General features: G+C 40.6%; 2 long non-coding RNA genes across 2 annotated transcripts; one reads left to right on the plus strand and one right to left on the minus strand.

Annotated features, from left to right (window-relative positions):
• The first annotated feature begins 10573 nt into the window (after positions 1 to 10573).
• LOC148001645 (uncharacterized) lies at positions 10574 to 14509 on the plus strand. The gene is made up of 3 exons (XR_015636346.1): positions 10574 to 10721; positions 11623 to 11721; positions 12471 to 14509. It is a non-coding gene; the product is annotated as an uncharacterized LOC148001645 (long non-coding RNA).
• Positions 14510 to 29911: 15402 nt separating this feature from the next.
• LOC148001646 (uncharacterized) lies at positions 29912 to 33632 on the minus strand. The gene is made up of 2 exons (XR_015636347.1): positions 33488 to 33632; positions 29912 to 30024 (listed from the first exon to the last, which is right to left on the minus strand). It is a non-coding gene; the product is annotated as an uncharacterized LOC148001646 (long non-coding RNA).
• Between the last annotated feature and the right edge of the window lie 38457 nt (positions 33633 to 72089).

The raw sequence follows: 72089 nt of genomic DNA on the forward strand, positions 1-72089 counted from the left end.
CTCTCTCTCTCTCTCTCTCTCTCTCTCTCTCTCTCATTAGAATACAAACAGCCATCTTTAAAAAAAGAAAGAAAAATAGTAATAAGATAAAATAAAACAAACTTGAGGAAGACAAAACAAACAGGAAGATGAAAGGAGAAAGAAGAAGAGAAAAAGAGAAGAAAGGAGGATGAGAAGAGGAAAAAGAAGAGGAAGAAGAAGAGGAAGAGGAAGAAGAGGAAGAAGAGGAGTAGGAGGAAGAGGAAGAAGAGGAGGAGGAGGAAGAAGAAGAAGACAAAGAAGAAGAAGAAGAAGAAGAAGAAGAAGAAGAAGGAGGAGGAGGAGGAGGAGGAGGAGGAGGAGGAGGAGGAGGAGGAGGAGGAGAAGGAGAAGGAGAAGGAGAAGGAGAAGGAGAAGGAGAAGGAGAAGGAGAAGGAGAAGGAGAAGGAGAAGGAGAAGAAGAAACCAAAGAAAAGGTCCCAGAGACACATACAGGCCCAGAGACTTGTGTCTGTGTCTCTTCCCATCTCAGCCCTGGTACCTCATCTGCTTAGACTTGTGTAAGCTTGTGCAGGCTGCCATACTCTTTGTGAGTTCACATGTGCATTGGTCCTGTTGTGTCTAGAAGGACTTATTCTTTGGTGACTTCCATCTTCATTGGCTTTTACAATTCTGATTCTTCTTTCTCAGAGTACCCCAAGCCCCAGGGGAGGGATTTGATGGAGGCATCCATTTTGGACTGAGTGTTCTAAGGTCTCTCACTTGCTGCATATTATCTCAGCCTTTCTTCTACTGCAGGAAGAAGCTTCTCTGATGATAGCTGAACAAGACACTGTTCTATGAGAATAACAGAATGCTGTTAGGAGTCATTTTACTGCTCTATATCTATCAGAACAGTAGTTCTTATTTTTCTCCTAGGCCCCTGGTCTATCTCATCTCAGGTTCTGAACCACCCAAGCAGTATCTAGGGTAGATTCCATCTCACACATTGGGCCTTAAATCCAATCAGGTATTGGTTGGTTACCCCCACAAACTATGTGCTACTATTGCCTCCACATATATGGTCACCACTGTAGATTAAAGGGTTTGTAGTTGGGTTGATATTTACTTTTCTCTTTGGGAAGCATCCAGAGTACCTTCCAGTGCCATGAACACTAGTCAATAGGGATAAAGGCTCTAGGTATGAATAAACTCAACTTCTCCATTTCAATGAGTTACACAGGTATTTCCTTCGGCAGTAGGGCCTTACCATCAGTTTGTAGAAGGCAACGGCTAGTTTTGGCTATAACCTGTGTTGTTTGGGAGTTCCCATGTGACTCCTTCCATCAACAACTCAATTAGATATAACCAATTCCTGCCACTGGAAGTTTCATTTGGTGATGAGTAATGCCTACTTGTGGCTTTGTCTCCTCCATTATTTGGTGATTCATTGAGACTTTTTGTATGTGAATATATTTCTGCTATAGTCGGTTTCAATATGATCTCTCAAATAGCCCTTAGTTTTAGCTGTCCCTCCCAATATTCCCTTACCTCCTTACTTCTCCTCCCACCTACCCCCTCTCTCTTTCACCCTATTCTGGTCTATCCATCTCCATCCTTCCATAACTGTCTCTTCTATTTCCCCTTCCTAGGAAGATCCTTCTCACTCTCCAGACCCTTACTCTATACCTATTCTCTGTAGCAATTAAGATTTTAGTCTGCTTTTCAAAGACTTAACAGCTACCATCCATATATAAGCAAGTACACATCATATTTGATTTTGGGGGGCTGAATTATCTCACTAGGGATGACTTTTCTAGCTACATCCATTTATCTGCAAATGTCATGATTTTATTTTTACCTGCTGATATTCCATTGAACAAATGAATCACATTATTATTACCCATTCATCCACTGATGAACATCTAGGCTCTTTCCAATCTGGATATTGTGAATAGTGCCAGCAATGGAGGTGAGAGGACAAATGTCTCTATAGTAGGATGTAGAATACTCTGGGTATGTGTCCAAGAGTGTGATAGCCAGATCTTAAGGTAGATCTTAGAATAAAGATACTCTTAATAGCCAGTCGTGGTCCTTTGAATTTTATCAATAACCATGAAAACCACTAGTATTTATTTTAAAATTATAACATTTATTACTTCAATTATAAAAGATGCACATACTCAAAATTTAAAAATCAAAAATTAACAAGATAAAAAGGAAATAAAATCAGTTGTAGCATACATCTTAAAGGCAATGGCTGTTTCTACTTGAATGGATTTCCTAGTTTTGTGTAAGTATTTATCTTAACAAAATTGAGAACATATTGCTGGAACAGTCTTATATCCCATGCTTTTAGTACTCTCACCCATCATTAATTACTATGAATATTCCACTGTGTAAATATTGGTTTCATTATTGTTTAATGTATGAGTCTTAGATAAGTGAAACTCTAATTTCAGTAGGGAGATGGTGTGAAACATTTGAGAACTCCTTCAGAATCTGAATTTGAAATAAAATGTGGGAAAGGATTTCTCAATCAATTAAATATTTATCTTAATAAGCCTGGTAAAAGAGATTGTGAATCAAAACTAAAGTAACTTCCATGAGAAAAAGGAAATGCCATTGATGAATCTGGATAAGATGATTATGAGTCATGACAGGAATAGTTAATGATGATGAACACTATGTCCAAATTAAATAAGACAAAATTGTAGTTATCTGAGGATGATAGTTTTTGAAGACTACAAATACAAAGTTTTCTTTTAAGCATACTAAGGATTAAGGTATTTGGAAGTAACTATATTAGAATAATCAATGGAAATCTTTAATAAGGAGCCAAGTATTAAACTAAAGAGAGCTGGTGATAAGATTAGAAAAAAAATATAATGGACCTGTATTTGTAGTACAGGGTTCCTGCCCACTACAATTTGAATCAAGATCATAGTTGATAGAAAAGAAATTCTCCATAGAGAAGGGTCCATGGCAGTTCGCGTCTAATTATGCAATGTCTGTACAATGGTTCTACTAGCGCCTTCATGGGTTACAGAAGACGGCATCACATAGCACATGTGTATGTGCGTGTTGAGTATATGTGATTTCTTCTCCAAAGAAGTTATAGGGTTCCTCCAAAGATGACCACTGTCCCAGGATGTAGCATAGAGCCTTGCCTGTAAAACAGAGATCTACGTTGTGAGCCACTTACCTCTCGATCTATTAAATTACCAAATGTTTTGGGCATGCTTATCATGAGATATATAAATTTCAAATAAAGTTCTCTGTCTGCCTAGTATTTATTGTATAATTGGTCTTTGGTGTTAATTTCATCATTTTCAAATTCTGTAGTCCTCCAAGTACAGTACTCTTGAAGACTGAGTACTCATAGACACTCTGCTATAAACCTTTTATAGACTACTTGAATGTTTTGATTTTATTACTAGAGAAAACTCAACTCTAAATCTGTGTGAACTGTATTTGTGGTTGAAGCTAATTAATGTCATAAAATTAATCTATTGATGTCTTCTCACATTATATATATAATTCACCTAACATCTCCTAGATTATGAGCTTGCTCTTATCTACTTATTGCTGTAAGTTATATCAATTATAACTTATATCATATCATTGTATAGACAGCTTTAGGATTTTTTTTATGTTTTTACAAGACCAGTTTGGTGATTTCTTCTGAAAAGTCATCTGATTTTCATTTACGCCATGCGGCACCTCTATTCTCTAGTCATGGCAGCTTGTGCTTTATTCCTCGTGCTGTTTATCATTCATTCATTTTATAACAGTAAAAGCAATTCAAAAGAAAACAATATTCCTTAATGAATGGTAGTTTGGCTGACCCAAACCATTGCTGTGAAATCCTAGCAAATGTTATCTCAGAACATTAATTCAGATAGCACTAATTAGTTGGAAAGTCACATGCAGTATTCAACTTGGATCTCACTGTTTCTTGTCAATGATATCTATGGCTCAATTATAAGAACTGTGCAGACATTTGCTCGGGGTAAGCACATCATCGTGTGTGACTATCATCGTGTTACAGGTGTTACTTACCTTTGATTTTCCTCATTATTCAACCACACACACTGTGCTTTGATACTTCGTGCCCTGAGATGAGCCATTTCCAGGTATTCCTTATGTATAACTACCTTTCTTTGTTCTTCTTTTGTTCATTGCTTATTGGAAACCATCTTTGACACTCCTCTACCTGCTTGTATCATCTTATTTACACGTGAACCTCAAGTATTAAGTTACCATTACTTTCAAAGTATAAAAATGTGCCTGGTGCATAATAGGTCTTAATAAAGGATTTGTATGAGGCAACAATATCTGAAGCTATATAAAGCTGGGAGAATGGGGCTACTGAGCCCCACTAGAGTTCCAGTGTTATCTCTAAAAGCCCTGATTCTGAATGTTGAGCTGTGGGATTTCATGTTTGCCTTACTGGGTTTGGAGCTTGCTTTGGTCCAGTCCTGTATATCCTTTGGGGAACGTTCATGCTTGATAGCCTATACTGAAAGTTTGTAACTTTGGGGGGTGAAAAGCTATTTATAGTGACTCACTACTCAGCATTTGTTGTGAACCACAGAAGAGGCCTTGAACTTTGTAACAATGAAGGGACTATTCAGATCTACGGGTACCTCTGAATGTTCTGCATTATTGAAGGCAATGGAGTTATATGGAACAGTGTACATACTGTGCTTTGAACGTGGTCTGTTCATGGGTCAAGTTGATAAGGAGTATGCTGGGGATGATTAATCTTAATCGTGTTAACTTCACAGGACTGAGGATGAGAGCATTTCCAGAGATGAACTGAGGGAAGGACAATGACTTACTTTGAATGCAAGTGGTACTCTTGCAGGCCTAAGGTCCTAGCTTCAATAAGAAAGGGAAAAAGAAGCTGAGCCCTGGGATCCCCATTTCTCTGCTTCCTAATCTAACGTGATGTGAGCAAGCAGCCAGGCACTGCCATAGTCTTCTGACTACGCTGAACTGTATGCCCTGAATACATCCATTGACTCCTTAACAGCTCTGAAGGAGTCTGACTGCAAAACGTCCCCCAGAGTGTCTGTCATTTCAACTCTCAGATTGCTACTTCTCCTTCCCAAAAGTATAAAGATTATCTGCTCCCAAACTCTGATGCCATCCCGTGTCATTTTTTCTTTTACATTCAATGTTCTCAGCACCCTAGACATAAGAAATTCTGAGGGTGCTTGACAACCTGGATCTATTGTAGACATAGTCTTAATGGTACACAATTCACCTATAGCATGTCTCCTACACAATCAATTGTGTATATTTTGTCCGGGAGTCCCACCTGCTATAATTCATGGCTATTAAAACCCAATAACCATGGAGAAATTTTAGTGCTGAGTTCTTCCTAGTATACTACTTTCCCTTCCCTGGAACACATAAAGACCTTGTAGAAAGACAATTCAAAAACACTACAGTAATAATATTACATATTGTATTATCCAACAGAGAAATGTAGCCGGCTCACCCTCCAAAGCATAAAACGGGAAATTTCTGATATGAAATGACAATGTTCTGTTTTAACATCTAATGTTTGAAAGAAGAGAAATTTTTTTTTGTTCTTAGCCAGCGTCATAGAACAGGAAAGAAGATGGTGCTAAAGTACTTTATACAAATAAAATGATGACATATTTTCTAAATAGCCACCCTTTGCTCTTATCTGACTCAAGAGATTTTCCAGGGAATAAGATGGCATCCTCCTATGCCCTGTTAATAACTCACTAACACTTTTCAGAACATGTCTTCTTGGCTCCAGTGTTTAGAGTCAAGACAGAGCATTCATTTACCAGGATTAATGTGTTTCAAACTCTCTTACCAAAGAGCTGCCTTATGACACAGTGCTTTCGATTTCCCTGAGAGAGGCTGACCACCAAGACAGCTGACAATTCTCACTCTCCTGTTTCTCTTCCCTTTCATTTATGTAAGTAACTGGGCTCAGAGAATTGGCACAGGCTCTTCTTGGGTGGAGCCCTTCCACAGAAAAGGAACCAGCAGGACCTTGCAACTTTCTGGTAACCATCTAGGGAAATTTTCTAAGCCACCATTCTGTCTTTAATTGTGAAACTAGACTAGAGGGCAGCCAGTATGAGCCGCATTTTCAGATAGGAAAACTCTAAAGCAGACTCATAGGTTGTAGGAGGCAAAGGACTTAGAATTCGTTCTTTCTTGTACCAGAGCTTATATGTCTTCGTCATTCCTGAGAGGACAAAGAAGAAATGGTGAGGTGACTCAGTGGTACTTGCACAATAGATAAAAGAATTACTTCCACCTAAGTCCAAACATGGGGATCCCCACTCTGGGGTGGCGTTGACAAACAAAATACAGCATTGATATTAGGCAGCTCCAGAGAACAAGAGGTAATATGCTGCTTCACATTGTAGATAATGAGAAATGGGAGGTGCCAGAGCATTGATGATGTAAGGACAAGGTGACAGGTGTGATGGATGAGGACATACTGCATGACACTGCTGAGTCGGGAATCCATGCTGGCTAGCTGGCCTCCAACCCAGATTTTTGGCTCTTTCTGGAGCCTGATCCCTCTCTCATCAATGTGCCTGTTGTATTGGGATTTTAATTACATTTGGGAAGGTAGAGGAACTTAATTCATATTACAAGATTTATTAACACGGTTTTAGTTCTACTAGGACAAATTACTATAGACTGATTGGTTTAAGGCAGTGGTTTTCAACCTTCCGAATGTTGCAACCCTTTAATACAGTCCCTCATGTCGTGGTGCCCGGCTCCCAAGCACCACCATAAAATTACTTTTGTTGCTACTTCATAACTGTAATTTTACTGCTGTTATGAATTATAGTGTAGGCATCTGGGCTTTCTTATGGTCTTAGGGCACCCCACAGGTGACCCACAGGTTGAGAACCAATGGCTTAAACACTTGCTTTTCACAGTTCTGAAAGACACAAAGTCCAAGATCAAGGCGCCGGCCTGCTCATCTGGGGTCTGGTGAGGGTCTCCCCCCTAGCTTGTAGACAACTACCTTTTTATGTGCTCAAAGGGAGAGAGCAAAGAGGGTCTATGTTCTTGCTATGTCATTTATTTGTCTCTTCTATTTTAGTTGCTGTTATTTAGTGTAAAGTTGGTAATTGTATACATTTAGCTTATAATCCTGCATATGTTTGTCCTTAATGAGAATGTCTCAAAATTTATTCTTTTAGAGGTTTTGAAATACACAATACATTATTAGTAACTGTCCACCACAGATATCAGTAGATAACTAAGACATGTGTCCTTTCCTCTAATCCTTGGTTCTCAGTCTAAGAGTTGTGACCCTTTTGGGGAGGTCTCATATCAAATAGCATGCTTATTGGATATTTCCATTATGATTCATAACTGTATCAGAATTGCAGTTATGAAGTAACAACAAAATAATTTTACAGTTGTGGGTCACCACAGCATGGAGAACTGTATGAAAGGGTCACGGCGTTAGGAATGTTGAGAACTGCTGTGTGGAACTTTGTACAGTTTGCTTGGGCCTTCCGTTTCCCACCCCATCATAGCCTCAGCCTCTGCGAAGCACCTTTGTAGTTGCTAGTTCTGTGAGAGCCACGTAGAGATCATAGAGTCATTGGCTGGTCTCTGACTTATTTCATTATGCATAAGGCCCCTCAGAGACATAACACGGCGGTGACATCATTGGGTCTCTCCCATACTTATGGTTTCATCTAGTACTAATTATCTCATGAAGGTCTCGCCATCAAAGACCATCATGTTGGGAATTAAGGTTTCATTATAGGAACTTAGCAAGACAGAAACCTCAAATCCATGGTGTATACCAGCCAAGCAAAAATTGTGTTTTCATTAACATGTTACATATACCAACAATTATAGTCACAATACAATTTTGGACGCCATTTTTTTCCCTCAGGGAAGAGAAACCTACTTTGAGTCTGGTGCATTTTAGAGAAATACTTTGGATTTCTGCTCGATAGTTCCTCTTTGCCGTGTGTGCAGGGTGTGAGTTCTGCTCTGTGCTGGGCAAGGTTCTCCATTATTTTGTTTTGAGCTGGCACTGTCCTGGGTGAACGCAGGCTAAGTTCAGGCTGCTGGCCATCTTCAGTGAGCAGTTATCTTCAAAGACAAACGGCATTTGCGAAGCTTTACTGTTTGTTGTTTTTGCTTCCCTGCTGCTTTGTAACACTCAGAGCTCTGCAAACCTGTGACCAAGAAGATAGCACATTTTCCCAAGCAGACACCAGCCTCATCGCCTCTGCTCGCCCTGCTATTTTTTTTTTTTTTGGTTCTTTTTTTCGGAGCTGGGGACCGAACCCAGGGCCTTGCGCTTCCTAGATAAGCGCTCTACCACTGAGCTAAATCCCCAGCCCCCGCCCTGCTATTTTAAGCAAGTTTCCCTACCCTGTTGCATGTATTAACGGGGAGAAAATTTTTAGGGTGAATGATTATTCCACAAATTTGTCAGTAAAGAAGAAAGGTAGATCAAGGAAGGGAAGAAAGAAAGAAAATGGACGTAATCTTCTCCCGCTTCATATTGCCGCATGTTTCTCCGGTTCCCTGCTGTGCTGTGAAAGCCTTCTGCAATCAGTTCATTAGAATGTGTTCTCAATTCATTACTGTTCTACGATACCAGCACACATGAAAGTAAGCCAAACGTAGTTAGAGCTGAACCAACACTGATTGCAATTTCCTTTCAAATTAGCATCAACGTGTAAGTATTTCTGTTATGCAATAAGGAAATACATTTTTTTATTAAAAACAATAAGGGGAAATTGACCATTTTTGATAGAAAAAAATTTAAATCTAATATATGACTAAGGAAGAACATTTAGCCTGACACATACGGACTGAAATGGCTCCGTGCCCATGCAGATACGGTTGGTACCAATTGCGATGCTTGTGGTAGATTTGCCACCTCTGATGGAGGATGGGACCGTGTGTGCCATCGTCTCTAGCTGCTTCAGCCTATTTTAATCCCATTGTTTTTTGTTTTTTGTTTTTTTCCTGTTTTACTCTATTGCCGGGATATTTAGTTAAGTTCACTCATTCCACACAGAGCTGTCCAGAACACGCTGCCAGAGGCTGCGCTGTCTCCAGCTGTGGTGAGGTGGGTGACTTTTCTAGAAGCCAGAGTGACGCAAAGACAATCACGTGTTAAAATGCCCAGTTAATAATAGCCATGGATCATAGCAGGTGGGACTCACGGACAAAATAGACACAATTGATTCCGTAGGAGACCTGCTATAAGTGAATCGTGTACCATTAAGACTATGGCTGTGTTAAGTGGTGAATAAAGCTACAGGAGACTCTCACTCTTTTTCCTCACTCTCACTCTTCCTTCCGCTCTTCCTCTCTCTCTCTCTCTCTCTCTCTCTCTCTCTCTCTCTCTCTGTCTCTCTCTCTTTCCTCCCCTTCTTCCCTTCCTCCCTCTCTCTCTCTGTCTCTCTCTGTCTCTCTCTCAGTCTCTCTCTTTCCTCCCCTTCCTCCCTTCCTCTCTCTCTCTCTCTGTCTCTCTGACTCGCTTTCCTCCCCTTCCTCCCTTCCTCCCTCTCTCTCTCTGTCTCTCTGTCTCTCTCTCTGTCTCTCTCTTTCCTCCCCTTCCTCCCTTCCTCCCTTTCTCTCTCTCTCTCTCTCTCTCTCTCTCTCTCTCTCTCTCTCTCTCTTCCTCTCCTGGCTTGACATGATTAAAAAAAAAAAAAAGACTATGGCTGTGCGATCTACACAGGTTGTCAATCGCCTCTCAGAGTTTCTCATGTTTATGGTGCTAAGCTGTAGTAGGAGAATGTGGAAAAATGCCCAGTGACTATGAGGATGAGGATGAGGATGATGATGATAAGGGGGAGGAGGAGGAGGAGGAGGAGGAGAATTTTGTTAATGTCTTGTGAAAGTGTTAAGAGGATACGCCTGGTACTTTCTGAAAAGCAGGAGAAAAAAATGCAAACTGACATAGCTCATGCTTTTGTCCTGGAACAAACACCAATGCTCCCTCAGAGACTCCCAGTCCAACCCCAATGCTGTGTGCAGCTGTCTGTGCACACAGTTCATTTAGCAGTGGTTGTTGTCCTCTCCTGGCCCAGTCTCCCTAGGCCTGACACTTACTGTAGAGGGAAGTTTTATCACTAGTGGACCAAGACTTCAGGAACGAGGGCTGCCAGAGTGAGGACAGACTTAGGTTTGTGCCAGCGAAGCCAAGAGGCCAGAGCACACAAAACCTGGGTGACAGAAAATGACACCGGGTCAAACAGGCATTCTTCTAACTGTGGTGGCAAACGTTCTCTGCCTTCTGGCTGCCAGCCCCTTTTCAGAGCTGATTCCCAAAGGATTATTTCCCTTTGTTTAGCTTCTGTGTGCAGTCAATTAATTCATGATTTGTTGTTATTAGAAAACCAAAACAGAGGGAAAAAATAACTTTCTCCAGCACTTAAAATAATGCCCACAGGAACCCACCCAATAAAATGGCCCGAAACAAAACCCTTGCTTCAAAGCCAGAAACAATGACAAAGCTGCGAGCTCTGCCCACAGCTACCTATACTGCGTGAGTGTGGGGAAATATGCGAACTGGCAAACGGGGTGTGTGGCACTGCCTCTCTCTTGCAATTGCGGAGCTCTTTGCCCAGGGCAAGGAACACTGCAGAAGCCAGCAGCAGCCAGGCAGGGCTGTCAGCACGAACCTTATCACTTCTGGCACCACAGTTTGAGCCACAAGGCACTGTGATTGCTTACCAATAAGGCCCGAAGAGCTCAAAGTGCAGGTAGAGTAAGTCATAAATAGTTCAGTTTTAAGCCAGCTTTTCCATCCATGGAAATATGAAGCTGCCGAGGCATGTGTGTGTGTGTGTGTGTGTGTGTGTGTGTGCGTGTGTGCGTGTGTGCATGTGTGTGTGCGTGTGATGTGTGCATGTGGTGTGTGCGTGTGTGTGGATGTATGTGTGTGTATGTGTGTGTGTATCTGTGTGTGTATTTATGTGTGTGCGTGTGTGTGTGCAAGTGTGTGTGTGCACGTGTGTGTTAGTGTGTGAGTGTGTGAGCATGTGTGTGCATGTGTGTGTGTGTGTGTGTGCAGGTGATGGATTTTGTCAGAGGGTAGCCATCCTCAGAACATTTATAATGAGAAAGTTGCTTGTCACTAGGTCAATGGTCCAGAAGGATTAACCCAAAATGTTACCTATACTTTATCATATTAAAATTATGTACAAATTATTTGTTGCAAGTTATTTATAAAATACAAATTTGTATCATTAACAATGTTTAAAAAATTACCAAAAATGAACCAGGATAGACAAGGAAAAAATTTAAAAACTGGATTTTATATAATTTGGTATAACCAATAACAAAGTCGCTCATTTACTAAATCATCTCTGTCTGAATTTTTATCAACTCCACAGTATTTTTAAATTAGAGTTTACTTACTAATAATAGTATGTTTAGGGTTGCTACATTAAACTAGGTTGTTGCCAAGAGTGGCAATCCGTTTTGCCTTCTGTAGGGAACTGTAACCGTATGGGTTAAAAGGCTTGGTTTAAAACTTTGCATAAAGTGTTCTTCACAGCCTGTGTCTGGCAGACACTCTGAGTCCCTTGGGGGTGTTTTTTCCTTCCTCTCCTTTTGCCCGTTTCCCATCCTGACTAGTTTTCTTCCTGTCTCTCATCCAAGCCTGCAAAATGCCATCAGGAAGGAAGGAGCACGGTGCTCTGGAAGTTCTGAGACAGAACCAGCTCTGCCACACGCCATAAAATGGAGCGCCAGATCCATGTAGGTGCGGCAGGGAAGTGGATTAGCCTTGCCTTCACCTCCTCGGTGTAGGAAGAAATAGAAAACCTTGCTGCATTCAGTTCTAAAATTACAACTATCCCACAGGCCGTGCCTTCATCAGAAATGCTTCTGTGGGTATTTTACTTAACAACCACCAATACATTTCTGAAAATACCAGTCGAGTTTTTATGCAAGGTCTGAGGACAACCAAGGTTGAAACAATCAGACTTGGGCTTGCTCACTTTGAATGGAAACAAAGCATCTTTCCTATCTGTGGGTTGTGGTTTTCCCTTCAGTGCACAGTTTTGGCTTTGGATCTTCCTTCCCTAACACCCCAAGACTATTTCAGAAACAAGGAGTAAGATGGCGCCCCTGCTTCTGTCTTAGTTTCGCTTCCTCTTGCTTCCACTAGGAGGACGTTTACTTCGTCTTAAGTTGCGACATTGTCATTTGCCATCCACAGTCTTTGGTTTTACTTGATAAACATTTTATCCTTATACTGGGGAAAGGAACTGTTTCTGGTTATGTTTTGAGATTTGTTTTCAAGCTAAACTGTAATCAACAATTTCACTCAGTAGCCTGGTGTTCTATCAAAACATAATATCAAATTAACTGTGAGTACTAAGTAGCCCGAAACTAAACCGCTAGCCCGAATCAGCCAAGTGAGTCTTTGAAGCAGAGCAAATAAGATTGGATCTTTGGTTTTCGCAGCCAATGAAGTATTAAAATTTTCTCCTTCGTTTGTGCAGACAATCCTGTTTTGACCACTAGATGGCGATATGAACTCGCTGAATTTGGAACCCGACCAGCCCCATCCATAATTTCAAAGAGAAAAAAAGATGAGGATTTTCCTTAACTGATTTGATAGTCTGACACATACTGTTAAGGAAGTGGATTTATATGATGTAACAGCTATTTCATTAAGTTTCCGTGAGAAAGAAAGCATCCTCTTCTGGCAAGAAGACGTGTCTGCTTCTAAAACACAAGCCAGGGAAATCAGGAAGCAGAGTACAGTGGGAGGGGAGGGGAGAGGCAGACAGGCTTGCTGGCCAATTTGACTGCTTCGAGACTGACTTAAATATTTTCCTGACTACTTGACAGTCAAAATGGCGAAGGCAGTTTGTTTGTGTCAACACAGGGTGTATTTTGTGCCTCGAAAAGTGAATATCTATATTGCTAGACTTCCTTGTCTGCCTCTTTTGTACCCCAGCTATTTGGCCCAGTTAGTTGGGGCAGTCTGCTACTGAAACCATAGTTGCTGGGGGAATAATCTTGGCAAGAAAGCATGCCCTCGATTTCGGCCGGTCACTAGACAAGTGCTTGATCTACAGATATTCCTGTATAAGGATGTCCTGATGATCAGAAAAGGAACATCTTTGCAAGAAGGGAAAAAACAAAAACAACATCAATCAAAAACAAACAAACAACAAAACAAAACATTCCATGAATGGCAACTCCCAAGTGTCAGTTCTCTAGAAAGGACTCAAGTGAATAATTGTAGAACTCAACTATTTGATGAGGCCAGCCATATTCTTTGTCCCTAAAAACAAGTATGTTCTGCACACAATTGCTTCAAACTGAAAGAGAGGGGAGAGAGAAATAATTGGAATCCCACCAGCCTCACAATACAGTCACAAAGACCGACAGGCAAACAAACACGGGAGAGCGCGGTAACTACAGTAAAAAAGAGATGTACTCCCAAATGCCAAAGGAAGTAAGAGTTGACATTTAAGGCCAGCCACGAAGTTAAGAGTCAAACAATGACAGGAAATCAACTAGAAAATGTGACCAAAGGCATTCTGGATGATAAAGTAACAGTATAAGAAACCAACAAATTACAGAATTAGTGTTTAAGAATACCTGTCCATGGGCTGGAGAGATGGCTCAGCGGTTAAGAGCGCCGACTGCTCTTCCAGAGGTCCTGAGTTCAATTCCCAGCAACCACATGGTGGCTCACAACCATCTTTAATGGGATCTGGTGTCCTCTTCTGGCCTGCAGGTATGCATGTAGGCAATAATAAATAAATCTTAAAAAAAAAAGAACTTTAAAAAAAAGAATACTTGTCCATGTGCCAGGAATGTGGTCTCTGTCATCGGCACCTGCACTAGCTATGTGGATGAGGGGTGGTCAAAAGACAGTGATTTTCCATAATCTAAAATGTATAATGAGTATCAGTGAATCCTCCCGGCAGAATCAACTGGGAGAAATAAGTATATAGTCTCTTGTTTAGGAAGCCTGAGCAGTCTCAGAGAGAGCAGATCTCACCCTCACAGAGGGTAGGGCTCAAACACCTCTCTTTCCCTGTGCTTTGTGCTTGGTGACTTCCTTCCAAACCCCGGAGTGTGGAAAGAGAAGTTAGGCATGGAAAACTCAGGGTTGCGGGATGGTGATTGCTCAGGCTGACCTGTCTTATAACTTTCACTAGTCTTTCCCCTCAAGCACATAATCCAGAGCTCGTCAGGGTGTCCTGTAAATCCCTCCTGAAGCTCGGTGTACAAAAGACAGGAACTCTTCACAATTGCAATGGACAGCTGAAACATTTGCAAACAATAAGGTGTGCGGGAACCTTGACAGAGAAATGACATGCCTTGGATAGGATCCTAGAACAGGAGAAAGAGGGTGGGGAGTTATAGTTTAGAAGAAAAATAATCTGAATGAAGTGTGAACTTGATTGGATAACGCAGTGATATCTGTTCATTAGTTGTCCCAAGTGACAGGAGACACCATTAGATGTGGTATGGATGTACACTCTTGGCACTATCTTTGAAATAGTTTTTTCTTTTTTGTAATAAAAAATAATACATAAATGTGCTCTCTTGGTTTCACTGGTTGGCTTTGTTTGGTTTTGAGATAGGATTTTGCTAAGTATCCCTGGCTGGACTGGAAGTCCTATGGACTGGTCTGGCCTCAAGCTGATGGATCTGTGACAGGCGTCTAGAGGATGGACACCAGCAGGGCCTGGGGACACGTGGAATGGGAAGGACTGTGTTACCTCTTAGAGGCCTGTTATATAACGATGCTATGAAATGAGAAATGCAATGTTAGGAATGATGATAAAATTAGGGTATAGTTACAAACACAGGAGGCAAAGGCGAATGAGAATTGGGACATTTGGTAGAATCTGGAATGATGGTGTAAGCTAGTATTCTTTTATATAGAAAGCAAATATAGAAATCAATATCTTACAAGCGGGCATATAGGAATGAATGTGTGCGTGCCCACACCTACAAAATTCCCTTACTCTGCCCGCAGTGGCGGAAACACTCCTGTAGCAGCAAACACACCTCTCAGCTAGATCTCGGCCTCTGAACTCCAAGTGCAGAAACAACAGATCCCAGGCTTGGCTCAAAGAGTAGAACATAAGCCTGGGGCTCTCGGCTTGACTGGCAAATAAGAAAGTGCCCGGGAACTGTAGGGACGGGTGATAAGAACACAGAGCCCAGCTCGAAGAGGCTCCTACTGGTCACGCTTGAGCTGATGAGAATCAAAAAACATGAAATCGGTGAATAGTAACAAAATAAGAACCCACAAGCTCACATTGCTATGAACTAATTAAATGGAGAGGTTGCAGATAAACAGGGTATTTGGATTCTCAAATTGTAGCCCCACGAAACCCCCAATAAATTAGAGTTGGTTGGAATCTACTTCTTCCTTACATTCATGTCATCGGAGTCATCAATGCTGGGGAATCCCGAGACAAGTTGGTATTACGAGACCCGGTGGGATGTAACGAGAAGAGTCCAGCGTCATCGCTTCACATTCTTGGCAAATATATGAAGCTGGAAGATCAGTGTTTTGAGGACCCCGTTCAGTCCTTCCCTGATCACTTCACGGTGCAGCCCGCTCCCATCAGAGCTGGCCACTTGAATGGCCCCAGCCCTATCATCAGTGGCTCAGTCCCAAAATACCATTACTTCGGACTTGTGGCTCCTCTAAGAAAGGGGATGCTCTAGTACCCTACATCATTATTAAGTTAAATTATGCCCGTTTTAATTTGAATTTTATCACATGGGGCCTTGTTTTTGATAAATATTTCACAAAATAAAGAAAGCGCCACTCAAAATTAGTGGTTGCTGTGTAATACATGTATACTTCCAATACTATTTGTTTTATTGTGAGTCAGTGGGCAAATGCTACGCATGGATTCCTAGTGCACATGCATTACTTTATTATCTGTTTCTTATCACAGCATTGTTGTCAATTGATGTTCTGGGAAAGAAATACCACTTACATTGAACATTCTTCTGGGATGACTGAATGACTAGAACTTCAATGATTGGGAAGAGGTTGGAATGTTGCAGATCCAGAGCCAAACTTTCTTGAGCAGTCATTGCCCTCTAATCATTTATTACTCAACTTGGTACGTGTCCTAACATCCTTGTGAGTTTGAAGTAAATCCTCTTGGCTCATATGAATAGGCCCCTACCTTGTACCAACTCAAATGCTAAGAATGGTGTCAGAAAGAGACTAACCGCTATAGAAGAGACTTCTACACTCTGTCAAAAAACTGCCTACCCAATGTGCCCCACAATATATTTGATAGGGGTTTTGATTTATTACTTTATTTCTTTATTGTAACACAATCAAATCTTGAAAAGATGACTACCTCACAGAGACACAGTATTTGGAGTAAAATGAATTTCTGTTTCAGGGAAATGGTCACTTATATTTGGCTCCAAAATAAATTATGCATTATTCCCTTCAAGCTGAGAACTGTGGCTTCTCTGTAACACATCTTACACATGCACACAAGCACATAAACACACACATACACACATATACATGCATAGGTACACGCTCACTCCATCACCACCACCACCACCATCATCATCCATCATTGATTTACCTAAGAATTTAAAATTGTAATGAGTATTCAGTTATCACATTATTTTAATATCTGCATATTAATTGCTATAACAAATCTCCAATTTTTAGCATTAAGTGTCCTACTTATAAAATTCAATCTAAAAGCTCATGATGGCTTCTTATCAGGTACAATTTCTATAACAAGGAAATGTATTTCTAAGATCCCGATTCTTACCACGTCAGGGCCTTTTGGAGGAGTCCCAGCGACTCTCTCTCACCAGGACTCTACAGCAGACCTTTTCCATCATGCCCAGGCTATAGGAGCTACTGCAATCTTTTAATGCTTCCAATTATATTTTTATTTCTTCTAATAATCTTTGATGGTATGAGATCCAGCATTTTAATTCATTCCCCAAGAACCGTTTCTAACTGCTCTAAGCGTTCTTTAGAAAACCATTTCTTAAAATGGATGTTTGTTTTCTGAGTTAATTACAATCCCAATTAGGTGTTTTAGCTTCCTTCTCCCATGCCTCAGCACAACTATGAAGGAAATTCGCTCCTGTCCTCAAGCAGCTTGTAGCATACATACATACATACATACATACATACATACATACATACATATATATATAGAGAGAGTGAGAGTGTATATGTGTGTGTATATATGCATATATAATATATGTGTGTTTGTGTATATGCATATATATGTATATATGATACACACACATGCACACACACACACAGAGTACACTTCTGTGCAGCAAAGATTGGGTGCAGAATAAAATGTATTTCACTAAGTCCTTGCAAAAGTTGTGAATCAAAGTCTGAATTTGAGTGGAATTTCCACAGATGGCAGTCGTTCTCCCTAGACAGTAAGACCTGAAGGAAGGAATGGAAAGAAAGCAGCATTTTGATTCAAACCTAAAACAGAGCTTTCCAGATGGAAAAAAAAATCAGGCTAAGAGAAAACTGTGATCTCAAACACATGAAGCCATGAGGTTGGATGAGGTGGGTAAGGAACTACAGAAGCCTAAGAGGGGTAGGATGTACAATGTAGACCTGGTTCAACAAACACACATGTAGAGGCGTGTGCATGCACACACACACACACACACACACACACACACACACACACACACACCCATCATTGTCATCAATCATTTACCTAAAAAATTAAAATTGTCCATCCTAACCAAAAACAAATAAAAAATGTCAGAATTACTTTGTTCATCAAATTCTTCATAAAGACAATGCATGCGAGACTGTCTTCCTTTCTGGTTCCTACTGATGTCTTTACTTTTTTTTTTTTTTGGTTCTTTTTTTCGGAGCTGGGGACCGAACCCAGGGCCTTGCGCTTCCTAGGCAAGTGCTCTACCACTGAGCTAAATCCCCAACCTGTCTTTATGTTTCTTTAACTGAGTTCTTTATACTTATCAATGTAAGCCCAAGCCTTACATTGAAGATTCTTTGCCTGAGGGGCTCTTAATAGTAATAAGTCATTCACCGTTTTGAACGAACTGCTGTGTGTTCACTACATTAAAATCTGATCACTTTACATGCATTGTTTCGTCGTGACTGCATGAGACTGCCACCAATCAGATGTTAGCATGTAGTTAATGTAGTTATCTAAACAGAACATGAGCATTTCCACATTGGCTACAAAAGGCATTCAATTTTTGGTGGGCCATTTATTTTCTCACGGCCTCATATTTCAGACATATTATATATGAACCATATGATTATTAATCCATTAATGCACTTAGATAGAACTTTGATTTTATATTAAAATGAGTTAACTTTCCTAACACCTAAAGATCTCAACCATCCATATCCAGACTCTTACACCGTGAAGCCCCTTGGGGCCTGCAATGATGATTTTTAAAGCAAATCTCTAAACCCCGGGCTGTGTGGGCAAGAGACACACACACACAGGGTGGCTCATCTCGGCCTCAGCTCCTGGATTTAGAATACAAGTAATTGCTGTGTGCAATTGAACAATTTTTGCAGAAGCTGCCTAGCCTTGCAAGACCAGAATTTGCAGCTATTTGTCAGGTGATGGGAATGGGGGGATCATTTTGATTTTGTTCTATTGATTTATTGAGAAAAATAGCCACGTACTCATTGTCACTCAGTGGAAATAGTCCAGCCACCACTGTTGCCTCTACTCACACCCAAGCTGGCACTGGCAGGTGCAGGTTTATCGGTGGGTTAATTTGTATATATGTATGTGTGTGTGTGTGTGTGTGTGTGTGTGTGTGTGTGTGTGTGAGTGTGCCATTTTCTTGGGAGGGGGTTTGTTTTTCTTCCTATTTGCAAATGTTTCCTTCCTATCTGCAAATCCAGGACAGGACATTTTCCAATTTGAGTAACTATTATCCTCCTGGCTGCTGTGGCTTCAGGAGAGAGGACAGCACAACAATGAACACGGTCTCCCCAGAGTGTCAACAGAACAGAGAGAATTGTGGGTCCAGCACAGGAAATTCTTGAGCAGTGTTCGAGTTCTTTTGTTCTGAAACGGACAAGTTCTAAATAAATGTGAATGGGGTGAAAATTTTACAGTGTGCGTGAGGTGTAGGACACATGTGTTGAGCCCTGGGTTCAATCCCTAGTGCTTAAAATAAAGTTATAAAATAATGACCATTTTCAAGAATTAAATCCAGTCTTCTCTTAGTTTATTAAGGTTTTTCCTTTCTTGAAATTCAATTAAAACCAAACCTATTATCTAAGAATGTATGTGTATGAATATATACATACATACACACAGACACACACACAGACACACATACAGATAGATAGATAGATAGATAGATAGATAGATAGATAGATATAGATATAGATGATATAGATATTCTGAATTTCCTTTGTCTATTCAGTTGACCCTAATTTTTTTAAAAATCATGAAAGCGAAGATATTTAAGGAAATGTATCAAGTGAAACAGTGATGTTGTCCACCATAAAAATAAATGTTAATTTGTAAGAAATGATTGAGAAGCAAAAATACAATGCATTAACAACATTTTAACTGCATAGGTTATTGATGGGGTTTACTCCAACTTTAATCATCAAAACCAATCTTTTCTATGTTTGGTTCTTTTCTGAAAGCTTTATCGATTCTAAAACATCCCAGAAAATGAAGACTCAGTTGCCTCTCTTTATTTCAAAACTGTTTTGGGGTTTTTTTTCCCTGAATCTTTCAATCTTGCAAATAAGTCTCGGTTCGATTTTCTTTGTGATTTTGCATTCGCAAGGCTCTGCTCGTGTGGAGGCCAGAGGTCAGCACCGAGTGTCTTCCTCGGCTGCTTCTACACTTTAGCTTTCTTTCTTTTTTTTTTTTTTCAATTTTTGAGATTGTAATTTAATTACACATTTCTCTTGTTCCCTTCCTCCCTCAACAATCCCCACCTATCCCTCCTTCCTCTCCTTCAAATTTCATGGCCTCTCTTTTCATTGATTGTATATATATATATGTATATGTATGTATATATATGTGTGTGTGTTTTGTATATACCCGTAAATATTCCTACATACGTGTGTGTATACATACATACATTTCTAAATATAAACCACTGAATCCATATAATGGTACTTGAATGTGTGTTTTCAGGGCTTTGGCATTGGACAACAATTGGCATGCTCATCCCATTGATGCTCTATTGCAAAGGGACCCTAGAATTAATTTGTCCCAGGAAGAGCAAGGCTCACCAAACCACTTCTCCTGCTCCCAGCTTTCCTCAGTTACCCACAGTTTTTAGTGTAGTGTTGAGGCTTTATGGGCTTCCCCCATCCGTTTTGGCATGTTCACTGATGACCTCCTTGTTCAACTTACATTTGAGCATTCACGTTAGTGAGATTGTATGGATGTAGCTTCTGATGATACCGAGAGACACAATCTCACGGCAAACTCCCTGATCCTCTTGAAACATCATTCACAAACCTGGAACTTACTTATGTGTGCCGGAGTGTCAGGGGAACCAGCCCCCAGGCTCATCCTGCTAACACTTCCCAGTAGACTTACAGGTGCCTTCCTCCATATCTGGTATTAAGGTACATTCCTTTATTTCTAGCCTGTTAAGTGGATGTCGAAGAAGGAAATTTGGGACCTTGTTTTTTGGCTAGCGCCATACTACTGCCTGAGCACTTTCTTTCGGAAGCTCTAGGTCCACATTCAGAATTGTTTTCAATTCCAAATTCTGTTTCTCAACTATGGATTTGCCTCCCAGCCATTTGGTCCAGGGAAAGGTAACATGAAATTACTTACATGCTCCTTTCCCATAGATGCCTGAGGTCGCCCTATGACATCTGGCAGCCACTCAGGTTTCCTGAAGATACTCCACTACAAAGGGGACACTAGAATCAGTTCATTCCAGGAACTCAACAGAAAAGTGAGCAATGTGTTCGGAAGAAGTGTTGTCCTAGAAGTGACCATAAACACACACACACACACACACACACACACAGAGAGAGAGAGAGAGAGAGAGAGAGAGAGAGAGAGAGAGAGAGAGAGAGAGAGAGAGAGAGAGAGAGAATATGTGATATCAATTCACTGGTTTCTTTAGAAATTATCTTTGCTTATGAAAACACTACCCAATGTTTTGTCTATTACATTAACTCCATTTTCCCTCCTAAGTTGGTTTATATTTCATACTAATGGAATGAATTTAGAGTCATACAACCTGGGTTTGGGGCTTGGCATTTTCAGTTACAAAGTATGCAACTGGGAATACAGTTCTTCAGATATCTGTTTCAGCTTCAGCTTTAAAACAATCATAGCAACAACTTCATAGATTGAAATGAAGATAATCTACAAGTTAAAATGAGATAATCCACAAGCAAAGTGAATGGAGCACATTCATTTGTAAGAAATACGTTTACCTGACCTGGAGTCATTCAGTCTTGTATGACTTCGCCACCGACTCTTCCTAAGAGCAGTTGTACAAGTTGCTACTGGGTTAGCCACAATGTTTCTGAAGAAGCATTTATGACAATTGTCTTTCAATGCATGTACAGAGCTGTCTCTGCCCTTCAGTAGTCCCTGGGTACAGTTGGCTTATTTGCTAAGGGATCATTGGGTAGCAACTGCTATAAAATATTCCCTTGAGAATCAATCAGAAAAATAAACCATGGTGCTCTGTAACAGACCCCTGGCTTCAAGCACCCATAGGTCAAGGTCTGAATTCTCAAGCGAGTTCTAGTGTTTAGCACGAGGCACCTCTCTATACAGCATGAGTTTGGTCTTATAGACACTGAGCACACTGTATAGATTAAGTTACTTACCTGGCAGAGGCATTTGGGAGCAGCTTCCTCCTCATCTTCCAGATTTATTGCTAGCTCTCCATCTTCAGATATTGCTTCTCAATAAGAGTATAATATCAAGTATTTTTGATCATTGTCATTTGTTTGAATTATATAGAAACTATATTAGTTGAAATTCAGAGATTCAGGAAGGTCTAAGGTCTATCCTTTATCATTCTCAAGTGCCCACTATATTTCTTAAAAGGCAGGGAATTCTTATAAAACATTACAAACTCTCTTCTGATTCCTAATACTTAAATGAGAGATGCTTATGTAAGTACTCTCATTTGAAATCATTGCTTTGTCTTAATCTATTCATGTCAATATAAATGTGATATACATCTATCAAAAAATCCAAACTCACCTATACATTTAACTAAGACACTTCTTCCATTGAATAGAAATGCATTTCCAAATGTAAGCGTCAGTCTGCCTATTTACACAGGAATGAGACTGTGTTCAATAATTTTTTTTAGAGTTTTAGAAAATACAGTATTAATTGTTAAGGGGTAAGGGAGGTAGCTTAGTTGGTAAAGTATTTGTCATTCAAGCGTGATTACTGAGTTCAATCTTTAGAAGGCATGTTATAAAAATAAAAGTCAGAAACAGAGAAAGGAATAACTGGACATATTGACATTCACTTGTACACTGGCTCTGAGGTGGTAGAGAGGGCTGATAGGGCCCCAGGACTTGTTGGCCAAACAACTTGGATTACTAGCTGAATTATAGGCCAGTGAGTCCTTGTCTAAGAAAATGGTGGACAGCACTTGAGGATTCATTGGCCCTTGATGTTGTCCTCTGACCTACACACACACACACACACACACACACACACACACACACACACACACACACACACACACACACACGATTTCAAATTTTAGTTTATCCAAATCTCCCATTGTTTTTACAAAATACTTCATATTGTGTCTGGTTCTGAGTTAGTGACTGTATTGAATGAAGTCATGAGAGTGTCAACATCTTTCTCAAGAAAGCTTTGCTATTTCTAGGGAGTTGAATTCATCCATTTGGTCCAAAACAGTTTTCCACTCAGTCTAATAACAAGAAGAAATAAGGGGGAACCGTGTTTCATCTTATATCTAGGAATTATACACACTAAGTTGATCAACATTTAGTTTGCAGAATTTTGCCACACTGTCACTTGGTCCATTTGGAAATGTGGTCTGGTATTTTGTTTCTTTGTTTTTCAGACAAGGTCTCACTGTAACCTAGACTGGCTTTGAACCACCATCCAGCCAAAGATAACATTGAACTTCTGATCCTCCTGTGCCTACATACTCCCCAATCCAGTTTAGGCATGTGCATCTCTGCCTAGTTTATGAAGTACTGGGGCTTGAACCCCGGGCTTTGTGCATGCCAGCCAAGCACCTTATCAACTAGGTCCCTGGAGATGTAGTCTTTACTTGCTTTGGGAACTGTCAGGAGATAATCAGAGCATCTGGCAATAGAAACACTGCAGCATTAAACGCCAAAAGATAAGTAGCATAAAAATTTCAAATACTTAATTTTGATAAGTCCTCTCACATTATTTTAATTCCAAATGTAATTTTAAAAAAAATGGAGTCAACAGAGCTGATAATGGATGGTGTGAAATACTCTGGATGCCAGAAACTGGAAATGTCAGTCCATTTCTCCTGTTAGCCTCAGACTTACGTCCTACTGTCATTTGTGCCCCTGAGCTTCCACATCCATCAGAGTATCACTTACTTTATTGGTTCCCAATTTTCTTTATAATAACGAAGATCAAAGAAACAGTCATTGGGGGATAATATTAAAAAGGCAGGCGTAATCAGCGTGTAAATACCGCAGTGATGGAAGACATACATCTTCAAGTCAGAACCATCTGTGACTCTTTCATGTCCTGAGGCGTCCACACTCAGCCTTCAAAAATGATAAGAACTCAACAGAACATGTCCCCCAGCTCCTAGGCTTGACTCGGGCATCATAAAGACTAAAAAAGTGGTGTTTTCCCAGCTACTCTTCTACTAGCAAATGAGCTCTCTTCTTCCTCATGTTGTGCCCCATGTCTGCAAGTGTATGACGTAGAAAGTATGGGAAAGAAGAGAGAGTAGGATTTAGATGTATGTAAAAAGGGAGCAGAAGGAATTCCAGTCATTGGCGAGATAAGGAGGACTGAGTGTGGGTGTTGTTTTCTGGGGAAACATCAGAAGCCAAATCAGTGTTGAAGAAAATTCTCTTAATAAGTAACTTCGGCAAAAGACTTTCACATCCCCAGTTTTGGAACAAACACATACTGGGATTGCTTATTAATGTGGTGATACCTAATTACAAAGTTAAAATTACAGTGTCTGGTAAATGTAAAAAATACTATGTTAAGAAATGAAAAGCTTACACGTCAAGAATTAGGAACAGGGGTTTAGATGATTCTTTTAGGGCTCCAATGTTTTTCTCTTTGGATGATCTGCGCGGAGGAGGGTGGGTCTGGCTGTAGACCTTTGGCTTCTTGTTGCCACGTGGGAAAGGGGTGTGGCAGAGGGAATACCGTAAGGCATTTTCAATGACTTCTTCCTTATTTTCCTGTTTTGTCTTGCTGTGGCCTTTCCAAATAATCCTGATAAGAAATGACACATTCATTGTGACTTCTCCTTTCATGATAGATGAACTTCTTGAATCATATGTCAACCTACCATATTTTCTTTATAATGACTGCTTTTGTTTATAACGACTGTCCTTTGATTCAGTTTAAAATAGTAGCCTTGTGCTGTCTCAAGTTAAGTCACTCTGAGTGGCAAAACTCAAACAGCTTAAATCTGCATCTCCCTTTTAGTCTTTTAAAGTGTACTGTAGATCTTCAATAGTAATATCTTCAAACTTAGTGTCTTAATATGTCCCCATATTGTTCATATCCTAAGTGTTCATCTGGCACATGACACTACCACCCTCCCATTCTCTGTAGCCAGCGTGAACACATTCTTAAGTCTGTTCTTTCCAGCACATATACTTCCAGAACTCCAAATCAGATGGCTCTAGCTTTTGATGTGCATCCTAAAGTGGAGAATCCCCAACCCCTCACTACAACGAAACCCTCCCTCTCTTCTCTGGCACTATTAGGAAAGTTCCCTCACAAGGCCTTTTACTTCCTTGTTTGCTCCTTCCCTCTGCTTCTGTTTTCAAAGTGAGATGTTAAAACCCAATGTGTCCATCTCCACTAAAATCTCCGAAGTTATTTCCTAGGAGAGTTGGAACAAAGTTCTGAATTCTTTTGCTTGCCTATCATTCAGCAAGGGCTGATCACACCCATCTTTCTGACTACATCAGCTCTCACTTTCTCATGTTGGTCTTACTTTGTTTTCCTTGATCCTGTGATAAATACCCTAACGAAAGCAACCTAAGGAAGGAAGGGCTTAGGCTTATTCTGTCGATCACTGCCAGGCTGCCATCCATCATGACAATGAGTCACAGGGGCAGGAGCATGAGGGAGTGACTCATGCTGCTTCCTTAGTCAAGAAGCAGAGGACAAGAAGTGCATGTTGTTTCGTATACAATCTAGGATCCAAGCCACTGCATGGTCCTACCTCTACGAGCTAGATCTTCTCATCTCAAGGAATGCAGTGATAACCCTCCACAGGCATGCCCAGTGGCCCATCTCCCAGATGACTCCCGATGTAATTCCACCCCCAGTCCTTGCACAATTAATACCATTTCAGAGAAATATTCTGTTAGCACCAGGAGAGTAGCAAGACCCCTACTTAGTAGATAATATTCCTCAAGTCTGATCCAAATTATCAACTCTCTGATGACTTGGGGAAAATCAATTTTGAGTTGCATGATTTACATGTGAATCGAGCAACTATAGTTAGAAGTTGAACTAGAACAGTGTTTTAAAGCGAACATAGGTATAAGATAAAAGTACTTGGATTTGGGTAGTCGTTCTTTCATTCATATCTTTATGACCCCAAGAAAACTAATTATTATACCCAGAGATGCTTTTCCCCTCTGTGAAGATGGGCAGTTAATATCACAAGGATGATTTTGTTGTAAGCATGACATAAAATAATTGTGTGTCTTGGCTATGACAGTGACACTGGGGTCATAGAATGTGATTTTGTCTGTCCCTCTTATTCTCACATTAGGCTTCACACATATGTTGCTTAAGAGTGTTCTAACCCTTTCCCAACAGAGAAAGGCACTAGTCTACAACACAGTGGCTAAATAGGTTAGGGTGACAAGGGTTTGCAGACTTTCTATTGCAAGGCATTTGTCAAAGGCACCAAACCCAGTATAACTTGGGCACTGGTTCACTGCCAACATGAACAAGAGAAAGAGGAGAAAGAAAGAAAGAAAGAAAGAAAGAAAGAAAGAAAGAAAGAAAGAAAGAAAGAAAGGGGTGGCAGGGAGAAAGGAAGGAAGAAACAAAGGAAGGAAAGGAATGGAATTCATTTGATTGGATGATTTAACCTTTCAAGTATCTGAGTATTCTGTGGAAAAGTCAAGTGGACTAAAAATATACCTATTCAAGCATTCATTCATTCATTCAACAAACATAGGAAGGATAACAAGCACATAGGAAGGGTACCAAGATCTGCTTCAAGTTGTAGTACAGACCTTGCAATATAACAAAGAAAAGATAAATTACTCGATCCAGTGGATCTTGCTCTGTTCACTATCTTACATAGAATCAAATCACATTTACCTACCACCCGAAATGATAAACTTGGGTTGGTAGTTCTCTGATTCCCTGCCTGGCTTGGGGCTTTGGCTGCTCCTCTAAGCCTCAGTTTCCAAGCCTGTGTCCATGCGATAGCTGTTTGACACAATACTGCCTGAGGATACTGCCTTACTTTGAGTCTCCACATAGTTAGCTACCCCCTGCCAGGCATGAATGGAAGGGCTAAGTTATGCGTATATCTTTTATGACTCTCAGCTAATCATAGCCATCAAACTTCTTCAAGTCACAGGCGACCAACTAATGAGAACCTTTTCAAAACAGCAAACCCCACCTGGAATCAGTTAAGCTGTTTTGGGACCCACTTCCTGTTTCCTGGGCATCAGCATCCCCTGATTATGAGCACAGCTCTCAATCACACGATCCCAATGTCCAGACTGTTCTTGGCTCAAATGAAGTCGGCTAAAGTTCAATGTGTCTACTGTCTTCATTGTAATATGTTAAGTTCCTAGCACGTCCAAGCCATAATTCCAGGATAATATAAAACTTGCCGTCCTATCATGTCAACTAGACTGTCCCTTGACCATTTCTGGTTTGTCCCTTGAATATTTAGGAAGAAGTCTAGAGGGAGATGCAGACTCTTTGGAACAGGGTCTCACCAGTCTTGTTTCTCTAGCTCAGCAAAGGGCTAAGGTTTTCCATTTCACTGATGGAGTCTGGACACCAAACCCATGGGTTTGAGGGACTTTGGAATGCCATCGTCTTATTTTCCAAAAAAGCCAAAAAAAAAAATCAATCAAACAAAACAACCAAGGTCAATTAATTATCCATCTGATCCAAATCCTATCCCGATTTAAATGAAATCGAGTTTCTCCCAAGCATCCACCTAATATACTCTGGTTATCCACATTGATGTCCTAATACATCTATTTGCTTCTCATGATTCCTCTTTATCCAGTTCAGTGCATTCAGCACCACAGAGATCATTGTCAAGCAGGTGCTGGGGGAGCTCATTCTCTGAGGGCCAAAGAAAACTTTTTTTTTTTTTTTTTGGTATTCATCCTCCAGTATCCAGGTTACATCTTGATAATTACTTTAAAAACTAAGAGTAAAAAATGGCAGATGGAATGTTGTTGCTTTTCTTTCTTTTTTTTTCTCTCTCTCTCTCCTCTTCTCCCTTTATGACTTCACATTGTCAGGATGGCTCCATCCATTTAGATGGCAAGGCGTCTCTGAATGAAGGCAGGACCCACACTTCCTCAGTCATCTCTCCAGTTCAATTACAGAGCTTTAGCGGGGCTAATTAGCATTCTTCAGAGCGGGAGCTCTTTGAGTGACAGGTAACCATGGAGAGTCACACTCTGGGTGATCAGCGAGAATCTAGCATTTCTTTTTAATTAAAAATGAGAAAAGACTTAAAGGAAAAGCTGAGCGTTTCCTGATGTGGGCTGCTAGTCCACGGCCACTGCTGGGTAGAGGCTAGCAATGGTGTCAGAGGCAAGTGGAGACTGTTTCAAAAGGAATCCAGGGGGATACCACAATAGTCTGAAACAGGAAAAAATGTTTGTCATCCACTCCGACAATGGATACCTGAAAGAAAGCATGAAAAGACAAAAGACCTGGGGTCCTCCTCATATTACTGTGCTATCCCTTTCAGAGTCTGAAAAAAATAGCATTGTACTCAATAACAATATATTTTTCTGCCCCTGCTAAATATTAGATTTAGCATTTTGGCATAGCATCTGCAGTTATACAAATGTTCCGTGTTTACTAAATACCGATTGGATGGGGATGAACAATATAATGAATGGCAAACTACAAATGTTAACAATTACATCAGTTCTGAGAAATATGCAAAAGCCCCTCAGTGTGCCAGTCCCTCGCCTGCTCCTAAGACTGAGGACAGTAGGCAGTGTGTCTTTCCAATGGAGTGACTATGCAAGCAGGTCAGAGAGGTGAATAAGAAATTAGCTTAGTAGCCTGCCTATGGGAAAAAGTAAAGAGAAATACTGCAATGTTTTTAAAGCATTTGATAACTTCTCCTACCCAAAAGCATACAAGTGAACAATCCAGATAATCAAAGTCAGTTTTTATTTTTCCCAAATCCAGAAGAAAAGGCTATATTTTCTTTCCACTTATATCCGTCTTGGTTTTAAAAGAAAATTTAATTTGAACATGCCTCTCCCTTTCCTGTTTTTACCCCAAAGTAGAATTGTAAAAACATTCTGTGGTGTTATTTCTGGCCAGTATCAAGCCAGGAAGCTTTTGCGATCTTGAGGGAGTGCCTGATCCCAAGAGCTTGCCAGTCTTCCTTCAGCAGGGAGGCGGGGCAAAGCAAAGGACACTTGGGTGACTTCCTCTTCCTTGTTTCAGGATGATCCTCAATTATAGTGAATGATGAGAACAAGCTATATTAGTTCACGGGCACATGCTTCTGGGTTCCCATTCTGGAAACTAGGTTTTTTTTGGGGGTGTGTGTGTTTGTTTTTTTGGGTTTTTTTAAGGTAAAAGTTGAATGAAGAAACAGATATTAGTTCCGAAAGACTCTCTCCTGTAATATGTATCCATGGGCGCTCCCATCTTGGCATGCTCTCTTAAATCTCTTATAATCGTGCTCTCTTAAAGTAATCCCTCAACTTTTAAGATTTACACACAATTAAATTTTATCCCGTAAGAATAGTCTCCTCTCAGAATTCGAAAAACTTCTAACCTCAATAAATTTATCGTACGCTTGGCTATTGATGTAAAAGCAAGTGAGAAAATAAAAAAAAAAAAGTTCCATGAATCTCAAACTTGATTTATTTATTTTTCAGAAATTCTTTGATAGCTAATAGAATTCTAGGAGGAGTAAGGGCCATTCTCACACAGGGGCATCGAGCTCCAGTGTAAGCTACTTCTCTTTGCAGGACACTGTATTTCATTAGTCATCGCAGTAGCTGTTTCCAGCTGTCATCAATGGTATTGACTACTTCTATGGTTGTAATCTATTGTGTGTGTGTGTGTGTGTGTGTGTGTGTGTATATATATATATATATATATATATATATATATGTATATATACATATATATGTGTGTGTGTATGTATATGTATATGTATATGTATGTATATATTATGACATGTATATTACTTTTTTCCTTCCTGATAGTGAATGGAATCATTAGATTTTCTTGACTAAGCAGAAAACAATATACATTTTAAAACAAGCACGTTAAAATAATCCGTATACCCCCAACCGTGAGTGCATTCGTCATCTTGAACTATATGGCCATTTCTACCTACTGTTAAAAGAAATACATTGAACTATTGGATATTTAGAGCTGTTTTCACCTATATTCAATTCCGAGCATCTACAGATTGGTCAATTTCAACCTTTCTGCCTATTTTCCCCCCTCAGTGTGCATGGACGCTCTCGAAATAAAAGAGAAAACTTGCAAGAAGGAGCCACTTTACAACATTTCATATTTAATTAGAGAAGATGAGGCAGCAGTGCCAGACACGGTGCCAGAGAACACCTCTAATTGCTTTACATCTTCCTCCTCCGTGACGATGTCTCCCCTAGTAGGAGAAAAAAGAAATAATTAAGTAATAGTTACAGGTATTACCGTTTTTTCAGAAGCAGTCAACACCCCCCACCCCAGTCCACCCCGACCTCAGCATCGTGTGCTGTGTTCTGTTTGTCTCCTGCATACTATTGTTTAGATTTTCCTCATTGATCCCACACAGTCACATAAAGTCAAACACATCAGGCCTCCTGCCGGTGGAGGTTAATCTGCTCACTGTATAGATGAAGCATGGGGCACGGAGAGACTTCTGGCCCCTACTCACTAGCTTCTCTGTGAGAGGTAGAACTCAGCTCCCCCATGAACAGGCTTTGGGGTTCCTGCCATCCCCTGGGGCTGTTCATTAGGTTCCACACAGACTTCTCATGCCATGACTCACACTTGACTCACAGAGCACACAAAGAGCACAAAAGCAGGCTGACCACATCCGGCCATGCACACCCCTTTAACAGTCCCAAGCTTTCTCTCTCTTCTAAGTCACTGCCCTGGGAAGACGGTTTCATACCCAAGCTGATGTGCACTTATTTCTTTGTGTTATTGCTCTGACAGTCTCACAGTGCTCTGCAAACACTCTGCATTCGCCTTTACCACACCAGAAGAAATTCCTCTTTGTGCAGGGAAAAATACATTCGTCTTAGTAGCTTCTACTTTCCAGCTTGTCCCTAGTCTGTCTGATATGTGTTTACATATGCTTGCCTAATGTCTAAGTGCTGGCCCTGTGTCCATGTCTTTCACCAGGGAAGCGAAATGAGAGATACATTACAGAAATCTTTAGCAAAGTTTTACAAGAGACTAAATCACAGAGATCAACTGACCTGGGTGACAAACAATACTGCAAATGTATCAGATGATATCTCTATGCTGTTTCTGACATTTATGGCAAGTACTTACAGCATAAGGTCTCTTTTGACCTATTGCACACACACACACACACACACACACACACACACACACACACACACACTGTTCTCTGGGTCAGAGGCATGGAACAGTACATGATTTAAGATTACAGCTATGCATTAGTGTATGTTGTAAAAGGTGATTACATTGAAATTCCAAAGCAAATAAAGTTGGGTGTTCTTTTGTTCTCTTAAGGCAAGTTAAGCAGGCAGGCTGAGTACACAGTAGGATAGCAGCCATAGTCTTGTAGGACCTCAAGGTGTATTTTTAACTCAGCTGTGAGGCCTAACAAAAGTTCCAGGCTCTTAGAAGAAAGATATTTTCAAAAAATATAGTACCACATCTACCAAATCACCATGTGTGCTCATAGGAACACACACACACACACACACACACACACACACACACACACACACACACACACGGGGGGGGGGAGATTTTAATCAATAAATACAGAATTTGACCACTTGTCCCCAAAATGATTACTTTCTAAAAACAGTTAACATGGACATGTATTTTAAATAAATAAATGAATGCTTCAGTTTGATTCTAATCCATAGAATTTATAACATTTTTTTTTGGTCCATAGAAGATTCTAGATCATGCTTTTCTCCAGATAATTTCCGGGTACTTGGGGAAATAGGGTGGCCATGATTTCAGGAAGGTGATGAAGCTTAAAGGATCTACATTACTGTTCATGGTCAAAACTGGGCCAGACTTTTAAAATACTTTCTCGAGGTTATGATGCAATCACTTTATTTTTCCATTCTCTGTTAGCCCTCTAACTCCCCCCCCCATGTACACACCCCATTGTTTTTTTCTTTTCAAATATGACCTCAATAAGGACAATACCACAGACATGATAATGTAGCCAGGGGGCAGGGGCTGACCGGCCTCAACACTACCCAAAGAACTACAAGTAACTAAGGAATTCTGAGAGAGAGAGAGAGAGAGAGAGAGAGAGAGAGAGAGTCTGAGAGAAGAAAAATAGGAAAAGGAATAAACCAATCATCATCTAATACCAAATAGCTGGCCCTGAAAACATATATATACAAATAACATTATATAGGCTAAGCAGGTTGTCTACATTTATATACATGATATATGATATTGATTTATATATTCATTTATATATAATATTCGTATATACACGAATTATCCATATATACTGCATTGTGCCAGATCTTTTTTATATGCAATGACTTTAGCAAGCGGTTACATCGTGTCAGTGTCTATGAAATTACTGATCTTAACTTCCTAAACCCTCTCTGGCTGACCACATCACTAAAGCTGCCTGTCAGGCTTCTGTGTGCCCCTGACTGCTGCATCGTAGCAAATCTGAAAAATGGATTTTCCATTGGGTATTACTGCTCAGTATTTTTTATTCAAGCACCAGTAGAGAGATTGAAACAAATGTATAGGCTCGAAAGATCAAATGAACTATGAGGCAATGGCGATCCAAGACAATGCGGGCAATGGGTAATAAAATTTGAGATGTATAGACATCACTTGGGTAGATCAGATTTTGTAAGTTCAACCCAGAAACAACCACAAGAGACTCATCAGACTTGCTAAAGGTGAGGTGTCAGTTAGTGAACACCCTCAGATCTGTTGCAGACTTTTATCCCACCTTACTCCACTGAATAAATTCTAGCCTGGGTCATTTTCTTTACTCAAACCCTGGAGGGTCTTCAGAAGGGAAAGTGACGTATACTGCTATACCGCTCACTGTTTGCTTCTGCCTGCCGCTTTATGGTAACTTGAAAGTTGTTTTAATGAATGACCTGCTTCACATTATTCCCCAGAGCTTGAAGTGTTCTTTCAGCTAAATGAGCTCCCTGAAAGCCACGTTTGTGGAGCACGTCTGTCTGCATACTCTCAGTGATACGGTGAGCCCTGCCTCCACCAATGAAGCAGTAAGTGTAGGTGGATACTGGACTACGGGCTCCTGGAGGAGGCACTTGTCAAGTGCATGATCATTCCTGCATCTGAGAGGCGCACACATGCAATATGCATATTATGAATGAATGTGTATATGTAATACATAGCACACATGTGTATAAATATGAGAAATACTCTAAGGAGAATAGAGCAGCTTTAGAGGAAATATGTCTTTAGAAGAATATGCTTTCTCTGAATGAGAGATACAGGAGGAATAAAAAATACACAGAGGCAAAAAGGTAGCAATTAAGTTGACTTGCGAAATGACCTGATATGTACAAAGAGGTGTCAGAGAGCAGTCTAGCCAAAGGGCACAGCACAATGAAATCCTAGCACAGTGGCAGATCCATGTGATGGGAAGCCTACCACATCTCAGGGGAGCATTGTTGGGTAAAAGGTTCCACTTTGAGCTAAGGCTCTAGACTTTATTCTGTCCAAATGGAGAAGCACCACAGAACCTTTAAATAGGACATAAGAGACCGTGGCCACGTAACCCAAACAATTCAGAGCTCTAACATGGCCCCAGTCTTCTTATCAACCTGCACAGGGAAAGAACGTAACTGGATGAAGTTTGGCCGCTGTGGCTCTACGTGAGCCAGCCCATAGACCTCTCTAACCTTGCACAATCTCGGTTCTCTGGCGGGACTCCGGCTCCTCTCACCAACTCAGCAGCCTCTCCTTCCAGAAAAACCTCCGGATGCCTCATGGCCTCTGAGGCAGTTTCTGGTTCACGTCATTTCTTAGGGACATTCTTTTTCTTCTGCTAACACCCTCCTTCTCTCTGTTCCTTATCAAGCCAGCTCATGCCAATGTGCTCTTAAAGCTCCTCCTGGCTGCCCATTTCCTTAGACTATCACCCGGATCCCGCCTTGACTCTAACCCTATTGTAGCACTAAACTGAGTGCTATGAAAAAATGTGTTACTCTAAGAAACAAATGTGGATTGTACATAGTGACCCAATTCAATAATACATGCTGGGATTCTGTTTTCAAAGTCTTAAGTTTAATATATATTTCTGTACTGGTACAAATTTATTTTGCAAGCAGACAGAACAGATCCTCTTTATAGAGCACCTAGGCATAGGAACAGTCGTTATCGGTTTATCTAATTAAAACATGAGCTTTGGGGCTTCAGAGATGACTCACTGGTTGAGAGCACTGGCTGCTCTTCAGGAGACCCGGGTTCCAGTGCCAGCAGCCACAGGGCGGCTCATAGCTGTCTGTAACTCCAGGTCCAGGGCATGCAGCACCTCTCTCTTACAGACATACAGGTAGGCAAAAGACCCAATGTACATAAAATAAAAATCAAATCCGAATTTAAAAAAAAAACAGCTGTTTTACATATTGCCACATGGGTTTTTATGTGACATCTTCTGGATTCAGTAATCACACACTGGAAAGGCAGATTTCAGGTAGAGTCATTATGTTATTCTGAATGCCTGATGAAGCAGAAGACTTTTAAAATGTCACTATGCTATTTCTCTGCTTCTTGGTAAGCATAACTCGTGGGTTATATGTAAATATCCAATGAATAAGCTGAGAAAAATTTTTATTTGCATTATTTATATATGTACACTGTAGTTGTCTTCAGACACACCAGAAGAGGGCATCAGATTCCATTACAGATGGTTGTGAGCCACCATGTGGGTGCTAGAATTGAACTCAGGACCTCTGAAAGAGTAGTGAGTGCTCTTAACCTCTGAGCCATCTCTCCAGCCCTGAACAAATATTTTTATTTTTTCAATAAAGACATGAGACTCTGTGAGGTGTTGAGTGTGATTTTTTTTCTGGCTTTCAAACCAAGTCTCTTTTTGGTCATCATTTACATCAGCACTCCTTTATGTTCATGAAGAGAGAATGACGTCATGAGAGGCAACACAATCAGAATCATGGTAAGAGTTTGACAAATCTCAGGGGCAGCTGGGATAGTCCTCTGGGTTCTCCTGAGGCTATTCTGGGTCTTTTCATCACCAGATGTTAGTGGAGAAGCACTAGGCAACATTCACAATGTTTTGAATATGGGGAAGAAAAAGAAGTCAATGATTACCTGGTCAAAGTTTCTCAGAACACATTCTGTTTTTATTGGGCTGAAGTCGAAAGCATCATAAGACATACCAGGAAGGCTTATAGTTCTCTAAATCTGAAAATATCGAAGAAACGGGGATGAATTTCTGCATGCATTGAGCAGCAAGTTTTCACTGAAGTGAGACAGGCAAGGAAACAAATCCATAACTGGCAACGAAACTGAAGCAATCCTTTTATTAAAAAGTTAGAGCATAAAAAAATGTCCAGGCCAAGATGAATTCACTAGACATTTAAAGAAGAACTGACAGCAGTGTTGCTAAAACTATTCAAAAAGCAAAAGGGAGGAATGTTATCCAACCGTTATAACTCAGCCGAAGATTACCTGACACCAAACCCAGATGATCATATGGTAGAAAAAGAAAATTATACACCAGTCTTTCTGACAAAAATAGATTAAAAAATATGCTCACTAAAAATCTTGAAACCAAATTCAAGAGTGCATCAAAAAGATCTTTCATGATTATCAAGTTGGCTTCATTTCAGATACATAGGAATGGCTCAGCACATGCCAATCAATAAATATAATGCATCACATAAATGGACTGAAGGACTCAAGTCACAGATATCTCAATAGAATCACAAAAGGGTTTTGACAAAACCCAATCCCTTTGTCATAAAAGCATTTAGATAGTGTGGAGGGGGGGACACATCGCAATGTAATAAAAGCTACATATAACAAACCTATAGCCAGCATCATCCTAAGTGGGGAAAACATCAAACCTGCTCCACTAAAACTGGGAACAAGATAGTGTCATTTTCTCTGGTCTACTTCAGTATAGTACTCAAGGTTTTAGGCCAGTAAAACAAGGGACAAGATCGGGAAACAAGGAAGATGAGGTTTACCCATTTGGGGATGATACAATTCGATAGGCAAAAGACCATAAAGGTTCAACCAGAAACTCTTCCAGCTAATGAAGACTTGCAGCAAAGTGACAGGAAACAAAATTAACATTCAGCCATCAGTAACTTTTCCGTATACTGCTGACAGAGATGGTGATAGACAGGTTGAGGAAACAATCCCATTCACGACAGCCTCAAAAATATATTGGAATAAACCTAACCAAGGATGCATAAGACTTCTTCAATAAAAACGTTAGAAAGTCAAAAGAAAGAAAGAAAGGAAGAGAGAGAGAGAGAGAGAGAGAGAGAGAGAGAAAGGAAGGAAGGAAGGAAGGAAGGAAGGAAGGAAGGAAGGAAGGAAGGGAGAGAGAGAGAGAGAGAAAGAAAGAAAGAAAGAAAGAAAGAAAGAAAGAAAGAAAGAAAGAAAGAAAGAAAGAAAGAAAGAAAGAAAGAAAGCAGGCAGTTAGAAGCTGGCGAACGTTTGCATAGTTGTGGATTGGAAGCATGAGTGTGTTGGATATCAGTATACTTCCCAAAACAGCAACAAATTCAATCAAGTCACTGGCCTTCAAAATACCAATGCCATTCTTCACAGAAATATTTTTAATTATGAAAGTAAGTGTTGGACACATAAAAGACTTGCATGACTAAAGCAATCTTACTGAGAAAAAATATAACACAGTTCTGGAGGTATGAGCATACTCATCTCAAATTATACTACAGAGCCATAGTAACCAAAGCAGCATGTCACCCTGGTCAGAATAGACGCAGAGACTGATGGGATAATAGACGGCCCAGATACAACTCCACAGAGCTACAGACATATTTGAGCAAAGAGAATCTCTTTCGTAAGTGAGGAATGAAAAGAAATGAAGGATCTTTATCTCTGACTCTACATTAAAATCAAGTGGATCAGAGATGTTAGTGTGAGACCTAACCCTCTTGACTGATTGAGGCAAAAATAAACACTTCAGACAGACATAGACACCACTTTCTGAATAGGACTCCTGAGTCTCGAGTAATGATGAGAGCAACTGAAACACTCTTCTTGTGAAATTAAAAGGCTTTTGCTTGCCAAATGAAAAAGTTAATCAGAGGAAGAGACATCCCGCAGGATGGGAGAAAGTCTTTGCAACCAGCTACAAATCCTACATATCTTACATGGAACGATTAAACAGAATTGATAAAAAAAAAAACAAACTTCAAAAACACACAAAAAGAAATCGAACAAGTCAACTTATACAAGGGGATAATAAAATGAACTGAAAATCCTCAACAGATAAAACACAGTGGGCAGTAAGCACATAAGAAAATATTTTGTCTTATTAGTCATCAGGAAATATGAAAATGTATTGTGGTTCTCTGTTACCCTGGTCAGAAATAGCAGTCATTCAGAAAAAAAAGTGCTGGCAAAAATGCAGACACAAAGGGACACTTATATTCTGCTCGTGACAATGTAAATTAGTCTAGTCACTATGAAAATCAGTATTGAGCTTCCTCAAAAAGCTAAAACTAGCTCTATCATATGACCCAGCTCTGTCACTCCTGGGCATTTACCCAAAGAATTCAAAGTCAGCATTACCACAGAGACAACTGCTCACCCACCCTATGGCTACACTTTTTCTAACAGCTAAATTGTGGAACCAACTCACATGCCATAAAACTAAAAATATGGGAAAAGAATACTTGGTTTTTAGGCACAATAGAATTTTTTTTCAGCCATTAACAGAGTAAAACCACATTAGGACCTCAGCACTTTTCTTTGAATCTCCTTAAATTGAGTAAAATGGAAATTTCTATCTCTAACTATTAGCATTTAAAGGTTTCTGAGGGAGAAAAGCCTGAGAGATAACGTTGGTTCATCACTATCCCACTTCCACTGACTTTCATTTTCCTCCTCACTGAACACACTTTTTGAGTCTTTTCTGTGTTGCATTTAATATACACAGTAGTCCAAAGATCCAATTAATGCAGCACAAATAGTGAGAGAATGCCATATGCCATAATTTGGTATGTTGGTTAGTCGCTTGCTTACTTGGCACACCTGGAAAGAGGTGAAGACGATTGCTTCCATTGCATTGGCCTATAGGCAAGCCTGTGAGGAATTCTCTAAATGAGTGATTGATGTGGGACTGCCCAGCCCCCTGGGCCAGTCCAATCCCAGAGAAAGAAGTCCTGGATAGTATAAGAAAGCAGGCTGAAAAAAAAACAGAAAAAAGGAAAGAAAAAAGAAAGAAAGAAAGAAGGAAAGAAAGAAAGAAAGAAAGAAAGAAAGAAAGGAAGGAAGGAAGGAAGGAAGGAAGGAAGGAAGAAGGAAGGAGGGAGGGAGGGAAGGAAGGAAGGAAGGAAGGACGGAAGGAAGGAAGGAAGGAAGGAAGGAAGGAAGGAAGAAGGAGGGAGGGAGGGAGGGAAGGAAGGAAGGAAGGAAGAAAGGAGGGAGGGAGGGAGGGAGGGAGGGAAGGAAGGAAGGAAGGAAGGAAGGAAGGAAGGAAGGAAGGAAGGAAGGAAGGAAGGAAGCGGGCTGAGCAAGTCACGGGGAGAAATCCAGTAAGCAGCATTACCTCATGGCTTTTGCTTTATTTCTTGCCTCCAGGTTCTTGCCTTGAGTTTCAGCCCTGATTCCCCTTCATGATGAGCTGACTGTAAGCTGTTATTCAGAATAAGCTCCTTCCTTCCCAACTTGCTTTTGGTGTCTTATTATAGCAACAGAAACACTAGGGCACTTGATTTCTTATGGACAAAACATGAGTGAGATCCAGTCACTTGCATATGTGCTGTGTGCTTTCCCTCATCAGTTTTTCATTTATTTTCATGTTCATAACTGATATAAAGACATAAATATGAATGTAGTACAGCTTTTCACAATCTAAATTAAGGCCCAAATTGTCTACTATTCTATAATTTGCTTAGAAAATTCTTCCCAATACCCAAGCCATTCTAGCACGCTCCCACTGTTCACACTGTCCGTTGTCATATCATGATAATTCTGTCTTGAGCTTCTGATTGGTGCCTGCTCTCCATGGGCATATTGAGTTGCAAATGATACTGAAAGAGTTGGAAAACTTGTTAAGAGAAAAGGTGACTTAATCTGGAAATGTGCAAGCATTGATTCTTATGTGGCCATGTTTAGGATCTCAAACTACATAATCAACTCTTCTTTAAAAAGAAAATGAAATAGCTACCTGTATCAAATCACCATCTTCCTCCACTTTTTGATTCTCTCCTTGGCTTCATATGTCGTTCTCTCTGTGAAGATAAGAAACTTGTAATTCAACAAGTACCTAAGACAGGGAGGCTGAATCCCCCAAAGACAGCAGCAGAAGGAAGATCATCACGACATAGGGAAAGCAAAGAGAAGAGGTGGGAGAGAAGACTGTCCCTGACTCTAGCCTCTCCCTCTCAGAGAGGATGCATAGGAGGTAGCAGGTTTAAATTCAAGTTAACTACTTAAGAAGGAGGCTGATGCTATAGGTGGGATTCCCAAGCAAAGAGTTGCCATTCTAGGAGGATTGAAGAGAGTGTTATGGTTAGCGGAAAACCTAAGAGCCCAGGGCTGGGGAGTCAGGGGTGGGGGAACAGCCTAGGGCTAATGGGTTGATTGCTCTGGTTTGGCCTCTGAACATGCATATGACGTGCAATGGCTCCACAGCAGAAGAAGGCTCGGAAGTGCTTCAGCAGATGATCAACCCATCATCATTGCCAGGTTATTATTTTTAGTCCTGGTTAATGGGGGCACCTGGCATCTTACAAGAGCAAGCTGTATTTCAGTCTTCCCAGTTTCCCTGAATTCACAATATGCTTCCAGCCTAGATTATTTTAACTAAAGTTTCACAAGTTGACTTGGAATCATACTGAGTTTTATATTGAACAATATCAAAGAACTTCCATTGTCTGTCTCTTTAAAGGCGTCCTGATTGCCTAATAAAATGTAGATGGTAATATCCAACATGATGACTTCTTCTCTTTTCATGAGAGAAGATGGAATACATTTCATACCAAATCGACAGAGATAAAGTTTCCATGAAAAGACTACAGGAATAAATCACAAGATGACTAAACGCATCTAGCAGAGGTACCCTCCCAAAGTTGGCCAAGGCCCATGTAATAAGATAGGCAAAACCTTTGTTCAAAGGGCACATGTGTGACTCAGCCACCTGAATTAATCATAACCACAGACTGAACATCAAGTACTTGCCATGATCATAACTTTTGGCTACCAGTAACCAAGGAACAACTGACATAGGGAAAATTCTGACCTCAGGATTTATACTCCAACTTGTACTCATCCACATTTCATTTATAAGAGCAAAAAGAGGCCACATTTGCTAGAACACACACACACACACACACACACACACATACACACACACACACACACACAGAGTCATAACAGATTACAGAAATGTACTCTCTCATAGCTTCAGGCGCTATGTGATAAGTCCTAGTCAATGGCAACCCTATGGTAATCTATAAGTCACATGCAAAATAAGCCTGTGGCTTTAGAAACTCTAGAGTGCCTCCTAATTGATCTGTGTTACAATTGGTTGATTATCATTGGAAAAGAAGGATCCATTTTGTAAACTATTAGACTAGTTTGTGTGGGAAATGAAATTAAATAAAATATACAGAGAGGAACAAGGGTGTTTGTTACTTCTCTATTGCTCTGATAAAATACTCTGGCCAAAATCAAATTAGAAAGAAAAGGTTTACTTCATCATGTAACTTGTAGTCCATCACTGAAGTAAGTCAGACTCAAGGCAGAAATAGAGGCCATGGGCTGGAGAGATGGCTCAGTGGTTAAGAGCACTGACTGCTCTTTCAGAGGTCATGCGTTCCCAGCAACCACATGGTGGCTCACAACCATCTGTAATGAGATCTGGTGCTCTCTTCTGGCCTGCAGTCACATATGCAGGCAGAATGCTGTACATAAAATAAATAAATAAATCTTTAAGAGAAATAAATAAATAAATAAATAAATAAATAAGTAAATAAATAGAGGCCATGGAGGACTACTGCTTACTGCCTTGCTCCTCATGAATTCCTTAGTCTGATTTCTTATAGCATTCAGGACCAGCAGCCTTGGGTGCCATTGCTCTGGAGGATTGAGGTGCAATCCTCAATCAAGAAAATGCTCTATAGAGATGGTTCTCAATTTGTGGGTTGCAAACTTTTTGGAGTTTTCAGGGCTTGCATATCAGATATACTGCATATCAGATATATTGCATATCAGACATTTATATTATGATCTATAATAGTAGCAGAATTACAGTTATAAAGTATCAACAAAAATAATTTTATGGTTGGGAGGGTCATTACAACATGAGGAACTATACTAAAGGGATGCAGCCTTAGGAAGGTTGAGAACCACTGCTCTACAGACTTGCCTAAAGGGTAATCCTCTGGAAACATTTTATCAATTAAGATGACTTCTTTCCCAGTGATTTGGGCTTGCGTCAGGTTGGCATCAAAACTAGCCAATGCAACCAGTAAGAATAGAAGTAGCAATTGAGTCTGGAGTATAAAAAAATAAAGAAATAAAAATAAACGAATTTAAAAAAATCCTAAAAGAACATAATACCACGGCCTTTCAAAGACCAGGTAAATGAAATCCCTGTTAAGACAAGGATCAAGGACATGACTGCTGCCAGCATTGAAACCTTGAACAGGAGTAATCTGTGATTTGGCTCTGAATCTGCGCCATCCCAACCGTCCACCATCACAAACTTCTAATCAGTCTATCATCCCTTTAAAACACTAGCACAGGTGTGGTCTTCTTCTGGGAACTTCAGGTCACGTGACGAATAGAATGAAACAGATAAGCAGCACAAACACGTTTGGAGAAGATTCCCTGGCAGAGGATGTCTGTGACTGACTCAAGGAGATTGCCCCTGTGTGTGATGGAAAATCACCTGTGGTGTCTATCTGCCTTTTCGTGAACTGAGAAAACTGCTCATTCTTCAAACATGGACGTTTCCCAGTACAAGTGGGACACGAAGGCATGAAGGGGGAATTGAACTTACAGAGTGTGGGGCTTTAATTCACCAAGAACAAGCGAGTATGAGTCTCTTCACAGAGAATGCAGGCATGGGGAGTGAGTACTCTCCACCCTCAGCCTGGAGGCTCTCATCTTGTCCAAAGGACAACTCCTCTATGATTACAAATCCTATAGTCATTCTTAGATTCATGGTATGTTGATTGGGAGGGGGAATAACTTTTCAGTGTACATAGTTTTCATGCCAAATGGAGTTACTTCCCATCTGACCTCTGGGCATCATATAATGTCCTGGACAATGCTGGATGAAAAGTGTGGTAGACGCCTATTGGCTGCCTATCTTATGGCATGGTTGAATGTTGGCTTGGGAAAGATAGGAGAAACATTAATTTGTTTTATCAGAAGATTCATCTATGATGAACAGCAGCCATTCATAAAAACCAATCCCTCAACCTTCCAGTTTCGGTGTGAAATTGTGTCCGGTTTCAGAGGTTCTGTGCAGTTCTGTGAGATGTTCGGCATCCTGTTCGATGTCTGTTACTGTCAGAGCATACCTTGACTGAAAGCAGGTTAGGATGGAAGACGTTTCCATGACTTACAAATCCAGGTGAGGGGACATTACTGCAGGAAATTCAGAGCAGAAGCTTGACGCAGCTAACCCACTCGAATGCAAGAGCAGAGAGAGAAAAATGCATGTGTACCCACTGCTCAATTCTCTTTTTCTATTATACAGTCGGGGCCCCAAACCAAGGAATGAGCACTTTCAGGCTGATTTTCCCACATCAGAGAAGGCGGTCAGACCATTGCTCACAGAAATGCCCATGGGCCAACCTGATCGACTCCTTCATTGAGAGTCTCTTCCCAGGTGACTTTAGGTTGTCAGGTAGACAATTAATAGTAACTAGATGTGACATATGTCTTTTCTGAGTAGGCATTTAATCATAGACACTTGGATCTATAAACCCTGCTTACTCACTGAGACAATTTTGAAAACATATACAATAATAGTTCTATGAAAGGGGAGATGTCATGACCAACAATCAAATTACGGACACTATTATCCAGAGTATCAACTTAGAAATGATGTAAGGGAGAAAAGTACTTCTGTCTTAAGCATCTCTGTTTGACTAGCCGCATTGAAAGTAAAATCTACATAAACACACCCCTGACTCCATTGCTTCTGATTATCAAACTTATTTTCCAAAGTACTATTCTATTTTAAAAGAAAGTTTTAACTAGATCATGTCATCTGATAGTACTTGATATGGTACTTTATTTTATATCCAGTTAATTTTTCCTTCAAAATAACACTTAAGAACCTTTACATCATTTCAGAATAACTGACTTCATTCTAAACCCTCTCCCTAAATTGTCTACCACTTAGAAAGAAAATAAACAGGAGTAATATTTTCAGGGATTTTTTTAATGACTCTTGGAAATTTAATGTCATTATTGTCTACTCTTCAGTATGAATCCGTCTACGTCAAACCCCAGGCATTTTACTTGATCTGCTGAGTGAAAAAGTTCTGTAGACCAAGAAAATAACTTAGCTTTCAAGTACGTGAGAAATACTTTGACAGTTCTCCCTGCCTACCCCCCTCTAGCTATAAAGATGCTTTTCTTCTCCTCCCTAGCTCTGCTGTCACTTTGAAAGTCATCCAACAAATTGGTCATACCTATCATAGTTACCCGAAGGGGAAAGAGTCATTGTGTGTGTGTGCATGCGTGTGTGTGTGTGTGTGTGTGTGTGTGTGTGTGTGTGTGTGTGTGAGAGAGAGAGAGAGAGAGAGAGAGAGAGAGAGAGAGAGAGAGAGAGTTCATGAATTGAGATTAGGGTACCTTCCCTTAAGGCCACCTTAGCACACTCCATGGCCAAGTAAGACATGCAAAGTTCTCTCCTTGCTAGTTACCATTGAAATAAACCCCCTGCTAATGAGTGGCTGTGTAAAGGCTCTGTTGCAGATAACGGAGGTTCTGTGGAGGCTTTGCTAGCACAGAAATCTCTCCGTCATGTTCCACCGTACTGCTTGTCCATAGCTCATGTCACTATTTTGCTTGAGCCAAGTTCTCTTTTGGTTTATCCGTGGTCATAATCAATTGCACACATTTCAGCTGTCATGGCGGGTTTTTTTAGGCATTTTTACCTTTGGGGACCCCCATTGGACACCTGCTGGTAAAGGTCTCCAGGCTCTGCCAGCGGTGAGACAAGTGTGCTTCCAGCAGAAGGGCATTTACATCTTTAAGGACATGCTCGTCTTGAAGGCTCACATATGGATCACAAATTGCCAAGCACACATACGGATGCTGGTCCAGCATGGGCCATACAGAATCTCGTCCCATCCTTTGATTATGTACTGTCTTGTCCCTGTCTGGATGACTTTTCAGACACTGACAGAGCTTTTACAATTTAATTGGTGTTGACACCTTTTGAAGCCATGCCTTGAGGCACTCGGGGTCATTGTCTGCTTTCTCTGTTTCCCTCCAATGCCTCCACTTGGCTACCTCACAGCCTGTGGTGCCTGGCTGGCCCCTGCACTTTTTATTCATGTTGATACTTGTTCTGGGTCCTGTTACAAGAGCCCTTGTTAAATGCCCAGCAGGCAGCAGTGAATGGAGATTTTTGACTATGTGGGATTTGAGGCCTCTGGCAATAATGGCGAATAAAATAAATATAAAAGTATCCCTGTTGTGGACTGTGTTGTTATCACCAAAGATGTATTCCAGAGGACCTCAGACCTCAGGTACTTTCTGTGCGTGTTCCGCATGCTGCGGCCGGCCGTACAATTAGCACTCTGCTCTCTGTGCCTGTATTCTCCGTAACTTTTTCTCTGTTGTGATTTCCGATCTTCTTTGTTTTAACAAAGCACTTCCAGAAGCAGTTGCTGGGGTGCTGCTAGAGTTCCAAATTATCTTCCAACTTCATTATTTCAGTTCAGAGTAAGAAAAACAAAATAAGAGAGAGAAACCTTATTTTCCCAGTTCTGTTCTGAACAAAGGTCTCTCTTCCCATCCAAGAGTCATAGTTATTGTCAACATAGTTCTTAGTTGCTAAACAATGGCAAAGGATTTTCCTTTTCTCTTCTTAGCTCTTGGGTCCTACAGTGGCAGGCTATGCAACTCTCACCTCCTACAAACCTCTGTGCATCTTTCGACATTAAAAAAAATTAAGATTTCCAGAGCTAGAGTCATTACCTGTATACAAACTTCTAGATTATCAAAAAAAAATATTCTTGGTTCACAAAACTTACTAAAGCAGCTTTTGAAAATATTAATATCTTTTAAAAGTATTATCTCTTTTTAAATATGGTAAGTCAGATATTGGACTATTTAAACATAACTTTTTCAAGAAAGACTACAACCTTCCATTTTAGTTTATCCTTCAGGATGAAAAAACATGTCAGAGAGACAAAGCACATTCAAAAACATCTTTGTGAAAATGATGATACAAGGGAAGCTTAGTTAAACAGTACACTTTATCAGATGTCTATATTTCTACACAATATACGCTTGTTGACTTAATAATAATCAAGTCATACACAAGCAAAAATGTGGACATTATTAGCAATCCATTTGCAGAAACCTGTATAACAAACATTTCCAACTACGAACACATTACTTGAAAATTCATGACACATGTAACAACTATTTGATGTGCATCACTAAAGCAAGATGTGGGTAAACATCTCTTGTTTCAACATAAAATATTTAACCTCCTTCACAACAACAACAAAAAAAATCACACCGCTGGACCAAATGTCTCACACGGTTCTGCAATTCTAACGTTGTGAGGCAGGAGGATCAGGTGTTCAAGACGACCTGGGATTACATAGTGCAGTGGTTCTCAAACCTGCTGGTCAGACCTATCTGGGGGTTACATGACCCTTTCATGGGTATCACATATCAGGTATCCTGAATATCAAATATTTCCATTATGATTCATCCCAGTAGCAAAACCACAGGTATGAACTAGCAATGAAATAATTTTATGGTTGGGTCACCACCACATGAGGAACTGTATTAAAGGGTTACACCATTAGGAAGAGCAACTGATAGAGAGTATAGAGGGAATAACTTCATTAAATGAGCAGATATGTGAAGGGCAAGTTTATCAACCTGTTATCTTTTAAATACTCAAAAACCTAAGGAGAGATGGGAGTATTGTTGCTACATCAAGAGTAACAAAATTACAAACACCAAAAGCTTGCTAATACTGAGTGCTACCAACTGTAGTACAATGTATGACGCTGAGGGTAGAAATGTGAGTCCTCCAGGTGCCCAGAGTAGAGAGGACAACAGAGTCACCTCTGAGTTTTCCAAGGGTCAGCATTCCATAGCCTACCACACCATGTGTAAGTCCTATAACTTGAGGAAATCACTCAACTTCTCCATGGCTGAATTCCCTCAGTTGAGAAATAGAAATATCAGCATCCCCAGGACTGTGTGAATGACAGAGTAAAAAATACTATCCCCAAATCCTCCATTTTAGGGGACTTGGTTATGCGGTCTTGGTTTTTGTTTGCTTGTTGTAGTTGCTCTTGATGATGCTTTGAGAAGTGGAACAATACTAAAGCTTTTGTATCACAGAACATTCATGTGTCCAAGAAGGAAAATCTCCTCCACGGCTGATTTCTCCTCCATGTTGAAACACCTACACCTCAAGAAACTGAAATCTGAATTGCGCATGGATCTTTTCATTATTATTATCATTTGAGGAAACATTCTGGTATTGCTTTTGAGCTATATCTATGACTCTTTTGTGATGGTGAGTGATAATTGCCCAGTTGACAGAATCTAGACTCACCTGGAGATGGGCCTCTGGATGTCCTTTTAGGGGACTATCTTGAGTACATAGACTGAGATATGACCACTCACCTGCTTTGTGGGGCACCATTCTCTGACCTCATTTCTGGACTGTGTACATAGAAGAGGAGAGCAGACCAGTGGCTGTCACGACACTGCTTCCTAACTTCTGACACAAGGCGAGCAGCTGCTTCGACCTCCAGCCGCCCTGACTCCTCTGAGCTTGACTTGAACCTGAGTTAAAATGACCCCTCTCTCCTTTAAGTTGCTTTCTTCAGGTTATTTGATCAAAGTGGTTATGAAGAAACTTGTATGAAAGTGAAAGGAATCTACAGAGAAGAGGAGGTTTCAAATGTCAGGTTCACCGTTAAGGACAACAAAACACTAATGGGTTGTGAATGAGGAAAGATTGGCATATCCTGAACTGTGTAGTCATAAAGAAGCATTCCAGCTAACAGAAGTCTAAATTACCTCAAGAACACGGCGTGTTGGCACTCAGGTAGACATCCGTCACATTTATTTCAGTGTCTATTTCTAAGTCCTGTAGCTAAGGTTGTTGAGGGAAATAAAACAGAGTTTGGGTCCTTAGACTGGTAATCTACCTGGCCCTGTGCACTCTGTTCAACCTCTATGGAATCTCCTAGAGATGTCTACCAAATCACTTCAGTGGCCTCAGCTGGTTCCTCATTAGATAACAGTTTCTGCAGAGAGTAAAGGGTATGATCATTTGTTTTTGCCTATCCAGCAAACTAGCCAGGCTTAGCATCGACTATTTATGAAATGGATGTGAAATGAATATTAAGGATTGAGTGAGGCAAAAAAAAGTGAACAGAGAAGATTGCTGCTCAGACAATGCCACGAGTGACCCAGAACATGAGAAGACACTGTAATTTCCCGGGTCATAGAGAGGCACTCCCTGGTAGCAGTAGAGCTGTCTCCCCTGATTCACTCCACTAAGTAAATATTTTATGAATGCTCACGTTCCCAGTCCATGGTGAACATAGCAGGAATCCTATTCTCTTACTCTCGCTCCAATCCCTAGGACCTAAGCAAGAGTCTGCTTTCTAATGTCCTTATTTTATAGAGAAGGTATCTAAACCAATACAAGCAATTATCTTAGCATTTTCAGTGCATTTTCTGTCTGTTGTTAAAAGTTGAGAAATCAATAGCTCAGTAGAGTCTCCCTTTTTCTTCAGTTGCTGGAAAACTCAGAACGTCATTGCCCATGTACAGTTTTTTAAAAGGCCTAGACATTCTGTTTTCCTTGCAAAGCATGTTCTTTTCTTTGGTAAAAAAAAAATCTCATCCTAAATTAGGACTTCATCAGTAAACCACTTCAATCCATTTCCAAAGACAGCAAGATACCTAAAGAGAATTTGAAAGTAGTAATTATTTATAAATTAGTCACATAGAACACACGGACTTCAGAAAAACATTTTTGTCATTATCACATGATAAGTAGATCCAGAAAAGTATTAAACACCACATTATTCTTCAATTAACAGTATAAATAATAACATTAAAATTAATATAAGAATGTAATGGGCTCAGTCAATAGGGGTCCTACTCTGAAAAGAAGTATTTACTGTTTCAAATAGTCAAGAAATAGTATAATATGTGTGTGGGAGTTATAAGAACACATTGATGATGATGACATCATATAAGTAAAGTGAATCCAGCATTAGCGAGCATCCAAGGCCTTCTTAAAGGCACACCTGAAAACACTTTGGCCTCACAGTTACTGCACATAACGTGGGACTGTACAGAGAAGGGATCAGGGACATCATCAAAGGCCCCTCGGATATCACAGTGATCAGTCAACAGTGCAAAGGTACAAGGGCCAGCTTATGTAGGATGATTATCTAACTTCTTCACCCAGTTCTTTTATTTCCAAAATAGGCCTACATGGTGAGCTTCAGGATAGCCAGGGCTACATAGAAAGATCCTGTCTCACCTCCCTCCCCAACAAAATATTACTACTATTACTACTACTACTAATGATGATGATGATGATGATGATGATGATGATGATGATGATAATAATAATAATAATTTGGACCTCAGTACTCTGCATGGGTAGATAGCACTGTTTCTGTCCCAGAACCCTGACTAGGAATCACAAGAGACTGAAGAAAGGACAGACACACAGACATGAGGCAGGAAGGCTTACTTCAGGCGAGCTATGCTCACTCTGATGGAGGAGCCCCAACAATGTAGAAGTGCAGAGTACTTATTATATACGGCTGGATAGGGAAGAAGGATTAGAGTACAGCTGAACAAAAGGCGAGTTTGGCTAATCTTGGTAGTCAGTCTCTGTAGAGAGCAGTTTTCGAGCCATAAACAGCTGTGAACAGCCACCTGAGACACATAGAGACACATTAAAGCTTGTGTAAGATGAGTACATGATTGATATTGCAGGATACCACCCCTTCCTGGGGAGTTTTTGGCATGTAATGGTCACAGACATAAGGGCAGGGGGGTTCAAATTTTCTTCAGGAGTAACTTACCCAAGCTCCAGTAAATAACCCTATATCCATAGTTGCACGAGTGTCCAAAAACTTTTTAAAAAGAAAAATCTTATAAGCCTCAGCAATGTGGAAACATCATTGTTCCATATTAAAATGAAGAAACAGAAGCATTGAGATGTCAGCTACCCAAAGAGATAGCAGGGGAATCTGTGGAAAAGTTGGCCTGACTCGAGAATCTTTGTCTGAAATGAACACTGTTGGACCCAATGAGAAGGTGTGCCGACTTGTTGACTGTAGCTTTCAATATGTCAGTGGGCAAAGCTTAATAATTCATTAAGTTCTTAGTAATGGTCAGCTGGGGATTGTGGTGCCCCGCCTGCCTCCACCTCCACGTTTGTCTCTATGTTTTCATAGCCATGTGTTCGAGTAACTTTCCTTTCAGTCCATCGTACTCCAGAGCAATTCAAATTCTTAAAGGTGGGCTGAAGGGATGGTTCAGTTGAGTATGTGAAAATCCTGATATAGATGGTGTGCACCTATAATGCCAGCAATGTGGAAGCAGAGACAAGTGGATTTTTAAAGTTCATTGACCAGATAGTGTCGTTCAATTAGGGAACTCCAGGCTTGATGAGAAACCCTGTCTCAACACCAAACATCGAACTTGGGCATCTACATGAACACATCCATAGGCGCATGCACATGCACACGCACACGCACATGCATATATACACGCACACATGCACACATATACCAGAATCAAAATAAATAAATCAAGAAAGTCAATATGTCGACATGTACTGTGCTGTTACAGCTTAGATGGTGGTCTCATTTCAACTTCTGAAATACACAACAGCCGTAACGAAAGATCTATCTTTTTGCCAGGTGTCAACTCTTTCCTCTTAGATGTCTGAAAGGCATATCAGGCTCTGTGAGCTCCAAACTTTAACCTAGCATCATACTCTCCACGTCAATCTTATGCTGCTTTAAGCATCAACACCAGTGCAGTGGCTCAGCATGGACAACATTCTCTCTCTCTCATAGCTTTGAACTTTATCATGTCTCAAATCCAACTCTCATTTGCCCTCTTGCCCCTCTTGTTCTTTGCTTTATACACCAACTTGAATACTCATCACAGGGCATAAACAGGAGGAATGAACTTTCTCACAGTGGAAAAGGATGCTTTTTGTAGAGGAATCCTCTCTAATATTTGACCCTGTCTGTTTCAGCCTGGCCATATTTCAGACACCGTAAGATACAGGCAACTCTTGGGATGCCAGGTACGGTCTGCCCTGAATGAAAGGCTCACTTTAATTTTACCACCTATAGCATACCCAGTTTTACCTCCATTGCAGCTCCATTCTGTCACTGCCTTACTCCCATGTATTTTGTGCTTCTTGATAGCTCTACGAAATCAAGGTAGCATCTTTCTGGGTCCCACATGAATTAAATATATCCTTAATGTATGCCTGTCTTCAGATATGCATAACACAATGTTGTACTGAACATGATCTTCTACATCTTTATTTAAAATCATTTAAAGTCTCCGTAGTAAATATAGAGTCAAGTCTAAATAGCTGGGACCACAAAGGAGTGGCTTTGTTCTAAACTCACAGCTCTGAAGTCACTGGTACGTACAGCTAACTATACATATACCAACCAGGCCTCAGGCATATGGACACGTTTTCATGCTGTGGCTTTTCCCTGAATGGTTCCCTGCTTCTGGTCCTGTGAAATGTCTACTCTAACAAGCCATCTCTTAGAGTTGTGGTGCCTCAGTGCTCTTTACATTGTTGGTATTACTATACAAAGATCTATTCCAATATCATGCCTATGTAGAGCTCAGAATACTTCCCAACTTCACCCTACCAGGAAGGACTTAAAAGATTCATGGTAAGCTAACCCTATGCAAGCCATAACCCTGCTTTAGCAATGAAGTAGCCCTCAAAGACCTCCTCGTTTGGTTAAAAACCAAGCTCAAGCATCGTGTTTGGTATAAGATTATCAATAATTAGCAAACATATAAATATACATCACATCATTTTATTCTTTTCTTAAATGTATCAGCACTGTCACTTTACTAAGCGGCTGTTTTCAGTTATTCGCTCCTCCAGGAAGGCCATGCTTTTGGACTAAAATAGAGTATTTAAGTCCTAAGGCAATTTCTTCCCGGTTGAGTTTAGTTGAATACATTTTTGGAAACCAGAATGAAGCTAACTTGGTTCCTTCAGACAGCTATAGTTCAAGAAGCACAATGTGCCCACATGGCTAACCAACTTCTCACCCACTGGAGAGAGAGATGGGTGCGTGGATGCACTACTTATGAGCCTCACTCAATATTGGACTATTACTCAGTACAATCTCTAGTAGACTGTTAGCCCAACTCACGGTGAATTAGTTTCTGTGAGCCTCTTCTAATTACAAACTTTCAGAATTTACAGTCTCATGAAGTCCTCACATTTTCAGCTCAGACTTCTCCTTCCTAAGGCCAACAGTATTAGTATTTAGTATTAGACCACTTTCGTTGTGTACTTGGGTAGCATATCTAATGTTGAATGGGACTAGTTAAGTTTTACTTCATAGCTTATACCTGGGCCTAGGCATGCTTAGCCTATTTACTTCGGTCTCCTTATTTGTTTATTAGAGCTTGAGCTCAGTGATCAAAACCACCTTCACAGATTACTGTCCACGCCAGCATTTCTCCCTGCCTATGTCAGAGGAGATTGAACATTCCGGGAGTCACTTTCACAATAAAACAAGCTGCAAACAACTCCCTGATCTGCCTCCTCAAACTTGCTTAAAATACGTGAAATGCCGGTTTGCCTCTCCGGATTGGCTGATCCCTGGACTTTAAAACCCTTGACCTGCTTTGTTTAGCTGAACATAGGATTTTTGATCTCCACAAAACCCTCCTCATGGAAAGACTTGCCTCAAAGCAACCTCCAAGAGGGTGTGAAAGCTCAGTTTCCCAGTCACTTCACGGGCACACTAGAACCTCTGTTCTTTGGGACCCTCTGTTGGGTCCCTCTGCCTGGCATGAAAACAAACTCAGATTGGTATTAGCAACTGTTTAGGCACTACTGTTGGGGAATCAGCAAGGGGACACCTCAATCGTTTATATGCTTCAGAGAAATGTATGGAAGAGACAAGGAATGCGTTTATAGGTATGCACAGCCTGATTCACCGAGTTACCACCTATAGTGTCAGAGAAAGAACTATGGAAGCTGTCACCCCTCACACCAGCAAACAGCAGTATGAGAGCACGGCTGTTTCCCTGACTTCCGTTGACAGTCGAGATTTCTGAAGATTGCTCAAGTAGTGGTTAAAAGCAGCTATAGATGACGGCTAAAGAAGACAAATGGTTCCTGGTGTTGAGTTAGACAAAATTAAAATCTGTTAAAGGGAGTCAGGCTTCAAGGTGCATGCCTTTATTCCCAGCACTCTGGAGGCAAGCACAGGTGGATCTCTGTGAGTTTGAGACCAGCCTGGTCTACAATGAGAGTTCCAGGACAGCCAGGGCTACACAAAGAAACTCTATCTTTAAAAAATAAAATAAATAATAAAAACAATGCTGAGATAGAAGAGTCTTTTCACTCTTAATATGTTATAAAAAAGCATTCTATCTTCTTCCAAATCATTATTGAAAACACCATTAAAGCCTGAAGACTAAATATTAGGGAAATACCTCCAATTTGATATAAATCTATTAATCAATAGATTCCTGGTAGTGATCAACATATTATAAATTTTAAATGAAGACACTTTTCTTAAGTGCGCATTTCTGTAACTTACCTAACAAGGTATCATTGGAAGCATATCCAAAGTATTTTCTTATTCTTGAAAGCAATAAATCTATCAAAAACATAAATATGTATATGGGAATGATTTATTCTAATTGACTTTAATAATATTAATAATATATTTATAACATGTAATGTATCCTATTATTAGTATTAGTATTAGTATTTGCATTACTCCCAGGTTAGAAAAATTTCTAGATAATATGTATTATAGGGAAAGGGAAGGGTAGAGGGTAAGAGATTTAGCAGAAAGGCAGGTACACTGAGGCAGGAGGACAGAGAATAATATGTATGCGGTATTGAGTTGGGAAAATATTCTTACAGACATGAGAAGTCGGAAACTTTTTGCACACACTAGCGAGGGCTGATGGCATGTTATATTTTTCCTTTTCAAATTGGGGAGTTAGGGAAAAGACACCAGATCAGCATTCCTTAGGGTTCTCCAGTTTCTAAATTTGTCTGAAGGCCCAAAGGCAAGTGATCACCAGGCTGACCTATGGATTTAGAGTCCTGTCTCCCCGTCTTGTGGCTGGGATTTCAGAGCAGGCTTGCTTTACTCCCGGCTCTATTGACTTGCACACAGTCAATCTCTGAAGTTTGCTCCCTTCGGGCTTAGTTTCCAAAAAGGAAAAAACGGAGGGGGAAAAATGCAAAAAGTCCCAGGAAGTTCACAGTGCCTGCAGGAGACAGGTGAATTACGCATGCAAACCCACAGTCTTTGTTGTGTTTTGCAACAAAATGCAGTGACATTTCCAGGGAGATGTCACTAAAGTGATGACCTTATTTCATTTCATTATTCAAGCCTCAACTGGGGCATAATACAGAGTTTACTGTTGTTTCTAAGCTTTAAGAAAAGGTAATTTTTTCCCCTATAAAACAGCTCTCTGTGGAGTAGCTGTGTGAATGTTGTGAGGTATTTTCATAATGCTTTTTTAAAAAAATACTCTAAATATGAACACAGCATGCCCAACCCATGAGACTCATCCAACGTCCAAGTGTGGAAATGTTTATTGCAAACATTATAGGTGTTAAAAGGATGTGCTTTTACACCATTTGGTTGCCTTTTCAAATTAGTGAAATATGTCGTTCAGTTTGGAAAATTAGCCACAGCTTTAAATTTAAAATGCAACGTGAGGTTATAAGATTTATATTGTACTTGCTAAAAGCGAAGTGCTCCAGTCTGAAATCTGAAGACATTTTTCTTTCTCTTCTCTGAGGCTTTTTAATGAGCAGAATAACCTCCATTCCTTGTGAGGAATCCCCTGCTCCCTCTGTGGAAAGTATGAAATAAAGACAATATAGCAGTAGAGAGAAAAAACTAGAGAGAAAGGAGAGATCTGTCTGAACTACAACTGTAATAAAAGAGATTTTGAATACAGTGTCAATGGTGTCATATTCAAATCATAATGCAAAGCAAATAAAGTCACCTGTTTATGGCTCTGTGGGCCCTAGGTGGAGAATTCCCTTAATGGCGCTGCAACCCAGACCCAACATTTCATACAGCAATTTGAGAAACAACTGCAATATATGTTTCTCTCGTCTGACTCACCTCAAACAAAATCATAAGGATACAGTGAGTCGCAGTAACTAGAATGTCAGGGGTAGAAGGATACTGACCTATATAAGCATCTGCTTCTTCCTGGTATTCCTTCCTTATGGCAAGCAAAATCTTCCTTAAAAACTGTAAACTGTTTCTAGCTGGACATTAGAAGATGCATAAAAGGAATAATATCCGTCTAGTCTCAAAACCACTTATCCCAGGAAATTATAAATGAATCAGTCTTTTGTTATATAAAAATCGCAAGTGAATAATGAGAGGACTGTGAGAAATTATTTTCAAAAGACCTTCGAAAAAGTATTTATATGTATGTATGTATGTATGTATGTATGTATGTATGTATGTATGTATGTATGTGTGCCTATGTGAGTTCATGTACACTGCTGGGGTGAGGTTGGGAGAGGGTGTCAGGGTCCCTGGAGCTCAAGTTACCTGAGGATGGGAGGATGTGCTGGGGACTGAACCTGGGTCCTGTCCAAGAGCATCAAGAACTCTTAACTGATGTGCCTCCTTTCCATCCCCATATTTTAACTTTTGAAAGAGGACATGTCATGGTTTAGGCTATTGGTCTTCAAGGTTAGACAGGCTTAGAAATGCGTATTAGACTTAAGTCTGCAGGGAGAGAGCACACACTACGGACTCTATTCATATTAACAAAATTCAGTATAGCTCTAGTTATCCTACGGGGCTGCAGGAAGTTAATGAGCCCACGAGCGATAGAGCATGAATTAGTGTGTGGAAACATAGATGGGCAGTCTGAAGGCGCAGAAGACTTGTTTGTCCATGTTCTTTTCAGAACCTTTGTTTGTTTGTTACATTGACATTTTACCAACACATATAAGAGAGCCCACTTGCAGCATGTGTGCCAGTGAGAATTCTTTTAATGCTTATCAGTTTAAAAGAACCTCAAAAGAAAGCATTATTATTTTTGATCCACAGATGTTTAAATTATACACAAATATACAATAATATTCTTGTTTATTTTTTTTCTTTTGGAAAGGGAAAATTTAAAACGCAGAAGAACGTACAAAACAAAACATATTGGAGATGCTATGCTGAGATTTAACACTCTGCCGTGATTTTACTCCCTCTGTATCCTGTCTCTAAGGTGTTCTATTTAACCACATCCCTTTCATAACTTCAACATAATGGTATCATCTCCTTATAATGTAGAAATTGTGTTTCAGTCTTCCTTGATATGTCAAAACTGTCTTTTCTACCTGTGTTAGTGTGGGGAGGGTGGTAGTCGCGGTCACAGTTCTGCACCCACATATGTCCCTAGGTTAACAAATGGCCCATGTCTCCCTAAATGTACCAGTTACTTCTTTCCTACCCAGTGCTCATGACAATAGTGATCGCATCATTTTCTTATAATCCCATCATGTGAATTTGTAAATTTTCACCAAATGAGGTTGAGTAGTCTCTGTTTCCTATAAACTCTGCTTTACACCTGTAAGTTTGATTTGGGTTGAAAATGTTGACTGAACATGCTTCCAGGTCTGGCCACTGCCTGACCTGAGAGGTCTCACTTATCTGTTTGGAATACCCTAGCTTGAGTTCTTGTTTTTGGGTTTATTTTTAATTTCAGCATTTTATTTGGATGACACACAGTTGTAATAGTTTCGTGAATTTTTATCTGTCATTTGATAGTCACCTTTAAGCCTCTGCTGGCCTGAGCTGTTCTGTATATTAGGCTTTGTTTTCCCTTGTTCCCTTATCTTGACCGTATTTGCTAGTTTCCTTGCTACTGACAGACCGTATTTTGTATGTATAACCTCCCTATTTCCAGTTAGGAATCAGCCACTTCAGTCCTGGGTTTTGTCAGTAGGAAATCACATTAGGGCCCATGCTGCTTAGTGGCTTTTTTTGTGTGTGTGTTAATTAATTAATTTTATTTTAATTTTTAATATTTTAACTATTTTATAAAATTTAAATAATTATACATTTTGTATATTATGTGTAAACTACACATTCATTTAAGTTATAAAGATCAAATTAAAAGCAAATAAAAATTAATAATTAATTATAAACAAATAATATTTTATAAAATATTATTGTTGTATTTACTTATTATAATATACAATACATTTATGTATATATCTTTATATGTATGAGTGTTTTGCATATATATATATATGTATATATATATATCATCAGATTACCCTGCAGCAAGAGTTACAGTCGATTGTAAGCAGATGTCACAGTGCTGAAATTGGAACACGGGTCCTCTTCAAGAGCAACAAGTGCTCTTACTACTAAACCATCTCTCCAGCACCGGGGTTGGTTAGTCTTTGTCTACTTGTTACAAACCTGGTGTCACATTGTTGCAAACCTAGTGTCACATGGGAAAAGGATACCTAGATTAAGGGGTTGCCTCTGTCAGATTGGCCTATGAACATGCCTGGGTGGCATTTTCCTGATTGCCAATTGGTATAGGAGGTAGGGGGGCCCAGCCCACTGTGGGAGCTGCCATTATTCTGCTGGTGGGCCTACTCTGCTTAGAGCCAATCAGGGGAAGCGATCCAGTAGAGACCCTTCCATTGGCTTTCCATCATGACGTCCATCCCTACCTAGCTTCCCCACCCCCACCCCCACCCCCAACCCCACCCCCACCCCCGTCATGGACTATAACCTGTAAACTGAAGTTTCCTTCCCAGTTCTCTTTCCTTCCCAGGTTTCTTGTTTCTTTTTTCCCTTCTCTTTCTTTTATGACTGTTGGTTTCTTGATCTTCCTTCAGTGAAAGAAGAAAGTGATAACATTCATCATAACTGACATTCCTCTGCTTTCCTAAAGAAAAATTTCATAGAGTGAAATGTCTATATCCCAAATGTATTACTTTTTAAATTAAAAGTTTATCTTAAATATTTGTCATTTTTAAAAAGAAAAAAGTAGGCTTAAAGACATTTCATCGTTACAGTTCAAGAATGGAGCTGTGTGAGGGAAATTCGGAGTGCTTTTGAGAAAACTCCAAGAAAATGAGTCTTGTGACCTCAGAATCTTCAGGAACACAGAATTAATTGTTCTTGCAGTATGCTTTCGTGCCTCTCCCTAGTGTAGTAGAAAAAAGAAAGTTTACTTCAAATTATTAATTATGACTGGTTATTGTTATTTGTTTATACACTGCTATGAAAAAATGTTTTACTTCATGCAACTTGTCCTTGTGATTATATATTTTACTCATACTCTTTTTAATCAATTTATTTTTTATTAAACATATTTCTTTACTTACATTTCAAATGTTATTCCCTTTCCCGGTTTCCTGTCCATAAGCCCTATCCCCTCCCCCTCCCCCATATGGATATTCCCCCCATGCATCCCCTTTACTGTCCCCCACCCATATTCCCCTGTACTGGGGGTCCAATCTTGGCAGAACCAATGGCTTCCCCTTCCACTGGTGCCCCAACAAGGCTGTTCTCTGCTACATATGCAGTTGGAGCCCTGGGTCAGTCCATGTATAGTCTTTCAGTAGTAGTTTAGTCCCTGGGAGCTCTGGTTGGTTGGCACTGTTGTTTTTATGGGGTTGCAAGCCCCTTCAACTCTTTCAATACTTCCTCTAATTTTGCCAAAGGGGGTCCTGTTCTCGGTTCAGTGGTTTTCTACTAGCATTGACCTCTGTATTGGACATGCTCTGGATTTGTCTCTCATGAGAGATCTATATCCAGTCCCTTTCAGTATGCATTTTTTAGGTTCATTAATCTTATCTAGTTTGTTGGCTGTATATATATGGGCCACATGTGGGGCAGACTCTGAATGGCCTTTCCTTCAGTCTCTGCTCTAAACTTTGCTTCCATATCCCCTCCTATGGATATTTTTCCCCTTTTAAGAAGGGGTGGGAGCATCTGCATTTTGGTCATCCTTCTTCTTGAGCTTCCTGTGGTCTGTAGATTGCATCTTGGGTAATTCAAGCTTTTGGGGTAATATCCACTTATCAATGAGTGCATACCAAGTATGTTTTTCTGTGATTAGGTTACCTCACTCAGGATGATATCTTCTAGTTCCATCCATTTGCCTATGAATTTGATGAAGTCATTGTTTTTGATAGCGGAGTAGTATTCCATTGTGTAGATGTACCACATTTTTTGTATCTATTCCTCTGATGAAGGGCATCTGGGGGTTGGGGATTTGGCTCAGTGGTAGAGCGTTTGCCTAGGAACCTCAAGGTCCTGGGTTCGGTCCCCAGCCCCGAAAAAAAAAAAAAAAGAAAAAAAAAGAAGGGCATCTGGGTTCTTTTCAGCTTCTGGCTACCATAAATAAGGCTGTTATGAGCATAGTGGAGCATGTGGCTTTGTTGTATGTTGGGGCATATTTTGGGTATATGCTCAGGAGAGGTATAGCTGGGTCCTCAGGTAATGGAATGTCCAATTTTCTGAGGAACCTCCAGACTGATTTCCAGAGTGGTTGTACCAGTTTGCAATCCCACCAACAATGGAGGAATGTTTCTCTTTCTCTGTATCCTCACCAGCATCTGCTGTAACCTATGTTTTTTTATCTTAGCCATTCTGACTGGTGTGAGGTGGAATCTCAGGGTTGCTTTGATTTGCATTTCCCTGATGACTAAGGATGTTGAACATTTCTTTAGGTGCTTTTTTGGCCATTCGACAATCCTCAGCTGAGAATGTTTTGTTTAGCTCCGAACCCCATTTTTAATAGTGTTATTTGGCTCTCTGGAGGCTAACTTCTTGAGTTCTTTGTATATTTTGGATATTAACTCCCTATCAGATGTAGGATTGGTAAAGATCTTTTCCAAACCTGTTGGTTGCTGTTTTGTCCTAATGACAGTGTCTTTTGCCTTACAGAAGCATTGCAGTTTTAACTCATATTCTAAATATTTAACTCATAATATTTATCTATCTATTTAACTCATATTTACCCTCAGAGAATAAATTGCCTGATGCTCTGAATGAAGTTGGCTATTGCATGAGATGTTAGGGGCCATGTTCCCAGGTCCTACCACTGTTAGCGTGGTAAACAGTTACTTTTTGTTGTGCATGAAGACAGTTTTAATTTACTCTTACATTTACTTATTCATTAAGAATAGACTATGATATTCATGGATAGTTATGTTTTACTAAATTGCTTATGACTTTCCTTGATATCTTTGTAATGTCTTCATAAGAAAAGAAAAGGGTTTTCTTGGTCATGATGTTGGTCACAGTGACAGAAATAGATAACTTGGGTTAGAGCTGTAACGATTACCTTGTGGCCATTTATTGCTACAGGTGTGGTACAATTGAATGGCGAGAAATAAGAGATGTAGCTTTTCATAAAGTATGGAAACCCTGGGTCCCTGCTAATGTTTTCTATTCAAATTATAGAATAATGGGTATTTTACCTCAGTATTCTCATTTATATTTGGATTTTTCTTACTTTGAAATTAATTCTTAAACATGTTATAATTGCCTCATTGCTTTATCATAGCACATATTTTTCTAACAATTAATACCAACATTATGACCCGTGAGCTCCTCATTAGAGTTTAAGATTTCTTGTTTTTTCCCTTCGTCTCAGGTTTGAACAGTGTAAGTGCTGTTTAAAGGGGCAGAATGTTTGTCCCTCGTAAGGCTATTCTGGAAAACTGCTGTACACTTAGGGTCACGGGTCTCAATTTATTTTTTAATTTTGGAAAAAGTCTCTAAATTTGATTTAATTTTAATTTCATAAAACATTAAATGGCCATTTGCAGATATAAATGTAGGCCTTGGGGCCTGGCTAGCTGTGTCAGAAGCTGGAGAGGGGGTGGGGGGTTGGGGAGCCCGCAGTTAACCAACTTAACCACTATCCAGGCCCAGATCCAGCATTTTGACTTGGTCCACCCCAACATCTACCCCGACTATGTTCTGCCAGAGCACGTGAAGGAGCCGGTCCTGCCGAAGCCACAGGATCGTCAGACCCTGGCGACCTCAGGAGGTCTGAACTGAGTCCAGCATTGACGGTGGGCTCCAAACCAGAAGCCTTGAACCAGACCAACGACTTGATGCAATGACTCAGTTTCCCCAGAGAACAAATCATGGAGAGAGAGTTCCACGGTGTCTCAGTTCTGAAGAAACCGAGAGCAAAGTTGTAACCTCTTTGGAGAAATCGGATTTGTAGATGCGACTGAGACTGCCAGAGCAGACAGTGTAGAGGGACATTCGGGGAACCATTGCTAATGGTCCTACAGTCCCTGGGAAGGTGTTGATGTCCCTGGGCCGGAGTTACCAATGAAGGACTAATAAATGTCCTTTGTCTGGGCAGACTCCTGAGGCCACGCTGACTGGAGGTCCATGCCTCCTCCTGGGTGAAGGTAGGTGGATGGACGTTGTGAGTAGACTGTCCATCTACCTAAGGCCATGGTGATGTACAGACCCATACTGCTGCAAAGGGCCATGTGTTGGTCGTTGGTCCTACTGCAGTTGGAGTCTCTTTTGCTGTCCATGGTCTGAATTACCACAAAAGGCTATGCAGATGTCCGTGTACTGTGCTGTAGCCTGAAGCCATGTTAATGTCTATGTGCTGTGCTGATTAGGGGGCCTTTGTTGCTACCTGAGGCCACATTGATATCCTTGGTCTGTGCTGCTATGGAGAGCTATGATGGTATCTGCATTTTGATGTCCGTGGTCTGTACTGCCACTGGAAATCATGCTGAGGTCCAGTCCATGGTGTGCGCTGACACTCAAAACCATGTAAATTTCAGTAGTCTATGCTGTCTCCAGAAACCACGTGTAAGTCCTTGATTCATGCTCTTACAGACTGTAAAGGGCAAGGAAGCTACTTTTGCCATAGAACTGATGACTGCAGAAAAGACATAGAAGACTGTCCAACCCTAATCCTTCCCCAAACACTTACCTCCACCTTTTACTTCTATCCCCCCACTCCCTACCCCCAACCCCACAAAATGGTAGCAGTCTAGTCAGAAAGCCCCTAAAGAGAACTCTTAAAAATCGCAATAAGGATGTGGAGTGTAGCTATCCACAGTTGATGGCTTCTGGCAGGGGTGCAGATGGGGAAGTACTCAGTTTTCTTTAAGGGGATGGCCATCGGGAGTTTGGTCATGATCCAGTGAGTATATGGGTAACACAACCTGGACTTGGTTTGTTGTTGTTGCTGCTGCTGTTGTTGCTGTTCTCTGTCTCCTTCTTTTTCCAGGAGGGTGATAAGAGTGCGGTACAGGGTAGGGAGGTATGGGAAGTGAATGGGCTAGGGTTCATAGTGTGTAATTCCCAAATAATCAATACAAATATCATGGAATAATGTGGCTATGTAAGCTCCACCCTCCCCTTGCTCCCTACATTCACAGTGTGTGGTTGCCATTGCCAGTGGTTTATTCTTCCATTGTTCACTTTAAAATACAAAGAATTGTAAATTTCATATTTGTCTCTTATCCATGGTATAGCGTTCTGTAGTTTCTTCTAGTTCTTAGAAAGGCATGTTAGGTCTGAATCCTGGAGTGTACCACTGCACTGTGAGATGTGGGATTAAGTACTTTTAAGGCATAGTTACGCTAGGTCTCCAGGAGTCTGAAGTATTTGTAATATAGATTGGGCACCTGCAGGCTGTTCTCTGCTAAGTCTCCTCACATCAGTAATGTTTGTAGTATGAAATCTGTATTTTTTCAGAGTGTACTTTGCTAGGTCTGGTCTCCATGTATCTGCAGGATGGATGAATCTTCCCAGCCAGGCTCTACACCCTTCAGAGCAAAGATTATGCTCTAGTCTGTCACAGCACTTTACACGCTTACTAGTACAGCACAGAATACATAATTAGTGCTGCCATAGGCCACATAGTGTTGACTAGCATCGTATCTTTGCATTGTGTGATGACACAGAAATTATCAGCCCCTCTCTTACTAGCACATGATGTTCCCATTAGGGAAGAAGATCAAGGACATAACAGGAAGTCTTCAGCCTGGGTGCCTAGTGGAAAACATGATGGAGTCTTCATTATAAAATAATAATAACAATAATAATAATAATAATAATAATAATAATAATAATAATACACTTGGAGATGTACCTCACTGTCAGAGCCCATCAAAAGTAGGATTCTTGAGAGCATGAACTTTTCTGATTGTAGGTTAACTAGAGAGCAATCCACAGAACCCGTTGCAGCTGGGCCAGGTTATCTAAGGGAGTGGCTAGATGTAAGCTTTGTCAAGAACAACCTCTAGCAAAGGTTGCCAAACAGACGACCTGTCACTTTCACCAAATAGGGAACAAGATTTGCTAAGTAACTACAAGGCCGACTTCCTCTACACGTTAAAAAGACAGAGGCCTTCAGTTGGATTCTAGCTTGTGTATGTGTTTGGAAACTAGCTTGAGCAGTCCAGAGCATGTGGTCTAATTTACATATGCATTAAGGATTTAGTCTACCTTGTTGTCTGTCTAGATTATGTATAACTTTCGTGTCTGGTTGAAAAAAATAACAATCATTCAAAGCAAGTTTCTATAACCTGTATTCAATGGCACTTTTGGAGAAAACCACCCTTGACCTTGTGGCCAAAGCTCCTTTTACAAACTCAGTGTTAGCAGTGGTTTTTCAATCTCTGAGGAACGGTTCCTGCTTCTCATTAGGGAGTTTCTGCTGGCCTGATGAAGACAGACTCCAGAGTTTCTTGCCTTTTTCTCTTTATATAAAGAGCATTTAAGTCACAATATGTATTCTATCACAATCCTAAAAATATTCACCGGTGATAGGGCAAAAACCTCCATCAATTATTTCATTCTCTGACTGACATGTTTAAGTTGCCACCTCTTAGGAGTATCAAGTAAATAGATTAACTATGAGTGCTAAAAGGACATCTAAGCAAATGTCACTGCTGCTCTGTGGTGACAGCAGATTGAGTACTCATAGGGGAAAGACAGGTGTGCCTTCTCACCACTTTTAAAGAATACAGAGGGGTTTTGTTATAAGAAGCATGGTTTGGAGACAAACGTCCCCAGTAGGAATAAGTGTCTGGTGTCAGACTCAGGTGGGAATGGGACGGAAATATCTGGCATCAGAGAATCAGACATACTGCCCTTATTAGAAGCCCAGTTACGCTCTTCAGGTCACTATGTTGTCTCAGGAATATGGCTCATGGCCACCAAGCTCAAAAACTATAAATCTTGCCAACTCCAGTGTCTTTCCTTATTTTCTATGTCCCTTACTAACATGAATTCCAAAACTGTGAATACAAGGTCTCACTACATGGATGTAAGGCCTATACACAAATACAATTCTACATGCACATAGAAACAGAAAAACTAGACCCTGGATTCGATTACTTGCTGCACGCGTTGCCAATGGTGACCATTAGAAATAATCACAAAATTGTTTTGAAACAACAGATTTATTTTTACTTCTGTTTTACAAAGCTTCAGTCCTAAGTCAACGTGTCAGCTGAACTGCAGTCCCTTTGGAGGCTCCAGGGAGAATCCATTCTGTGCTTCTTGCAGCCTCTGATGTATCCTCCTCTCTCCCTCTGTGGGTAACCTTTGAGTTCCCCCTTATCCACATAAGCACATACGGGATTGCATTTGTAGACTATCTAGACCTTCCAGGATAATTCCTTCTCTCCAAACCTTTAATTTTATTACATCGTTAAATGTCAAGTAGCTCTCTCTGATTTGTTTTGTTTTCCAAATAAAACCCATGGGTTCTGGGATTGGGTCATTATTATTGGTGCAAGGGGTGCTTCTTACCCACTAAGTACATGAGTTATTGTATTCATTCCCCACACAGTAATATGATAAGGATCTAATGCCACTCTGGAAATAGTGGGATTATACACCAAATGAAAGACTCAGAATCTACAGAAATTAGAGTTCATATAAAATGGGAATGACAAGCTCTGTCTGGAGACAGAACAATCTTGTCGCTGGAGTATAGGCAGGTAACTCTGGGTAGACTTCATTGTTATTAGGACACAACTAGATAGCTCTAGGAGAGAGAGGACCATTAGTTCCATCGTTACACAAGTCTCTACATTGAAGCAGCGTGTCTGTCATTCTTTACATCAGGGTTTATATATCTTTTGCTCAGAAAAACCCTGACAATGCAGAAGAAACACGAAAGCACTCATGAAATGTTCCCTGACATCAACATTAATCATATTATATTCTTACTGGTCTTGTTTATTGTATAACAAGAAATAAGCTACAATGAATGAATTACCATCTTTCAAATAAGCACCTACAAATGCTGAAAGCATTAGTTGGAGGCTAAGTCATAAACCAGCAGGTGTGTTGATGCCACAACCTGTCCACATTGAGCCTATGGGGAAACAATGTGCACCACGTTCAGGGCATTCATGCAAGAGGCCAAGAGAGTGGAAAGACATGATAAAGACAACCCCTCTGGCAACTAACAGCCATCTGAGATTGTCTTTCAGAAATAGCAGAAAGAGTTGAAGTTTGTTGAGTAAATCAGATCACCACAATCTTTATTGTGTCCACAATTGATGCTCACCCCCACCACTGCTTTTGTTTACAAAGCCAATGCTACTTTCTTAGCTGTATGTCAGCAAGGGACAATCTAAACATACAAGTTAAAACAAATCTCATTTGCTTCAAAGCAGATTGATATTAGAAATCAAGTATAAGGCAGAAAGAATCCAGGTTCTGTGAGAAGAGAGGACACACCCGCAAGTGTGTGTTTGACAGTGAACACACACACATACACACACACACACACACCGCACACACACCCTCTGCCAAATCTCACTGAGAAGAAGCATGACAGCAAGATTTTAAAAATTCCAGGAAATCTACAAGGATCTACAAAGAGCTGTGCTCTGGGCCCATGCTTAGGTCTGCTGTCCAGCTTGTTGGGTGTTTGCACAGCACCCACGCTCCCTTTCCTCACAAAGCTAATGAAATTAACAGTTTCATATTAATTGACTAATTAATTGTTTTCTTAGCTGTGTCTCCTCAGATAAGATACAAGCTCTGTGAGGTTGGAGGCTAAGCTACGCAAGTGATCCTTGTAGAACTCAATATATGTTACTATGCCTGGCCCATGAGAAGGGGTTAGGAGATATATATACAAGGAAGACACAGGGTAGGGAGAGAATCCTTCACATTCCGATGCCTTCTTTCCACACAAACATGGCTGCTCTTCTTCAAGATTTAGAGATATCTTCATTGCATCCTTTCTCTAAGTAAGAAATTCTTCACTGCGGTAAAATCTAGGTTTAGAAACAGGCTACCATAACCTTTCTCTCAATCTTATTTGCATTGTGTTGTTCTTAAATCTAGACATCCCTGTCTATGAGGCCAAGAAGAGGAAAAGAAAAGCCCACTGCTTTTTAAAACTCGGGATTGATATGAACGGTGCTGGGAACAGACTTGGGAAGGAGGAAACATGCTTCAATTTCTTTTGCTACTCAGCAGCCCATCGCGCAGTGTTGTTCTTCCAGAAGTGTTCTTTGACAAATAGTACCCCAGTGATATTAGGAGGGGCATGGTAGCCAGAGCAGCGGAAGCAGTAGCCTGCCCTTCTAACTGGATGATGGATCTACAAAGTCTGAGCGAGGGGGACCTGTGGTGGTAACTGTGACCATCTTTCTCTTTTATGATTTCTGTTTCTTTTCATTATGTTTGACATCTTTGAGATGGAGCTTTATAACTAACTATTAGCCCAAGGCAAGGACTGGGAAAATGAGAAGTTGCTGGGAAAAGTGACCCTCATACAGAAACACAAAGTGTGAACAACTGTACTTATGGCCTGCCATGAAAGGGACTCCAGCCTGGATTTATGTGCAGATATCACAGCGGATTTGATAGAATAAAATGAAACCAGCACCGTGTGTTATTTCTATATTTTTTTTTTATCTTTCTGTGTTATAGCATTTGAAATGGAAGTCTGTGTCCACTCACTACCCACAAAAGAATAACTGTAGCCATCAATGAAGAGCTTGGAAAATTGGGCTACAGTAAACAAGACAAGGAAAGGAGGAAGAGGAGATGGAGAATACTCAGAGGTGAGGCACGATGAGGTACACAGCGGGTGCCTTGTCCCCTCCAGGAGGGGAGGACCACACTAAACAGCTTTCAGGCCCGGCCATATGTCAAGAAAGCTGCCCATTCACCACACGGGCATTTTTTGAATTGTTGGAGGCTTCACAGACAGCTCTAACACTTGGAGGTTTGGGGAAATTAATTGACCCAGTTTCCAAAGTTTAATTTCAACTCAGAAGTTTTCCTGTATAAACTTCAGCTCCCGCGAGACAAAAAAATGCAATCTTCTCCCAAGAAAATTACCAGCGAAAATTTTTTTTTGTGCAGTATTTTTAGCCCTGACTTCCAGGAAAGGCCTGTTTTCTTCTTCTGTATGAAGGGACAGACCATCTCCTCACAAGACCCATTTCCATTCCACTCAGAAAAAGATCCACTAGACTGCACCTCCCCCAGCAAGTCACAGTGAAAGAGCAGGAACATTTCCCACAGCAAGAGCTGAAACTCAGTGGGAAAAAGGAAATGCTCTCTTCCTTATAAAAATAAGCTAGAAGCCCAAGTAGAAAAGGAGGAGGAGGAGGAGGAGGAGGAGGAAATAAGAACAGAATTATCCACGCTGCATATTTTTACATGGGTGATGCATGGATAGACAGACAAAAGAAGCTCGTAAGACACCTGAGCACCAAGGATGAGTTCATCCCTTCAGTCCCCTCACAGAGGGGACTGACCTACAGGACATATGCATGAAGAAATCGGTAATTTCATCAGTCAAGTAACAATGGCTAACCAAGCAACTCACTATTTTTTAAAAGACAAAGCAGTGAAATACCCCTACCCCTGAGAAGACCATTCCCTTATTCCTTGAACAGTCTTCTTTTCTCTAGAGTATGGTTTTGCCCTGTTTTCTAATGTCATTTGGTTTAAGAAATGGAAACCAAATTAGAAATCTCCGACAAAGGTTGCCAATGGACAAGTGGATATTGATACAAATAAATGAATATACTTAAGATACGTTTAATTGAATTCTTATAACTTGTATCATGTGGAACCAAGCGATGAATGACGTCATCAGTAAGTTTGGTTTCAAGGATTATTTTTTAGTCAGTACAAATTTTTTTTTTATTAACTTGAGTATTTCTTATATACATTTCGAGTGTTATTCCCTTTCCCGGTTTCCGGGCAAACATCCCCCTCCCCTCTCCCCTTCCTTATGAGTGTTCCCCTCCCAACCCTCCCCTCATTGCCGCCCTCCCCCCCATAGTCTAGTTCACTGGGGGTTCAGTCTTAGCAGGACCCAGGGCTTCCCCTTCCACTGGTGCTCTTACTAGGATATTCATTGCTACCTATGGGGTCAGAGTCCAGGGTCAGTCCATGTATAGTCTTTAGGTAGTGGCTTAGTCCCTGGAAGCTCTGGTTGCTTGACATTGTTGTACATATGGGGTCTTGAGCCCCTTCAAGCTCTTCCAGTTCTTTCTCTGATTCCTTCAACGGGGGACCTATTCTCAGTTCAGTGGTTTGCTGCAGGCATTCGCCTCTGTATTTGCTGTATTCTGGCTGTGTCTCTCAGGAGCGATCTACATCCGGCTCCTGTCAGTCTGCACTTCTTTGCTTCATCCATCTTGTCTAATTGGGTGGCTGTATATGTATGGGCCACATGTGGGGCAGGCTCTGAATGGGTGTTCCTTCAGTCTCTGTTTTAATCTTTGCCTCTCCCTTCCCTGCCAAGGGTATTCTTTTTCCTCATTTAAAGAAGGAGTGAAGCATTCACATTTTGATCATCCGTCTTGAGTTTCGTTTGTTCTAGGGATCTAGGGTAATTCAAGCATTTGGGCTAATAGCCACTTATCAATGAGTGCATACCATGTATGTCTTTCTGTGATTGGGTTAGCTCACTTAGGATGATATTTTCCAGTTCCAACCATTTGCCTACGAATTTCATAAACTCGTTGTTTTTGATAGCTGAGTAATATTCCATTGTGTAGATGTACCACATTTTCTGTATCCATTCCTCTGTTGAAGGGCATCTGGGTTCTTTCCATTTTCTGGCTATTATAAATAAGGCTGCGATGAACATAGTGGAGCACGTGTCTCTTTTATATGTTGAGGCATCTTTTGGGTATATGCCCAAGAGAGGTATAGCTAGATCCTCAGGCAGTTCAATGTCCAATTTTCTGAGGAACCTCCAGACTGATTTCCAGAATGGTTTTACCAGTCTGCAATCCCACCAACAATGGAGGAGTATTCCTCTTTCTCCACATCCTTGCCAGCATCTGCTGTCACCTGAGTTTTTGATCTTAGCCATTCTCACTGGTGTGAGGTGAAATCTCAGGGTTGTTTTGATTTGCATTTCCCTTATGACTAAAGATGTTGATCATTTCTTTTTGTGTTTCTCAGCCATTCAGCATTCCTCAGCTGTGAATTGTTTGTTTAGCTCTGAACCCCATTTTTTAATAGGGTTATTTGTTTCCCTGCGGTCTAACTTCTTGAGTTCTTTGTATATTTTGGATATAAGGCCTCTATCTGTTGTAGGATTGGTAAAGATCTTTTCCCAATCTGTTGGTTGCCGTTTTGTCCTAACCACAGTGTCCTTTGCCTTACAGAAGCTTTGCAGTTTTATGAGATCCCATTTGTCGATTCTTGATCTTAGAGCGTAAGCCATTGGTGTTTTGTTCAGAAAATTTTTTCCAGTGCCCATGTGTTCCAGATGCTTCCCTAGTTTTTCTTCTATTAGTTTGAGTGTGTCTGGTTTGATGTGGAGGTCCTTGATCCACTTGGACTTAAGCTTTGTACAGGGTGATAAGCATGGATCGATCTGCATTCTTCTACATGTTGCCCTCCAGTTGAAACAGCACCATTTGCTGAAAATGCTATCTTTTTCCATTTGATGGTTTTGGCTCCTTTGTCAAAAATCAAGTGACCATAGGTGTGTGGGTTCATTTCTGGGTCTTCAATTCTATTCCATTGGTCTATCTGTCTGTCTCTGGTCAGTACAAATTTTTAAGTCATAATTAATAAGACCCTTTTAGGACGAAAACTTATAAGGACCAAAAGTAATCCAGGATTTGTAATAGTATTTATTTATTAAGTAACTGAGATACACAAACACACTTAGACTCTGAAAAGTGTGCACAGGAGGAGATCGAACAGGGCTTGCTTTTAACCAGTCTATGATGATGCTGTGGTTTAAAACTTGGTGACACGGAAGGGCTTCTAACCTTTGTATCAAGCAATGTCTGACAAGGCATATTAACAGCAAGTGTGATGACTTTTCAAGGGAACAAGATATTCTTCCATCTGCAAAGATCTAGGGCACGCCCTAGAGCAGATGGAATTGGGGTTCGATTTAAAGACAGAGCAGATCTGTTCGGTGCTGCCTGGGTTCTCTCTTTCTACTTAAAAATCATCCCATAACATTAACAGGATAAAAGTTTAATGATTGTTAGAATAAACCCATGACCGTAAGTGTCGGCCAGGCTCCTTTAGGAAGTTGTTCTGCTCTGCATAGTGTTAGCTGGGGCATCTCAACATCAGCCTTAGCTAGTCAGTGGGCTTGGTTGGAAAGCCAAGAACGCTCCGGTCATTTAGTGGAGTCATGTGTTGGTGACCTCGAGTGCTAGTTTGAGCTTGCCCACTGCTGAGACATCCCTGCATTATGGGAAGAGCTTCTAAAAGTAAGAAGATAGCAGCTGACACTCTATTTAAGGCTGATGCTCAAACGGAAACAGCCTCTTTCATTGCGGCATTCAGTGGTCAAAACAAGCCACAGAGCTACCCCAGATTCAAGTGAAGAGACAATGGAGTCCACTTCATTTGCTGAAGCTGACAAGAGGAAGGGAATTGATAGTAATGATCAAAAAGAAACAGAAGATATCGAATACAAATACTTGCCTGTATCTTGACCTCTGAAGATAAAGATCAATATGTATTTCTAAGAGGTTTTATTAAACGCCCAGCAGTATACTTGCCTCTTGGCTGTGGAATTGGAAGAGCTTCTAGCCATCTTGTCATTGCTGCTATGGTGTGCCTTCCAGTGATCTTCATGTCACGTCCTGTTTCCAGGTAAAATATAGTGGAAAATACCAAGAAGAGAAGTCTTCCCTACTGGTTCATGGATGGAACAGAAGCTGGTCTAATTAGACACCGACTAAAAACAATGGAGCGGCACCCAGGATACCAGGCAGAGGACTAAAGATGGATTTCGTGTTAAGAGTTCTTGTCTTCCTACAAAATGTGAACTTACCTTTGATGTACAGTGGCTGTCCTTGTGAGGGACAGTTACCCTCATGCAAGCAGCTTTAAATCTGAGTGTGTGCATCTACCCGTTCACAGGTCGTCACATCTATACGTTAAATGGGCAGAGCTATGCCTCATAGCCTCTACCCTATACCTCTCCAATCCTCCCTAAATTTCCATTATCAATATGCCACAGTTTTCCTCACACGAATTCTAAATTAGCTCCATAAAAGAAGCCGTATCCTAGGTGAATACTTCAGAATGGGAAGCGCAGGCTTCCCGTTACAGAGCTTACACACCCTGTTCCCTGCTTTCCCCTAATGCATGGCCTACAAAACTTTCTGCATAGAAGAGTATACCCTGTAGTTAATTGTTGAGCAAAGCAGGTCCCTTAAAAGATGTCTACCTCCTCTTTCAAATAGTCTAATAGATTCTGTCCTCTTCTAGGGAAAAGCAACTGAGAGGGTAGTTACAGCAAATAACAAGAATATTTAGGAAAAACCTCCTTCTTACAGAAAGCAGGGGGATGGAGGTGGGTTTCCACTGTATAAGAAAATACACCTATGTACATATAAATCATACATACAGACATGCATATACGTACATAGCATGTACAGTATTCAGAAGGAATATGGGGAAGGGAGGGAGATAGAAGCCAAGCTCATGTAAGTAACAGGTGCTAGTCATGCCCCCACTTCCTGTGGTGTACTTTTCCCCCATTATTTCCCTAAGTCAAGAAAATTTCATACGTTTTTAAATTCCAAACTAGAGCCAAGCAAATACGCATGATATGAAAATTAATTTTAAAAACTTGAATAAAAAGCATCTCCAAAGTTGTCAGCATTTGTATGTAAACCTAGACCAGGGACGCACTAACGTTAGTCACTCTGAAACGCAATTTAACAACATAGAAATGGTGCATATGTCCTTTAAAGGGCGGGGCTGGCGTGAACAAAGGACAGTTCCTGCGCATATCGCGAGAGAGCAAAGGTGGCCTTGAACACTGACAGTACACCCAAAAGTTCCCATCCTTATGAAAATTGCAATTTGCACTCTTTAAATCTGACTATTGATTTTTATATATCAGTTTCCTGGATCCTGGGGCATCATGGGCGGGTGCCACAAATCAGAATCTGCAGAACCAAGAACCCATCAATTGGCCCATTGACAGGATCCCAAATTTACACTCATTCTGTTGTGGGATTTGGGCTTCTGGTGGTTTTTCTTCTCTCCTCCTCAGGCTTACTGCTTGTGTTCTCAGAGTTAACCTGTTCACGCCCAAGACTCTGTGGTCCGGGGGGTCCCGCATTTTATAGTCTGAAAGATATTCATCTCCGGCTCTCAGCTTGCAGGTGGGAGCCTCAGCCAAGGAGCTTTGTGTCAGAAAATCAGCAGCTGCTCGTATATCACACTGGTCATTAGTGGAAGATCATTCTGGACCTTTGCCCACAACTCCTTGCTACGGCAGGGGAAGGGCTATAAAACCCTAGGCCCTGTCAGCCGTTGTCACTTAGGTGAGAATTTATCAGGTCTC

This window comes from Rattus norvegicus, chromosome 13 (genome assembly GCF_021556685.1).
Source record: "Rattus norvegicus strain SHRSP/BbbUtx chromosome 13, alternate assembly SHRSP_T2T, whole genome shotgun sequence".
Taxonomy (NCBI): domain Eukaryota; kingdom Metazoa; phylum Chordata; class Mammalia; order Rodentia; family Muridae; genus Rattus; species Rattus norvegicus.